Consider the following 62,302-nt stretch of genomic DNA (forward strand, 5'->3'; position numbering starts at 1 on the left):
GATTTCATTAAGATCCTTTGATTTTTTTAGTTTTTATGGCACTTGGTATTAACCAAGTGACATATAGCAATCGCAAATTCTGTCGGTCTGTCTGTCGGTCCCGGTTTTGCTACTTTAGGCACTTCTAGGTAAGCTAGGACGGTGAAATTTGGCAGGCGTATCAGGGACGGGACCGGATTAAATTAGAAATAGTCGTTTTCCCAATTTGACCATCTGGGGGGAGTGGGGGGCCCGTTAATTCGGAGAAAATAGAAAAATTGAAGTATTTTTAACTTACGAACGGTTGATCAGATCTCAGCGAAATTTGATGTTTGGAAGGATATCGTGTCTCAGAGCTGTTATTTTAAATCCCGACCGGATCTGGTGACATTGGGGGGGGGAGTTGGGAGGGGGAAACCTAAAACTTGGAAAACACTTAGAGTGGAGGGATCAGGACGAAACTTGGTGGGAAAAATAAGCACAAGTCCTAGATACATGATTGACATAGCCGGAACGGATCCGGTCTCTTTGGGGTAGTTGGGGAGGGGGGTTAATCCTGAAAAATTAAAAAAATGAGGTATTTTTAACTTACGAACGGGTGATCGGATCTCAATGAAATTGGATATTTAGAAGGATATCGTGTCTCAGAGAACTTATTTTAAGTCCCGAGCAGATCTGGTGACATTGGGGGGGGGAGTTGGGAGGGGGGGGGAAACCTAAAACTTGGAAAACACTTAGAGTGGAGGGATCGGGATGAAACTTCGTGGGAAAAATAAGCACAAGTCCTAGATACATGATTGACATAACCGGAATTGATCTGCTCTCTTTGGGGTAGTTCGGGGGGGGGGGGGGGGTTAGTTCTGAAAAATTAGAAAAAATGATTTATTTTTAACTTACGAACGGGTAATCGGATCTCAATGAAATTTTATATTTAGAAGGATATCGTGTCTCAGAGCTCTTATTTAAAATACTGACCGGATCTTGTGACATGGGGGGAGTTGGGAGGGGGAAACCTAAAACTTGGAAAACACTTAGAGTGGAGGGATCGGGATGAAACCTGGTGGGAAAAACAAGCACAAGTCCTAGATACATGATTGAAATAATCGGAACGGATCCGTCTCTTTGGGGTAGTTGGGGGGGGGGGGTTAATTCTGAAAATTAAAAAAATATGTATTCTTAACTTAAAATCGGGTGATCGGATCTCAATGAAATTTGATATTTAGAAGGATATCGTGTCTCAAAGCTCTTCTTTTAAGTCCCGACCGGATCTGGTGACATTGGGGGAGTTTGGGGTGAGGAAACCTAAAATCATGGAAAACGCTTAGATGGGAGGGATCGGGGTGAAACTTGGTGGGAAAAATAAGCAGAAGTCTTAGATATTTGATTTACATAATTAGAACGGATCCGCTCTATTGGGGGGGGGGGGGAAGTTAATTCTGAAAAATTAGAAAAATTACGTATTTTTAACTTACGAAGGAGTGATCGGACCTTCATGAAACTTCATATTTAGAAGGACCTCGTGACTCAGATCTCTCATTTTAAATCTCAACCGGATCCAGCGTAATTGGGGGGGGGGAGTTGAGGGGAACCGAAAATCATAGAAAATACCTAAAGCGGTGAGATAAGGATGAAACTGGATGGGAAGAATAAAAACCTGTCTAAGACACGTATCTGACATAATCGGACCGGATCTGCTCTCTTTGGTGGAGTTGGGGGGGGGTAATTTTGAAAATTGAGGTATTTGTAACTTACGTAAGGGTGACCAGATTAATTAAATTTGATATTTAGAAGGGTCTTGCGCTTTAAAGCTCTAATTTTAAATTCAGACCAGATCCTGTGACATTAGGGGGAGTTGGAGGAGAAAACCGGAATCCTTGGAAAACGTGAAAATTGGGGTATTTTTATTTTACGAATAGGTGATCGGATCTTAATGAAATTTGGTATTTAGAAGGAATTCATGTCTCAGAGCTCTTGTTTCAAATTCCGAACAGATCTTTTGACACTGGGGGGAGTTGGAGGGGGGAATCTTGGAAAACACTTGGAGTGGAGGAATCGGGCTGAAGCTTAGTGGATAGAGTGGATAGATTAGTGGATAAGCAAATGTCCTTGATACGTGATTGACGTAACTTACTGGATTCGCTCTCTTTGGGGGAGTTGGGGGGAGAGGTTCCGTGATTTGGCGAGTTTGGTGCTTCTGGACTGCTAGGACGATGAAAATTGGTAGGCGTGTCAGGGAGCTGCACAAATTGACTTGATAAAGTCATTTTCCCAGATTCGACCATCTGGGGAGGCTAAAGGGAGAGGAAAAATTAGAAAAAATTAGGTATTTATAACATACGAGTGGGTGATCGGATCTTAATGAATTTTGATATTTAGGAGGACATCGTGAATCAGAGCTTTATTTTAAATACTTACCGGTATTAAACCTCTTATTTTCCTTTTAAATCAATCTACTGATTCATAGAATTTTGCTAGAGCTCATACCATATGATCTCTTGGCTCTTAGCTCTTCTTGCCTCGTCACAAGTGCCATATGAGCTCTTAGCTCTTGTTATCCCTTTTTACGAAAATAAAGCTGATTTTCTCAAACTCTTAACCTTTGACGGGTACTACTAAACTTAATGATACTTGTATATTTTAAATAAGCATAAAAATCCAGTTCTTTGGAAATATCTATTGGTATCAAAATTCCGTTTTTTAGAGTTTCGGCTACTATTGAGCCGGGTCACTCCTTACTTACAGTTCGTTACCACGAACTGTTTGATTTGCAGTCTATACAAAGTAAAGAGATACTATAGGTCGTTTATGCTACACTACTAACAGTCATTTAATATTATATAGCTGCAAGGTATACTATTAGGGGAGTGGTGGCGTCCATCAGATCTCTTTTATCTATTGGTAGGTGGCCATGGTGATACTGTCATGTGATGGTATCCTTTTCTTGAAACATATATGCAGGTTGTACAAAAGAAACAGATATTGTAGACCATTTGTGTCATGCTACCAACGGTCATAAAATATTGCATGGTTGCAGTTAACTAATAGGAGATGGGCATTGGTTCTTTTTTAGGTTTCGGTTTAATCCCCAAAAATGGCATTTTCCAAAGATTTCTTATATATACGAGATATAATCCAAAGGGGGGAGCTTTTTAAGGGGAGAGAGGGTCAAGATAAGGAAAAACGTGTTCTTAGGCCATTGTTAATCCATTCTTCTTTAAACTCCTTTTGACCAATCGCAGCCCTCACCTCATGCACAATTATACTAAAAATGTACACTATTTCTTACATTGTATCATAGGCAGCGCAATAGTGCTGCTTAAGTAAAGAGCGATGTGGGCACGATATATTATTTATTTATTTGTTTTTTATTTTATTTACACCAGGGCATTTCGTATCGAGGGAGTTGTCGTAGAAACTTCGAAAAGGGCTTATTCGATTGGATATTGGAAGGGCTAGTGCCCCGTTTAATGCACTAAAGGGATTGGAGGGCAACTAACCCCCCTCTCACGCCCATCATTTCCCCAAAGACATTTAATCAAAATTTCGAGATAGCCATTTTGTTCAACGTAGTTGAAAAGTCCGGAAATTATGTATTTAAGGATGACAACCCCCCCCCCCCAAAAAAAAAAAAACCTTAGGGCAAGGGCTGTAAATCGTGCCCTGGGGGTATTTAAGGTTTATATAGAAAGGGTGATAATAAACTTCGCAGGGGGCTCATTGGATTGCTTTAGTGCCTGGATGTTTTATGTTTTATGGATTGCGGATGTTTTAGTGCCTTTTTGAGATTCAGAGTAGTCAGAGGGTGGATACCCCCCCCCACACACCTAGTATTTTCCCGAAATGCATCTGATAGAAATTTTGAGATGGCCATTTGTTATCGTAGAAACTTTAAAAAGAGGACAACTAACCACCACGCCGACCATTTCCCCAAACACATCCAATCAAAATTTTGAGATAGTCATATTTTATTCAACGGAATTAAAAGGTCCTGAAATTACATCTTTGAGTATGACAACCCCCCCCCCCCACAGCCCTCAGGGCAAGGGCTATAAGTCACGCCCTAGGGACATAGAAGGTGTAAATAGAAATGGTGATCGTATAAACTCCTGAGGGGGCTCAGTGGATTGTTAATCAGAAATTCTAGTGCCCTTTTTAAGATGCAGACTGATTGGAGTGTGGATACCGCACCACTCCTCGTATTTTCTCGAAATGTATCTGATAGAAACTTTTAGATAGCCATTTATTGTCTTATAAACTTCAAAAAGAGCTGATTCGATTAGAAATTGAAAGGGTTAGTGTCCTTTTTATAGTCGAAAGTGACTGGACGGCAACTAACCCCCCTCACACGCCCACCATTCAAAACAAAATACGTTTGAAATATTTTCACCTTTCTTACTTTCTTAAATGAAAATTATCAAGACCTTAACAACGAAATGTCAGTATATGTCAATTTAACTGACAATCCACGGTCATTTGTTGTTGTTGTTTTTTTGTTTTTTTTTTTATAGTAAAGCGTAAATTGTGTTCTGGTTTTGAGAGGGCGTAGGGTTTATCAGCCCTACTCATGTTAATTTTTGCTCATTTTGAGTTTGACTCGGCTAGTTATTGTAATTTCCTGTTCGTTTTGAGTTTCATTTATTTATCGATAGTGATTTGTGGTAGTTTTACGCTTGGAAGGTTATTTGACTATTTTTGTTCATTATTGGCTGTTTACTTTTCTTTGACAAATTTGTCTTGTGGAAAAAAATGTTTAAGCTAATATTATTCAAAGGCGGAGTGGATGAACGGGCTTCACCTCACTTCACTTCACTTCTACCCCTTTCGGAATTTCAAAGAGGGGAGTGTTGAACTAAATCAAAACACGTTATGTTTATGCGGATTGTTTGAAGGGCGTAACTCAGGAATGACTGGATATATCAATTTGGAACATTCAGGAAATGATAAAGGAGATAATTAAAAAGGCAATATGTAGATGATGCCACTACTACTACAACTACCATCACTACTATTACTGCTACTACCGCACTACTCCATTTACAACACTGAGGGGAAATTCGAACTAAATCAAAAGACGCAATGTGCATGTGCATTGTCAAAAGAGCGTATCGCAAGAATCGATTTGGTTATTAAGTTGGAACTTTCAGAGATTGCTAAAAGGGGAAGATCATCTAACCAAAAGGCAAAATGTGTATGCTACTACTAATATTGCTACTGCTATATTTACTACTGCTAGTATTGCTTCAACTACTACTTCTGTTGCAACTATTTGTAAAGGCAATATGTTAATATTACTGCTGCTACTAGCACTACCGCTGTTACTATTAATGCTACTTCTTACTTAGACTACTATTACAACTATGCCTAAAGGTATGAAGAAGAGATTTTCAAGAATTTTTTCTTAAGGGGAGGGAGGTGAACGCAATTATTACACGCCATCTGTATGCAGGTTGTCGACAGGTCGTAACAGCAGTATATTAGGAACAGTTTGATGTCTCAAGTTTAAACTAACAGGGCTTGCTTTGGGGGATGTTGAACAAACCAAAAGAAAATATTTGCATCCTAATGCTTCTGCTTCTACTTCTACTGCTACTACTGCTACTATTAGTACTACTTTTGCTACTACTACTGCCACTAAAGCTAAGGCCACTACTATTTATTCTACTGCTAGTACTGCTTTGGCTAAAACTAAGGGTATTAAAGGCGAAGAATTTGAGCAATATTGAAACTGTATGGAATAAATTGAATTACACTATGCCCACACAGGCTGTCAAGAGGACGGATCAGATTTGCTTCAGGAAAAATTGTTGGTATTAAGTTTAAACTTTCAGTGTGTGTTGAAGGAGATGCTGAAGAAACCAAAGATGCTATGCGCATACTTCTGCTAATGCTACTACCACTATTGCTACTACGCAAGCTAAGAGTATTAAGGCGAAGCTTTCAACAAATATTATGCAGGCGTTGAACTAAAACAAAAAGTTCTAGTGCCCTTTTTAAGAGTCAAAAGAGAATAATGGATAAGCTGCCCTCCTTCCAAGCCTATTCATTTTCCAGACACGTCCCGTCAATATATTGAGACAGCCATTTTGTTAAGCATGGGCCAGTAACTATGTCACTACGGATATTGGCTATGCCAACCCCCACAATTATGTAGTTGGCCGATAATACTTTAAAACTAAATGTTGATTTAGAAAATAAATCAAAAGGCGCTTTGTGCATGGTTGCCAATACGACACCTCAGCAATATATGAAGAACAAGCGCTTTACTGAAAACACAAAACAATATATTATGGGTGTTATATTCTTTATTTCGAGTAATACTGGGTGAAACCAAGATGTTACCTGACAAATCAATCCATTATTTTGTATTCTGTTTACCGAATTTAATCATATTATTTTTATGCCTAAGCTTTTAAGATAATTTTAATTGTATACTGACAGTTACTGATATCACAGCTCCTGTAAGACTATGAAAACCGTTATAGATTAGTTTGCTGTTGTAGTTTGCTGTGACTCTTAAATCAATATTCTTTGTGTTTTCAGTAAAGCGCTAGTTTTCTGTATTCCCACGAACATAGGGAAATATTACCAGTTGATTTAACTGCGATAGTTTTATTGATATATGTTAGATAAACTGTGAAGCAATAATTTTTGTTCGTTTTAAGTCTCAACTTTGCTCTTTACTTCCCTCGGAAAAATATGTTTTTTAAAATTAATCTTTGCTCGTTTTGATTAAAATTTAATTTATAAACAACACTGCCATGATCTTTTTTATTTATACGGAATCAATTTTTGTTCGTTTTAAGTTTTAATGTTATTCCTTAGTTTCAGTTTAAAACTTATTATATTATATAATTTCTAATCACCTCCAATCTTGGGGAGATAAGGGACCTCGACCCTTATTAGGGAACTGAACGAAGAAGCTGTACAAGAATTGAAGGGAAAAAAATAAGTTTAAGAGTAGAAAGAAAAATCAATTCATAATGGCGTTTACTTTTGTATCTTTTTTTTTTAAAGAAGAAATAGATCTTCAATTCCTGGTTTAAAAAAGTTAAATTTAGTAGCACTTAATGAAGTAGCTCTGGTCAAGCAGCTTTGACAAAAAAGGTTAACTAAGTGGATAAGTTTGCGTGTCGACATGCTTGTGGAAAATTTTGTTAGCTCAGCAGAAATGCGCCTTTAGGTTTAGGGAGTTATATGACTAGTCCCTATATTACTTAGAAATGAATCGAAACTTCAAAAAAATATCATTTCTTGTGTAGGTATGATAACTGGTATCAAACAGTTCGTGGTAACGAACTGTGGTAAGGAGTGACCCGGCTCAATAGTAACCGAAACTCTAAAAAATGGAATTTTGATACCAATAGTTACATCAAAAAAATCGCATTTTAATGCTGATTTGAAATATATAACTTTCATCAAGATTACCTATCAAAAGTTACGAGTCAGAGAAAATTTGCCTCATTTTAGAAAATAGAGGAAAACACCCCCTAATTTGAACAAGTAAGTATATGAATAAGTAATCATTCTTTAACATACAACTTTGAGTCGAATTTTCTTTCAATCTTAACGAAAATTACACCATCAGATTCAGCATATCAGAGAACCTTATTGTAGAAGTTTCAAGCTCCTATCTACAAAAATGTGGAACTTCGTATTTTTTGCCAGAAGACAAATCACGGATGCGCGTCTATTTGTTTTTTTTCCCCAGGGATGATCGTATCGACCCAATGGTCCTAGAATGTCGCGAGAGGGCTCATTCTAACGTAAATTAAAAGTTCTAGTGCCCTTTCTAGGTGACCGAAAAAATTGGAGGGCACCTAGGCCCCCTCCCACGCTCATTTTCCCCCAAAGTCACTGGATCAAAATTCTGAGATAGCCATTTTATTCACCATAGTCGAAAAACCTAATAACTATGTCTTTGGGGACGACTTACTCCCCCGCAGTCCCCGTGGGAGGGGTTGTAAGTTACAAACTTTGACCTGTGTTTACATATAGTAATGGTTACTGGGAAGTGTACGGACGTTTTCAGGGTTTTTTTTTGGTTTGGGAGGGAGAGTTGAGTTGGGGGGAGTATGTGGGAGGATCTTTCCATGTAAAAACTTCTCATGGGGGAAGAGACTTTCAATGAAGGGGGCGCAGGATTTTATAGCATTATTTAAAAAAAATGAAAAAATAAATATGAAATTTTTTTCTACTGAAAGTGAGGAGCAGCATTAAAACTTAAAATGAAAAGGAAGTATTACGTATATAAGGGGGTTTGTCTCCACAATACCTTGCTCTTTACGCTAAAGTATTTTTAGTAATTTCATCTATTTATTCTGCGGCCTTTGTGATTCAAGGGTCATTCATAAGGAATCGGGACATAATTTAAGCTTTAATGTAAAGAGCGAGGTATCGACGAGGGGTGAACTCCCTCATATACGCAATAAAAACAGACGAATATAGAAGTTCGTTACGTAAGTTAATTCGTAAATTACGTATATTTTTTTACTATTGAAAATGTCCGTAAAAAAATTAAAAGTTCTAGTTGCCTTTTTAAGTAATCAAAAAATTGGAGGGCAACTAGGCTTCCTCCCTCTCCTTTTTTCTCAAAATCTTCCGATTAAAACTATGAGAAAGCCATTTAGTAAAAAAAAAATTAATATGAAAATTCCGTTTTAATTATTTATGTGCGTAGAGCCAAGATCAAAACATGCATTAATTAAAAAACGTCCAGAAATTAAATATAAAAAAACAAGTTTTTTAAATGAAAGTAAGGAGCGACATTAAAACTTAAAACGAACAGAAATTACCCCGTATATGAAATGGGCTTTTCCTCATCAACGTCCCGCTCTTTACGCTAAAGTTTTTTTACTGTTTTTTAAATGTTTTTAAAGTTTTTTTTAAAGTTTTTTTAAAGTTTTTTAACAGAAAGTAAGGAGCGACATTAAAACTTAAAACGAACAGAAATTACCCCGTATATGAATTGGGCTTTTCCACATCAACGTCCCGCTCTTTACGCTAAAGTTTTTTACTGTTTTAAAAAGTAGAGTTGAGAGAAAGAGTCAAACTTTAGCGTAAAGAGTGAGGTGTTGAGGAGGAAAAATCCCATTTCATATGCGGGGTAATTTCTGTTCGTTTTAAGTTTTAATGTCGCTCCTTACTTTCATTTAAAAAAAACTTGTTTTTTTATTGAATTATATACTAAGTTGTTTGTTTTCATTTACAAATTTTAGGAAGAATTACCTGAATTCTCCTACAGAACTGTTTTCATTTGTCTTTCTTCCTCTTTGGATGCACAATCTTACGTATGGAGAGAATACTAGAGTGGAATTGTCAAGTAAATAATTTGAACAAGTAAGTATATGAATAAGTAATCATTCTTTAACATACAACTTTGAGTCGATCCAGAACCTCATGCCTACACTTCTCCAACCACTAAGTGGCAAGCGGTTGAGGTCAAGCGTGTAATGTGCTATGGGGCAGAGGGGGACTCCTCCTCCTCCCGGATCTCAGTTTCTCCCAGACCCCAGTTTGCCCTCTTCCTAGCTGAAATTTATTTTCTCCAAAAATGCAGTCAAAACTAAGATAAGCCTGCATAATTCAAGCATCCACTGAAACAGGTCAGTTTTCTTTAGTATATCTTCACCTTTTTTTATTACTATATCGCTCGTTCTTCATTTTTCTCTGTCATTTTCACTTGATTTGAGAAAATTCTGGGAGGCCACTAGCCCCAGCTTTTCCACTTGAGACATGGGACCAAAACTGCCATTTTGGTGCCCTTCGGAACTTGCTGATGGTCAAATTTATAGGAAGGACATAGATATTAGCAATATTTTTTTACATGAGCTATTAAAGTTCTGTATAAGATACGCCCAATAACAATATGTACGCACCGATACACGTGATGTCGATACGTCCGAAACCGATACAGCGTATGGCCCTTTCTTTAGGGAGTATGGAGGGTCATACCATAAACAAAACCATTGAAAGGGGACCTTTGAACTATTTTAAACGAAATGGCTATCTCAAAATTTTGATTGGATAGCTCTGGAGGGGGGAGGGGCCTATAAGGAAGGGTGTTAGTTGCCCTCCAATCTTTTCGGTTACTTAAAACAGGCACTAACATATTTAATTTCCGTTCAAAGAAGCCACTAAACATCTCTCTATGATGTTCTGGTCAATCGCTAGCCCAGGTGAAAAACAAAGACAAAAAAAGGATACACATTTACAATAGTTACCATTCCTGATTCAGTGTCAAAAGGCAATTTCTTTTCCTTTTTACTAGGTAGGTTTTTTAAACAACACATTTTTCAACCTTTGGTTACTATGGGCTGTGGTTCACTCTTTACTAGGTTGCAGCTACTGTTGCAACCATGATATAAAAAACATGATATAGATCTTTAATTCTTTGTTTTAATATTTAAATAGATTTCCTATTTTTTTAAAAATTTAATTTAGTAGCAGTTAAGAAAGTTGTTCCAGGCGAGTAGCTTCGGCACAAAAGGTTAACTAAGCGGACAGCTTTGCATATCCAGACATATTTTCGGTAAATTTTGCTAACTTAACAGAAATGCGCCTTTAGGCTTAGGGAGTTATTTAACCTGTCCCTACATAGAAAAGCCACTCATTACTTAGAAATTAATCGAAGTTTCAAAAAAAAATTCATTTCTTGTGTAGGTAGGATAAATGGTGTTATGAAATAAGTTTGTTTTCATTAAAAAACATGATGTAGATATTTAATTCTTTGTTTTAACATTTAATTAGATTTCCTTCCCGGGACATGCTTTAAAAAATGAGCCTAGAAAATGACTGAAAAAACACAGGATACCGATACATCGATATGCCCGATACGATATATGTGATACCAATACGCCCGATACCGATACTGCGATGCCGATACGCCCGATACCACGTCCAGTCTCTTTCTCAGGGACTATGGAGGGTCATATCATCATCAAAACCATATTTGTTGGACCTTCAGCAAATGTTCATTTGTTGAACAACTATGTTCAACAAAATAGATATCTTAAAATTTTTGTAGGACGATTTTGGGAGTAGGGGCTTTTAAGCAGGGGGGGGGGTAGTTGCCCACCAATCTTTTCAGTCACTCAAGAAAGGCGCTAGAAAATCTAACTTTCATTCAAATTAGCCATTAAACATTTCTCTATGATGTTCTGGTTATTCGCTAGACTCAGTGAAAAAAAGAATATAAAAAAGGAGACACAATGGTGCTACCCATGCAAAATAGCGATTTTACTTTGTATTCGAGATGAAGGGCTGTAGTTGTCCTGCCTGTGGGTTTCCGACCATGCTGATTCTACTGGTGCATTTTTATTTCGATTTGACGCCATTTTCAAGGGGTTTCAGGCGCGCTTTCATAATCACCATAAATTTTTTTTCGCAATAACCTTTTACTTTTAAGATTAACCGAAACAATAGTTACCAGTCCTAATTTAGTGTGAAAAGGAATTTTTTTCACTAGACAGTGCTTTTTAAAAACGCGTTTTTCAACTTTTGGTTACTATGGGCTGTGGTTCGCTCTTTAGGTTGCAGCTACTGCTGCAACCATGATAATGAAAACCAACATACGACGCGGAATTTTACTTTAAGCCAATTATGAAAAACTATTTACATATGTTTATGGCAACAGACGTGGGGTAATGGCTCTTTCACACTACACCGTAGATACCTTCACATTAGCATAGCTTAGGACTTTGCAGTATGTTGCGTGATCTTACGGATCAAATTTTGTCGGTAACCTAGGCAGTATTATATAGACCCTAGAATTGTCATTAATTTTACGTTACGTAGGTTTATGTTACGATATCGGAAAGTCAATAACAATAACAAAGCAGAAATCTCTGGTAAATAATTTATAAATTTTGAGAATAAAATTTTAAAATTTTGCTAGGAAGTGCAGAAGATCATAGCTGAAATCTCCATTCTGCATTTTTTACTTTAGTTTTCTAACGATTATTGTGAGGATTTTAGAAAGGACTTGTTTAAGTGTGAAAGATTATTCTTAACGTAGCATAATATAAGCACTTAGCATAGAAAAATACGCACGCTCTGTGAAAACCACTTAACTGTTTACCAATATTTGAGAAGCCTCATTGGGAATGTGAATTTAAGAGACCAGGGGTGCGAGCTCCTCTTCATGATTGTCCTGAGGAAGGAATATGTGATGCTCTATCTTGGTGCAGGTGGCTTTTATCGATCAAGGGGTGCGAGCTCCTCTACATGATTGTCCTGAGGAAGGAATATGTGATGCTCTATCTTGGTGCAGGTGGCTTTTATCGATCAATGGGTGCGAGCTCCTCTACATGATTGTCCTGAGGAAGGAATATGTGATGCTCTATCTTGGTGCAGGTGGCTTTTATCGATCAAGGGGTGCGAGCTCCTCTACATGATTGTCCTGAGGAAGGAATATGTGATGCTCTATCTTGGTGCAGGTGGCTTTTATCGATCAAGGGGTGCGAGCTCCTCTACATGATTGTCCTGAGGAAGGAATATGTGATGCTCTATCTTGGTGCAGATGGCTTTTATCGATCAAGGGGTGCGAGCTCCTCTACATGATTGTCCTGAGGAAGGAATATGTGATGCTCTATCTTGGTGCAGGTGGCTTTTATCGATCAAGGGGTGCGAGCTCCTCTACATGATTGTCCTGAGGAAGGAATATGTGATGCTCTATCTTGGTGCAGGTGGTTTTTATCGATCAAGGGGTTATGTTTTAGGTATGACGAAGATAAGCAGATTTTATCTATATTACTGTCAGCTTCTCCTAGATATGCACAGTAGTAGCGTTTGTTAATTCCTTAAACAGGTTAATTTTATTCTTCTATTAATTTTGGGTATAGTGCCTAATTGAATTTATAAATTAAGTTTGACTTTAGCAATTTTGTGTATAACCATGTCTTGCAACTAATTTAGGGTTATATTTGTATATATATATATATATATATATATATATATATATATATATATATATATATATATATATATATATATATATATATATATATATATTTTATATATAGCTTAAAGCTTTTGGGGGCTTAATTGAAGTTCCGTGACTTAAAAATTATTACATCAAAAATTTTATTATGCCTTAAAATACTTAGAGAGGGAGTATGAGCAGGTTTGGTCTATCTTAATATTAACTTCTATTATATAGTAACAAGTGGATAGTTCCATAGAAAGGCTACATATATTCTTCCGTTAATTCTGAGTATAGTATAATTTGCAGACTTTCTTTAGCGCATTTGAATTTATTGATTTTGGTTGAATGTTGTGCTACCAGCCTCAACGTTATGCATATTGATTTTTTTTTATATGGTTCAAAACTTAGAAATATTCCATCATCTTCTTTGTTACATAATCTACGGTTAAAAGACAAAAGGGACCAATTTATTTTCACCGCGGTAAAATAACAAAAAGAAAGTATAAATTAGCATTTAAGAGACATTTTGCGAACCAAGATTATCCTCGTTTACTAAGTACATGTACCGTTCCCTTGGCAAGTCCCGTGTAAAACTCAGGCTGCCCACCGTTTCTTCTTTTTCTTCTATCCTCCGGCATTTCTTCGTTACGGTAGATCGGGAAATCCTCATCTAGTGCACCCAAGTCGTGTTGACTTCCTGTAATAAAGACTGCTGTAAAAATAGAGTATTGTAAACAGACATATCAGAGTATATGATTAATATATACTACCATTCAGATTAGCCGTTGAGGGGGGGGAGGGGGGCAGCTTCCTCCCATTAATTTTGAAAAAATAGGATTTTTTAAATAGCTTCAAACGTGTTTTAAAGCTCATTTTAAGCGTCAGGTTTGCTCTTTACTTTGGCCAGATAATTTTTTTTTTAATTTATCCATGCTCGTTTTTAACATAAGGAAAACGAGAAAAATAGGGGTCCATATTACACTTCATAATATGTTCCACATTAATATTTTTCAAAATTTACCTTTAGAACCTTACCATCAAGTAAAAATGCGCGGAGAGATGTAGCATAAATGGGAGACAGTAACAACGGCAACCAAAGGGGTAAAATTAACCTTGACTGGGATGCCCACTTAATTGGACAATCTGTCTTGGCTTTTTCTACAATTGGCCATGACTTTGACTTTTCCCACAACTATTCTCTTTTTTTAATTCAAAAATCAACCTTCGGTCTCGACCGAGTCCGTTGATTTTTGAATTAAAAAAAAGGGAATAGTCGTGGGAAAAGTCAAAGTCATGGCCAATTGTAGAAAAAGCCAAGACAGATTGTCCAATTAAGTGGGCATCCAATTAACGGCAAAATTGAAAAATGTTCTATGCTTTTGTTTCGCCACATTTGCTCAGGTCAATTTTTTCCCTGATATTTAAAGTGCTTTTACGTCCTAAAATCTATTAGCTAAAGATTAGATTCTCTTGATTTAAAACTTCCAAAAGCGGAAATGAATACACCATCTACATATGAAAATAGAACAGAAATGGAATCATTGAAGAATAAGAAGGTAGATGTACAGTGAATATAGTTTCCGGAATGAAAAAGAAATCATTGAAAATGAAAATAAGGCTTAGTGCCTTTTATAATGATATTCGTACTATAACTAGATATGTCAAATTGGTTGTACTTTGGTCATAGAATTTGGTAAAGAGGGATCTGCTCCAGGTCACATTTAATTGTTTCAATTTTTATTTCCAATATCTATTTGAAACTCTGATTCTCCTATTTGTCATTAAAATGCCATAATAAGCGCTGATAACATCCCATTCGTTACGTTTCGGATTCACATGCTAACCCATAAATGTAGAACGACACCTGTGTAACATACCGTACTGACTTCTTACTGTTTTCGCTTTATAAATATTTCTTTTACCAGCTCAAAAAAAAATACAAGGTTCTCAGATTTATGCTGTACAAAATGTCTGCTGTGAATAAAATAAAGTGAATCCTGTTTCACTTTATTTATTTTCAATTTCTGTTTTTCTATTGTTATTAGTTTTATCATGCACAGCAATAGGAGATTGAATTTTGCTTGTGAAGGGGATTATAAACATAAAAACAATACCCTCCGAAAATGTATAGACATAAAAACAATATTCATCGTAACCCCCCTCCGAAAATTTATAGACGTAAAAATGATATTCATTGCAATTCCCCTCCGGAAATGTATACCTCCCATACTGTGATTTACACAAGAAAAATCTATGTGTAATTTGTGATTACCGCCAGACCGTATGGGATTTTGCAAGTTCCTTATGTTTCTCTTCTTTGACTCCAGTAAATATCTTAAATTTGAAATTTGGTTTCATAAAAAATGGTTATTTCATGAATTTTGTTTCTCGAATTGTCTTGAAAATTGAGCTTCTTGAATTTTGAAAAAAAATCAAAAGGGGAATTTCTAACCAATACCTTTTTTTAGATATCAAGAAAGATGAGAAAGACAAGAAAAATATGTTATATTATTGTATATTATTTATTATTATTATTTATTATTTATATACTATTCAAAGGATTGATAGAAATCTTGAAGGACGGTACTTAATCTCACACATCATAGATCATAACAAAACGAAAATATGAAAACGGCAAGATTTGTCAGTAAGAAAGTTAAAAAGAAAATTATACCAAAAATCAAAGACCAAATATTATGATTTTACAAACGAAAGGCTTTACCAACAGGCAGGGGGAGGGCTTAGCTTGAACCAACTTATAAAAAAGGTGAGAAAAACATGAAAAACATAAGAAATAAGAGCTATACAAGAACAACCTAAGCGTTGAAAGAAAAAATAAGATCTATCAATTTATGTCAATTCTTAGAAAATGTACGATGGAGGAAGGGAAGTTTACTGTTCAACAACATCCAAAAGGAGGTAAAAATTTGTTGTTTTCAAATTTTTCGGCGAAAATACCAAACCAGTGTCATTAGAGAACACTTTTGAGTTGGTCAAGCCTGTATTATAGCAATTGCACCGCTTACAATTTACATTAACTGCCATGCTCATAGACTCAACCTTGTGTCGGGTGATTCCATTCAGAATTTGAGATGAATGGCATCTCTCATCTCCACTCTTCAAGAGCTGTACTGTTTTATCGTCAATAGCAATACACGCTACCAACTGTTTGTTAATGCCCAAAAAGCCACTGGCACAACTGTTCGTCAGGTGGAGAAATCATTTACTGCAGATGAGCATACCGAAATAGATCGGTGAATAAAGTACTGAATAGATACAACTATTTTGGCAATTTTATCAATTACCATAACATTTAGTGACGGGGAATTGGCAGCACAGGCCCACGGACTCGTAACCTGACTTCAGACATTGAATTTATATTTATTCTCCATCTTGCAGAAAACAGATTTTATACCAAGAACTCTATCTGAGCAGCTGCAGGAGGTAGACCTAGTTTTCTGTAGAGGTACTGGTCTTATTGCAGTCCGCAAAATAAAATCATAAGCATGCGAACCGACGATGGTTTTGATGAAATCTTTCACAAAACAAAAGAATTTTCTTGTGAGTGCAGTCTCACTGTAGAGCTTTCCCAAATTCTCATAATTCTGATGCTTCATGTAAAATACTAAAACATGGATAGCAAGTAGCTTCCTGTTTACGTGATTCCTGTAACTTCCTGTAACTACGTGGACTCTAACAGTAGAAGGAAGCTACTGTAACAGTAGCTTCTTGTAACTACGTGAACTTGGGAAAAAGCAATCTTGATGAAGTGAAAGAACCAACTAAATATTCGTTCAGAAGGAACAATTCTCTCGGGACAGACAGACTGTGTGAAAGTCACTTCATGAATGCTCTTCCACCATTGGAGTCAATGTCTGCGTTAGATGTTGATTGGCCGCACTTTATCAATGCTAGCTGACTAGCTAGTACAGCAGCACATTAAAAAGCAGCTTATATTGACACTACTCTGTTGGCCTCGCAAATAGAGTTTGCAAATAGTTGGCCTCACTCATTAGCCAATAAGCTAATAGATTTCTTTGAACTTTGCGATTGTCTGAAGACAATGTCAATAGCGTATTCCGAAGTTTTGATTACTTCATTACTCTGTCTATCACAACGGCTAGTAATAAGACATTCTTTTTTTCAATAAGCCCGATTAAAACCTAATTAAGATCAACAACGACAGAAGGCTCAGTGATCTGATATTGATATTTAGTGAAAAGACTCTTGTGAAATTGTTGGATTTCAATGCTATGGTTGATATTTTTGGAAAAAATGGGACCTTGTCCATTCCTAGTGTTGCAATAAAACTAAATTACTTTCCTTTTTAAGTTCTCTCTGTATAAATTAAACACTTTTAAATTGATTTTTATTATTATTAGTCGACTTTGGAAGAGACCTTTGCTAACCATTGCGAAGAAATATTGATCTTCAACAACTGTGAGCCGGCTAATTTAGGGTCCTAAGCTTAGAATGAAATGACGCCCCTGTAAGCGAAGGGAATGGTGGATCTGGCTCAAAAAAGCAAAGTGTATACGACATTCACCTTCCCCCACCCGAAAGCTCTTCTACGCTATACTACTGTCGTCTGCCGCAGATCATTAATGACAATTTTAGTAAGCCAAGTACCAGCACTTATATTTATGATTTTATAATGTTTTCTTATTGTTTTTAATGTATTACGTAATGTTTTTAAATTCACCAAGTAGCGTGTCAGTTAAATAATGTTTTTTTTTTCACTATCGCTTGAATAGTACCTTCTTCAATAGCACTACTTCTCCCCCACTCCGATAAAAATACTTTTGCTACGCCCTTCTATTATGAAAAACATGATATACTTTATCATGGAGAAGATTAATTGATTAATTTCTCGCGCTAAAATCTGTTCAATCACTAAATTAACCCTTATCCAATTCCATCTTACTTCTGAACTAACAGTGATCAACGGTGATACTAATATTTTTTCTTTCTTTTTTTAATTCTTACTAAAAACCTTCTGCTTCAACTATTGCCAAAAGCATTTTCGTGAGAATATTCTGCCAAATTCCCTCAGTAAGAATTGGTACCTCGAATCATCCTTTGATTATCAAAGGAATATTTTCTTTTGATTCAACTCGTTTTTGATTATCAAAGAATTCCAGTAACACTGGAATTGCGAAAACTTGATGTAAAAAATGTAAATCAACACTAATTTTCTACCATAATTTGTCTTTAAATTCTTTGCAAGATGAAAATTTGTATTTTCTGCTTTGCAAGCTTGATTCATGTTTGATTATGTGATTCTTGTGTGTATCCTTTTAATACCAGGATAGTCAGGAGGGAGAATAATATCGTATTTTTTCTTATTTCATCATCATCAAGTTGTCCTAAAATTGTTGCATCTCAAAGTGCCTCAAATATGCAACCCCACTTGTGGCGCACTGTTTTCCTTGGTTTTCCTTTGATTGTCAAAGCAAATTTGTTGAAGAAATTTGATTGTCAAAGCAAAAAATCACAAGAATCCCGCAATATTTACTTTAATAACTTACTTTACGTTTAATATTTACTTTAATATTTTTTTAATATCTTATATTTTTCATCAAATTTTTATGTTTTCCGTATTGGACACGTACATGTCCAGTAGCAAAAACTGCTATTTATTCCAAAATTTTTTCCAATAATGAAAATTATAAGTTATTAGAAATTAAAAAGCATTATATGTGAAAACAGGAATGAAATGGTTTGATGTTCTCATTGAAGTAACTCTAATAGCTTATGTTCCCTACGTGGATCATTAGCGACAATTGTATTTATTATTATTGGTGGTGGTTTTATTTGTTTTTTGTTCAGTGTTTTTTCTTTTTATCTTGTGCTGAGGACGCCTAGTTTAGATATAGGCGAAATATCTGCGTTATTTTAGTCTTTTTTCTCTACTGCCCGCAGTCTCGTTTAAGATTTGTTGTGGAGTTTTATCTCTCTTTTTTGTTTGTTGGAAATAGGAAATTTGCAAAAAAAATCCCCCCTACTTCCATAGTTCTGCGCCGTATTTTCTTTGCACTATTTTTGACTGAAATATCTAATCTTAAACAGAAAAAAACTTCGAATTGTCGTCATCATCCTACTGGGCACTGGAGACAATCTATCTGTGTATTCGAGTTGAGTATACACCAGTGTGTTTTTAGACCTTTCTAAACGATTCAATGATTTTCTTCTTTCTTTTTTGGATTCAAAAAACTAAGAAGCTAAAATTACAAATTTAATTAGTACCAGGGTACTAGGATCAAAATCAAACTGAAGTTGCCCACGCCAAAATTCTACGTCAAACTGATTAAGGGGAGGGAGAGTAACCCAAACAATTTTTGGTGAGGTTAGCTTAAGAGTTTTCCAGGAGAAATATGTTTTTATCTGTAGTTTGTGGACATTTTAAGACTTGAAAAATTTCATCTTTAGGAGAGGGGGAGAGTTCAAATTTGAAGAGCCCCCTTGGATACGGCCCTGAGTGTTAGTGTGAATGTTATATGATACATTAAAACGTGCGAGCAAAAACTTAAAGTATATGTTAGAGAAGGAGCTCACCATTTATAGTTTTCCTTTATATAGACCTCCAAAATGCCTCAATGGCTATTTGAAATTTAATTTGTAGTTTAATGAAGTTAAATTTAAAATATTTGCTTTGTTCAAAATTCAAATAAAATCCAAATCAAATACTTAAAACAAAAACCTTAAATTTTAGAACGGTTTATATAGAAATGGTTTAATTTGCCTAAGTTTAACTGTATTTAATAAGATAGATTCGCAAAAAAATTGTCCCCGCGTGTGTTCCTTCTTTACATCGGTAGATGCAGCCCCATTTTTATCAAAATGCAGTAAATAAATTCCAGCGGTCTTATTTTTATAACGATCTTTAGATTTTAAAGCAATATTTAAATACATACCAAGCATTTCTTCGTTGATAATGGGTACTCCTCTTGGCTTTCTTGGGCTTCTCATTTCAGCCCCCATTTCTACTGGCACACTATCGTCTTTCATCGAAAACCGGTGGTTCGAAGCGACATATTCGTACATTTGAGAATTGTTTGGGCTTAACTTGGTTTGTGTCTGAATATATCTGCTACTTTGATTGTAAATCTTATCTTTTTTCTTCTTTTCTTCAATATACTTTATTTTTCCATCATCAGTTAAAAATGGAGATTCTGGATCGTAGTGTTCCATTGTCTGGACGCTTTTCTTCTTTCGATCCTCGTCAAATTGTGGTTCAATTGTTCCATCGTCGTGTATAAAAGGGGCATCAGGGTCTGAAGAAAGAATAATGTTGTCTCGTTTCTTCTTTTTGTCATCATCAAACTGTGGCTGGATGGTGCCATCGTCTTGGATAAAAGGATAATCAGGGTCAGAAGGGAGCATGATATTGTCCCTCTTCTTCTTATCGTCATCGAATTGAGGTTGAATGGTCCCATCATCATGGATAAAAGGATAATCTGGATCAGATGGTAGAATGATGTTGTCTCTCTTTTTCTTTTTGTCTTCATCAAATTGAGGTTGAATAGTTCCATCATCGAGGATAAAAGGATAATCAGGGTCAGAAGGGAGAATGATATTGTCTCTCTTCTTCTTCTTGTCGTCATCGAATTGAGGTTGAACAGTCCCATCGTCGTCGAAAAAGGGTGCGTCTGGGTCGGTAGGAAGTTTTATATTTTCTCTCTTCTTTTTTTGCTCATCAAGCAGTAATTCGGAATTTAAAGCCACAACCATCTTTTCGCTCTTTCTCTTCTCTTCAATATGTGTCTGCGCATCAATTGATGCTTGTGAGTCATCGAATTCATTTACTGCAGCCTTTTCCAATGATGTTCCTTCTTCATTCCGGGAACTCCTAAAGCCATTGAAGGCTCCCACTCCATTTACACCTCCTCCAAAATTTCCGCCACCAAACATTGCTGGACTTTGAGCCCCAGGAATATTACCCATTGGGCTGAAACCACTAGGTGTCATCTGAGACACTTGTCCACCCCCAACCACAAAAGGTTCACTTGATTGAAGCGTATAAGGTGGCAAAGGGTTTGGAAATTGACACATATAAATACTGTGTTGAAGAGAAGGATCAACCATATTGATTATAAGTTTTGACCGCCAATTGTCAAGTAGTGGAGTGTACACAACATTAAAGCGTTTCATATCAAAAACTGTTGGTCCTTCTGCAACTACGTCAATTTCTGACCCAGCTTGTCCGGTCTGCCTTACCCATCTTATAACCTAAAATTACAACCGTAGTTATTCCAGCTCTATTAAGTATAATTATCTTTACACATCTTTCTTAACAAACATGAATAATTAATTCAAAGTAGCTGAACTATCCCAAAATAGCAGTATCTAGGCATACTTAGTATTGCCAAATATCAGTATCAAGTATAGTCAGATATTGATTGTAAAAAACTTGAAGACAGTTGGAAGAACTTGAAGATAAAAGAACTTGAAGGGGTGCTCCTAAGAAATCTTAACCAAAAATGAGGCCATACATTACTCATGAATTATATTTTAATTTCGTTATTTCATTAAGTTTATAGTTAAATTAGCTATGTCTCAAAAGTACATATAAATTAGGATTAGATAAAATAATCTTTATTTTCAAGCTCTAATAGAGCTGAATTTCTTTTATCAAAGTAAAGTAAAAGAAAACAAAAACAGTAAAGACAATAAGATTAATGTAAAAAATTAGTCAACAAGAAATCTATCAAACAAATAAAATGATCAATGGAAAATTAACACAAATTAGTAGAACAGTGTACTAATAATGAGCTTAGTACAATAAATGAAAAAAAAATGAGAGATGGGAGGTAAGATGATATTTGATTGAAAAACGACTATAATAAGCTGAAAAAGACCTATAAAAAAGGATTCAAAGTGTGAGGACCTATTTTTGGATTGAACCTATCACTAATATTTGGTAAAGGATTATCGTACCTGACATATAGCCAATATTTTCATAATAATTAATTCAGTGTCCAAAGAATTATAAATAAGCGGATTATTTTCAGACTTGAGTGAAAATTCCCTTGGGAACAGTGATTTCTCTTATCGATATTTTCATGACCTATATATGATATAGGTCAGGATTAAGCAGTTGCAAAAATAATTATAATTTCCAATATTATAGACGATTGCGTTACGATAAAGGTGAGAGGAGAAAAGTAAGCAGAAGGGTGGGGGAGAGCTGTTTGCAAGAGCCGTGGTACCCGCCGGGCTTGTCCCTTAAATTGCGGGGACAAGGTAGGCATCCTCCAACGCTTCCCTTACTTCTCTCGCAAGTGATCCTTCAATCTAGAGAAAATGGGAATGGGTACTTGGTGCGAAGATGAACTTTTCTACAATCCTATCCTGTGCTTTGTACAGAAAAATCTTGCTAAAGGAGTTTCGCCCGATACGATAAAAGAGTACTTGGCCGATTTCTTCGAGTCTTCTTCTCTTGATGAGACCCGTAAATTGCTTTTTTTAAAGCTTTTTCCGAATGAAGTCCCATCGAAGCGTGTAGGAGCCAATGCTGCATTAAACTGTGCTTCGGACATTATTTCTTCGCTTGTAAAGTGCGATTCCCAGAACATAAAGCTTCCGGACTTTGTTATCAAATGTTCCAGCGAAGTGCCAATGATCCCTGTCGATGCCTTCAGTACCCTCAGTGCCAAGGTGAATTCTTGCCTTGAATTGCTGCGTGATATTGCGTCCAAGGTTACAGAGGGACAGTCTAAGCTTGTAGCCCCTACTCAAAATACGAAAAAGCCGTCCTACGCTGTCGTTGTAAGAAACCCACCCCCGGAGCTCAGCGACCCTATCCTTCGCATGAAGAAGCTCGAAACGTTGGATGGTCATGACGGAATCATAAGTCTAAAATCTAAGCCACATAGCAAAGGCTGGGTTGTGATGGTACGCGATAAGCACTCAGCCGACTCGCTTGCTGAAGCTGCTACTAGCTCCATCCCTGACGTTGGAGCCAGAGTGATTGATAAAAAGCCTTTAGTTGTGGTCCGGGATATACCCCATAATTATTCAAGAGCTGATTTGGAGGCCTCAGTGGAAGGACTTATTAGTGCTAGTCAAATCGGCGACTCTCGTACTTTTCGCCTCGAGTTCGTCGACAAAACCACTCTGAACGCGGTTCTGGAGTCGGGAATCCGTATTGGGTATGAAATTTTTCGCGCTAAGCCCTTTCAATCCATTCCGCGTCGATGCTTTCGCTGTCAAAGTACTGATCACCTGATTGGAGCTTGTCCCAGCTCACCAGCACATCCCAAGTGTTCCAGATGTTCTGGCCCTCATGTGAATTCCAAGGAAAACCCTTGCCAAGCCTCACCAAAATGTGCAAATTGCGCTATGGAACACGTAAGTTTTAGCCTGAAATGCAAAGTTCTCCGATCGGCTCTCAACAACGCTAATAATTGAATGCTCAAACTCCGTTTAGCTTTGTTTCCCTTAATATTAATGGTACAAAAGACAAGGATCTACTGATAAGTGAGCTACTTGAAAATGATATTGTGTTTCTACAGGAGGACCTTCTCTCTAAAGTGAATGTTGATAGCCTAAAGCGTTCTCGGACCCATTATACCTTCTTGAGAGCCGCCCAAAAACCCGTGGAAGACCATCAGGAGGTCTGGCCATCTATTTCAGACACAAGACTCAGCCGATATTATTGCAAAGCGACGCTAACATCTTAGCGATAAAATGTGGTGATACCGCATTTATAAACATTTATTTCCCCTGTAATAAAAAGACTGTGCAGTCATTGTCTAGTTTTTCACAAGCATGTAATCGCCTACGAACACTACTTAGTGACCTTTCAAAACAAAATACCAAATGGGTTCTCTCCGGCGACATGAACACTGACTTATTATCTAATTCCGACCGATCTGAAATCTTTCTCGATTCACTACCTGGAAGATTCCATCTTGCTGATAAAGATCTTCTATTTACTTATATTCACAATCGTGGTGGTCTTACTTCCAACCTTGATCATGTAATTGTGTCAGATTCAACTCTACTTTCATCAATAGTTCATGTGGAAGACTCTAAAATCGACGACGATCATTTACCTATCACGTCCCAACTATCTTGCTCCATGGCGACCTCTGTGCAACGTAACTCTCCCAAGTGGTTCTCAAAGTTAAATTGGGAAAATACCAATGTTCCACTTTATGTATTGACATTGTCCCAGTTATTATCATCTATTAAAGTGCCTTTCCACTTATTGCAAACATCTGTATCTACAACTTCAACTCGTATTATCAGCAAATAGTGTTCTGTCTAAAGTCTGCCGCTAAAACAGCTGTACTCTCCGAGTGCGTGCGAACGGGTACTCGCAATCCCTTTTGGAAAGTTGATCCTAAAGTGAAGATAGCTAAACAAAAAGCTAAGTTCTGGCTCCGTATGTGGATAGCCTGTAATCGTCCTTCTTCTGGTTCAGTACATCAAATAAAACAGAAAACCAAACGAGAGTACAAATATTCCCTGCGTAGAGCGAGACTGAATGCCTGAGATGGTCCTTGTGACAAGAAATCCTGGGATCGTGTTATAAACAGTGTTAAGTGTTCACCTCCAATTAATCCGTCTCTTCGGCTATGTGACTTCGTTTCTCATTATAAAAATATTTTGCTTTCGTTTAATATTAATCTCCAAAATCATTTTACAAAGCTTGTCAACTCAATCCTCCCAATTTGTATCAACCAATCTCAAGTGTTGTCGGTGGAATCTGGTGTTATACTCCGAGCTCTTATGCAAGTGAATAAGTCTGAGTCTCTCGATAGTGATGGTCTTTGCTTCAAGTTTTTTGCTTATGATTGTCCTGAACTGCTGAAGCATTTGCAATTATTGTTTCAGATGTGTTTGGCACAGTCCGTTGTGCCAGATAGTTTTTTGTCCGGTTGTATATCTCCCATAGTTAAGAGGGGTAAGGACCCCAGTGCTTGCTCTAATTATCGTCCTATTACTGTGTCTTGTTTTGTTAGTAAGCCATTTGAATATGTACTGCTACCGGCCATTAACTCCAAGTGCAATTTTACACCCTTCCAGCTTGGTTTTAGAAAAGGTATGGGCTGTTTTCAAGCTCACCATATTGTGGGTCGGCTAATGAAACAAGCTGTTGCTCAAAAAAGTCCCCTGTATTGTTTGACTGTTGACATATCTAGTGCTTTTGATAATGTAATTCATTCAAATGCTTTGTTTTCTCTAGCAGCCTCGGGTGTTAACCTTTCTATTGTTTCCGTGCTTAAGTATTGGTATGCTAATTCTTCAGTTAGGGTGAAGTGGAATGGTACGGTAGGGGAGTATATTCCTGTTAAAAAAGGCGTTAGGCAAGATGCCGTGTTATCCCCGAGCATTTTTAAATGTGTTTTAGCTTCGTGTCTCCAACGTCTTCAACCGTCAATTTTTTACAATTATAATTTAGGCATTAGTCACGTTGCATATGCTGATGATGTTCTGCTTCTTAGCAGGACAAAAAATAGTCTAATTACCAACTTCTACCGGCTTTCAGCCGCACTATCCACAGTAGGCCTTTCAGTTAATGCCTCCAAATGTGAGTTTTTGTGTTTTGGGAGTCCTCCACCAGCATCACCTCTTTGCTTGGGTTCTTCAACTATACCATGTTCAGCAAGTATTAAATGGTTGGGTCTCTCTTTTTCCACGTCACTTTCGTCTACTTGCTCCGCTATTACGTCCAGCGTGCTGAAAAGTATGCGGGTTGGATACGCGAAAATTTCACCAAATCGTGGTCGGTATAACCGAAATGGACTATGCCGTCTTTATTCTAGTTTTTGTGCCCCTGCTGTTTTTTATCTTTCTCGTTTTGCTTTCCTCCTTCGCAAGAAGGATACAAAGAAAATACGCTCAGGATATTTTAAGTATTGCAAGTATTTGCTGCGTCTGCCTCGGTGGTATCGGAATCATACAGTCGTCTCTAAATTTGACATCGTTGATGCGCCCTCGCGACTGAAACATTTATCTAAGGATATATGTCTTAAAACTCGGCAAATGATCGGTGTTTTTGACCCTCTTTGGCCATTTTTTGAATGGAGGTAATTTATTTATGTTGTATGTTGTTATGCTGCTATGTTATTTATGTTGTTATGTTTTTTGTCTTGTTTTTTCTTTTTTTGTGTGTTTACTCCACAGTTTAATGTACTTTGTGGGTTATAAATAAATAAATAAATAAATAATAAATAAGTTATTATCAAGTAGATATTAACTCTTCTCAAGTTGTCTCTGTGTGCAGCAACTGCTTTATTGACGTAGTTTTCTTTTATTGCTGAGCAGTTAAAACACTGAATTTTTCAACCACAAATTGGGTTGAATTTGTTAAATTTAAATTTATAGAATCTAAATTGAATTTATTATTTAAACTTATGTGATCATGAATGACTTGAGGTAAGAGTGGGGTATATTGTTACGAATGGGTTCGGCGATAACTATATCTTTGTGGCAGGTAGAAAATTAGTCATAAGAAAGGGAGAGAGAAAAAGAGAACAAGAGAAAGAGAGAGAACTAGAATGGAGAAAAAGAGAGAATATAACAGAGAGAATATAGTAGAATGTAATAAAATATACAATATAATAGAATGTAATAAAAGATAATATAACAGAGAGATAATCTAACCTCCCTTATAAAATTTTTTGCTCGACTTGAGTCGACTCCATGCTCACGTAAAGATTCAAAACGATTTTTAAGGAAGATCTTTTCAGCAGAATCAGGATAACAAAGATCTTCTTTAGTAATTTCCAAGACCACGCTGGCTAAGCATCGCAAGACGAGAAAAAGATATTAATACAAGAGGAAGAGTCTGCATGTTTCCAGCCAGTGACAATGAAAAAAAAAACCGTGATAACGTTTCGGCTGAGACCTCCAGTCAACAGTCTTTGTTGCAAATAATAAAATAAATTGCCAAGCAGAGTTACGAGGTATACACTAAAAAAAGCTTTTTTGTCTTTTTTATAGAGGGGGGGGGGGGTTAACTTTCTGAAAATGCAAATGGAAGTAAGGTTTGATGCCATCGACTGACAAAAAATAATTTTTTTTACCTTTTAATTTTATTCGGTGGTGATAGCTGTTTAACTATTCCAATCTGGAGATCCACGCTGCTTGTTTTTGTCTTTTATTTCTATTTCTTCATTTTATTTTCTTCTATTTCTTTTATTTCTTTATTTTATTTCTTCTGGTCTAAATCTTTCCCATTTTCAAAAAAAAAAAAAAATGCGAACTTGATTTTTTAAATCTATTTTTGATATTGTTGAAGAGGGGAAACAGCTGTCTTCTCGAAATATTCGTTTATGTTGCAACCATTATTTTCAGTGACCTTGTAAAACCCCATTACCCCCTTATAAAACCCCATGATAAAACTCCATTTTCGCTTTTCTTCTCTATGTGTTTTTTTTTGCGATGAGAAGCAAATGTGGCTTATGAAATTTTCCTCTTTACTTTTTATTAAAAAAATCTCTATGGGAAATATTGCATAGACAAAAAATTGTTTTTATTCCATCAAATCATTTTCTTATACCTGATCATATAAACATATTAGTTAAAATATTCCTTTATACCTACCTTGAACAAAATCATGCCAGAAACAAGAGTTAAGCAATGAATAAAATTGCACTGTGGTTGAGATGTATCGGGTATAGTTGACATAATTGCAATAAGTTGAGCTGAAAAGGGTTGGGTTGCATGTGGATTATTTGAATGGAGGTTGAGTTAAACAGGGTTGGAGTTGCATGTGAGTTGAAATGCACAAGGGTTGAGTTCAACAGGTTTGAGTTAAGTTAGGTTGAGCTGAGTAGGACTGAGTCGTTATGGAGCCGTATACCAGATAAGCACGTCAAATTGACTGGTTATATGTATGAGAATGCTATTGCTGCGGCTAAAGTAGGAAGCAAATTTAGTAGTTCATCTGGTTTGAAATAAAGAGATTAATAGGGCTGTGTCTTATCCCCGTTTAATTATAATTATTTGGCGGGATTTTGTCCCAGGGAACATCATAAGGGTTATGGGGGGATATGGTGTCACATAGAAAGATGAAAATCTCTTAGATTTGGATTATGCAGATAATTTGGGCGTCCCAAATAAGATGATAGTAAGTTGAACACAAGTTGGGAGATTTTGATAGTTCAAGACACAAGAACAGGTTAGGAAAATTAAAAATATTAAATCGCTCAAACTATGAATAAATGAGGAGGAAGGTATTATATTAGGCTAAGTAAAAAATTGATCACACGAACAATTTCACATGAACACACATAATGAGTTGCTAGCAGAGGCGATAGAAGTGGCTAGGGCACATACATGAAGTTTTTAAGACCTCTATTCACTCCAGAAGACTCGTGGTACCAAAAGATATAAAAAATATGACTGAAAAGCATGCAATCTTTCTAATTAATAGAGAATATTTTATATTGTTTGGTTTTCTGACAAAAGTAGCAATGAAGATGACTGTTGACATTTTTTTGAACAATCAGCAAGTATTTAATGAAAATTGGAAAAAGTAAAGAACCCCACCCTGAACATGATTTTGTGTTTTAGTTTCCCCTAGAATCTCCATGTTTTTTAGTGATTGTAATGGTACTTTTTCACAATTTAATATATTTATTGTTCCGCGTATTCTACTATCTTCACGTTTAAGAATTTTAAGCCAAACAAATTTATAAATTAATCCATTGTTTTATTTCCACACATCTCCTTTTGTATAAGTATTTTCAAATTGTTACTTACTCCTCTTCCTACGTTACTTGTGACGCATTCTAGCTCAACCTTGAGTGGCCTAACTATTGGGCGCATGCTTCTCCCAAAGTCCATTGACATTCCCGGGAAGCCACTGCCACCAGGATATCCATTTTGAAATGTGTTGCTACAAAACAAAGCTAGTATTTTACATGCAATTTATTTTTAACTCAGAAATTCTATCATACTAATGGAGGCATTCTGGAACTTGTACTTTAATCCCTGAATAGGAATTTCTTCTTTTGATATTTTTTTTGTTAAGTTTTCTTTCTTTTCTTGTTTCGGGAATACAAACGTAATTGTTGCTTATACTTTATTTGCTCCTTATAATATAGCTATTGTAGGATATTTTTAAAATTCTTTTTATTTTTAGGTCTTCAGTGTTTCATATTGCTCATGTAGCCTTTAATTTAGACTTCAGATAAATGAAACTTTTCTCATTGCTTACCGCTCTTAGACAATATTTAAAAATCTTATCAAACAGTTCGTGGTAACGAACTATAGTAAAAAGCGACGCGGCTCAATAGTAGCCGAAACTCTATAAAACTCTATAATAGTTACATCAAAAGAATCGCATTTTAATTTTGATTTTAAATATATAAGTTTCATCAAGCTTAGTCTTACCCATCAAAAGTTACGAGCCTGAGAAAATTTGCCTTATTTAAGAAAAAAAAGGAGAAACACCCCGTAAAAGTCATGGAATCTTAACGATAATCACACCATCAGATTTAACGTATCAGAGAACCGCTTCAACAGAGGTTTCAAGCTCCTATTTACAAAAGTGTGGAATTTTTTTTGCCACAAGACAGAATGTCGCGAATGACAGAATGACAGAATGTCGCGAGAGGGCTCATTATAACGATATATTAAAAGTTCTTGCGCTATTTTTGACGGACCAAAAATTGGAGAGCTTCTAGTCTCCCTCCCACGCTCATTTTTTCCCCAAATTCATCGAATCAAAATTCTGAGATACAAATTCTGAGCTATTTTACTCAGCATAGTCGAAATACCCAAAAACTATGTCTTTGGGGACGACTTACCTCCCCACAGTCCCCGTGAGAGGGGCTGGTAGTTACAAACTTTGACCAGTATTTACCTATAGTAATGGTTATTAGGAAGTGTACAGACGCTTTCAGGGGAATTTTTTGGTTTGGGGGGGGGGATGTGCAGGATTTTTTAGCATTTTCTCAAAAAAAAGAAACAACGAAAAAATAAACTTGAAAAAGTTTCTTCGAGTGAAACTAAGGAGCAGCATTAAAACTTAAAACAAACAGAAATTATAAAGCATATGAGGAGTTCATCCCCTCCTAATACTTCACTCTTTACGCTAAAGTAATTTTATTAATTTCAACTATTTATTCTACAGCCTCTGTGATTCAAGTGTTATTCTTAAGGAATTGGGACAAAATTTAAGCTTTAGTGTAAAGAGCGAGGTAATGACTTGAGGATGAACCATCTCATACGCGTAATAAAAACATAAAAAGTATAGAAGTTCGTAACCTGAGTTAATTCGTAAGTTATGTATATTTTTGCTAATAAAAACGTTCGTAAAATTAAAATTGCTAGTTGCCTTTTTAAATAACAAAAAATTGGTTACTCCCCCGCTCCTTTTTTCTCAAAATTGTCCGATCAAAACTACGAAAAAGCTATCAGGCAAAAAAAATTAATATACAAATTTCGTTTTAATTATTCTTGGGCAGAGAGCCAAAATCAAAACATGCATTAATTCAAAAATGTTCAGAAATTAAATAAAAAAAGCATATAAATAAAATAATTAAATTTCATATGAGATTTGTCTAAAAATAAGATCGAACGTTTTATTGTGTTCCTAATTTGATTTGAACACATGTCTTTTTGAGGAGTGAGGAAAACATAATCAAGTTTTCTTTCTCAAATTATGTAGTGTTTGCTCATATTTTTGTTTAATAGTTTTTTAATTTATATTTTTGTGTGAGAGTCAAGGCTTATAACCAATTTAATGCAATTGAATTAAATTAATGTAGATTATTAGTCCTTTAAGTTCTGTAACGTACCCAAAAAGAAAGTAAAGACTAAACAAAGAGTTCGAGGCTATAAAATAATAATCAGCTCGAAAAAAAAACAAGTTTGAATTATGTCTTTCAAGTGTAAAAACCTAAAGATTTTATTGCAAAGTAGAAGAGACTTTGTTTAATATCATTATTATGCACGAAGGGTATTTCTGGTGCCATAACCTTCCTTTCTTTCATTTAACTTGAATTTTGATTTTATTTTAATTTGAACGCCAATTCTTTAGACGAAACTCATGATTCTCGGAGTAAGAACCCATGTATTGTATAGAATTTCCTCTGGAGAGGACAGGACCCATACAGTCCCCCAGGGCAGGGGACCTAAATAATGGAAATAACTCATTATTTACAGACTATATATTTCATATCACCTTGATAATATTAGGTATTTTTTTTTTTTTTTGAACCAAAGGGGCTTCAAATCAGTAAGGCCATAAGGCTTCAATGTATTCTACTTATTTTATTTTTATCCCAGATGCACTTTATATGTAACGGGAGGATGCATAAAATTTGGAGGGGGTCATTCGACTGGAAATCATAATTTCTAGTGCCCCTTTCAAGAGCCAAAAGTGATCGAGGAAAACCAGCTGTACTATTTCTCCAAATGCATTTGAGATAGCTATTTTGTTCAAAATGGTCCAAAGATAAAAATAAACAAATAAAAATAAAATATGCCTCCTGGGTTGACATTACCCCTATAGCCACCAGGGCAAGGGTTGTAAGTTATACAAGTTGCCCATTGTTAACATATCAGGTTTTTATTGGGAACGATTGGATTAGCTCCTTTTAAAGTTTATATGGTATTGATATCTATGATAGCGTCGCACTGCCTTTGATATAGCTTATATGAACTTCTGAAAACATGTATTCGTATATTTTTTCGTTTAATTGAAACTCCTCCTAAACGTTCCCTAAAAGTTTCACTTTAATAATCTTAGTTTTACTAGTCACAGTAATCGTAGTACTATTAATAATATAAACATAGCGCCTTCTAGCTAGTTCAAAATCCGCCACAACTTTCCTTGAAAGGTCCAACTTAATAAGGGAAGCCGTTCTTGAGGTATTGGTGTGTCGCCCTTTTGAAAATCTACATGCTCATATTTTGTTTTGATTTAGTTCAACATCTGCTTAAATATTCCCTGAAAGCTTCACCTTAATACCCTCACCTTGCGTAGTAGCAATAGTGGTTGTAGCAGCAGTAGTATTAGTAGCAGCATGTACATAACATCTTTGGTTTTCTTCAGCATCCCCCTTAATACAAGCTGAAAGTTTCAACTTAATACCAGAAATCGTTCCCGAAGCATTGCTGATACAGCCTCTTGACAACCAATATATACATATTGCGTTTGTACTTAGTTGAATACTGTTTAAATATTCCCAAATTTTTCACTAAAACCCTCAAAACAACATCAGTAGTAGTACAAGTAGTAGCAGTAGTTGTAACAGCAATTGAATTAAGAGTAACAGCCTTATTTTTACAAACTGTATTAATAGTAGCAGTAGCAATAGCAGTAGCATCAAAGCAAATTTTCATCTACTATTCATAATACTCTTAGCCTTACAAGTAGCTGTGGTAGAAGTAGTAAAATAGTCGTAGAAGTAGTAAATGTGGTAAAAATAGTCGTGGTAGTAGCATCTGTTGTAGCGTGCACACAGTGTCTTTTGGTCAATTGATCTTCTCCTTTAAGCATTTTTTGAAAGTCCCAACTTAATACCCAAATCTATTCTTGAGATGCGCCCCTTTGACAATGTGCTTACACATGGTGTGTTCTGATTCAGTTCAAATTTGCAATCAATATTCTCTCAAATGTTCACCTTCATACGCGTTGCCTTCATAGTACTGTTACTACAGTGGTAGGGGTAGTAGTAGGAGAATTAGTAGCGGTAGTAACACGTTATTTGTTGTAGTAGTAGTAATAAAAGTAGTGACAATACTGTTAATAGCAGTGGTAGCATGTACATGTTGCCATTTCAGTTGAACATCCCCCTCATGTTAACCTGGAAGTTTCATCTTGATACAGTAAGCCGCTCAAAAAAAAAATTGCTGATGCGCCCTCTGACGCATTTTTAATCTTAACACTCTTAGCCTTACAAGTAGTTGCAATTGAAATTGTACTATGAAAATGTAGTAACAGTAGTGATAGTAATAGTAGTAGTATTCAAAGTGACAGCTGTTGTGGCATTAGTAGTAGCATGTACACATTACCTTTTCGTTAATTGATCTCCCCCTTTAAACTTTCTCTGAAAGTTCCAAGTTATATACAAATCTAAAACTACTATTACTGCTAACAACTCACCGCAGCACCAAGCCACTTGAGCCAATACAGCTGTGCACGCTCCTCCTCCATCCTGACCTATTCAAAGCCTCCCTCTTTACACCCTTCTATGAAATTCCCATTTCTTTTAACTCTTTCTTTACGACATTCCCCCAATTTTGGTAATCTGTCATCCTTCATCCACCGAGCGTGTCCTAGCCATCTCAACCTCTCTCTCATTATCAAACAGTTCGTGGTAGGAAACTGTAGTAAGGAGTGACCTGCGTCAATAGTAACCAAAACTCTAAACGCGCAAATTTTATGCCAATAGACACATCAAAACAATTGGGTCTTTACGCTGATTTTAATTATATAATTTTCATCATATTTAGTCTTAACCATCAAAAGTTACGAGCCTGTGAGAAGTCGCCTAATTTTTGAAATGGGGGAAAAATCCTAAAAGTCGTAGAATCTTAATTAAAATTACATCATCAGATTCAGTGTATCGGAGAACCCTACTGTAGAGGTTTCAAGGCCCTATCTGCAAAAATGTGGAATTTGTATTTTTTGCCTGAAGAAAGATCACGGATGTACATTTATTTGTTTTTTTTTCCGGGACTGATCATATCAACCCAGTGGTCCTAGAATTTTGCGAAAGGGCTCATTCGAACAAAAAAATTAAAAGTTCTAGTGCCCTTTTTAAGTATACAGAAAAATTGGAGGGCAACTAGGCTTCCTCCCACACTCATTTTTACCCAGAGTCACCGGATCCAAATTTTGAGATAGCTTTGTTGTTCAGCATAGTCGAAATATCTAATAACTATGTCCTTGAGGACAACTTATCTCCCACAGTCCCGGGGGAAGGGCTGCAAGCTATGAACTTTGCCCATTGTTTACATATAGCCTAGTATTGGTTATTGGGAAGCATACAGACGTTTTCATGGGATTTTTTTCTCTCGGGGGGGGGGGGGCGGGGGAGAGGTTTACGCGGGAGGATCTTTTCATGGAGGAGTTTATCATGGGGGAAGAGAATTTCCTTGAAGGAGGTGCTGGATTTTTCAGTATTATTAAAAAAAAACAATGAGAAATTAAATAAAAAAAAATTAACTAAAAGTAAGCAGCAACATTAAAACTAAAAGGCAAGCAGAAATTATTACGCGGGTGAGGGGGATCATCCCCTCCTCAATACCTCGCTCTTTACGCTATATAATTTTTAGTAATTTCAAAAGAGCTATATATTCTAATTAAAGGGCCTTTGTGATTCAAGGGTCATTCTTAAAAAATTGGAACAAAATCTGAACTTAAGTATAAAGAGTGAGGTATTGACGAGGGGGCGAACCCTTTCATATACCTAAATAAAATATGCGAACGTAGAAGTTCGTTACGTAAGTTAATTTGTAAGTTACGTATATTTATTGCTAATAAAAACGTTCGTTAACAAAGTAAAAAGTTCTATTGGCCTTTTTAAGTAACCGAAAATATTGGAGGCTAAGCCATTCCCTGCCCCTTTTTTTCTTAAAAATCGTCCAATCAAAACTTTGAGAAAGCCATCTAACCAAAAAAAAAAAAAAAAAACAACGAAAAATTAATATGCAAATTTCGTTTTAATTATTCATGTACAGTGAGCCAAAATAAAAATCTGCATCAATTCAAAAACATTCAGAAATTGAATGAAAAAGCAAGTCTTTTTTAACTGAAAGTAAAGAGCGACATAAAAACTTAAAAAGAGTAGAAATTATTCCGTATATGAATGGGGCTGTTCCCTCCTCAACACCCCGCTCTTTACTCTACTTTTTAAAACAATAAAAAACTTTAGAGCAAAGAGTGGCGCGTTCAGAAGGAGACAACCCCTTCAATATCCGGAATAATTTCTGTTCGTTTTAAGTTTTAATGTCACTTCTTACTTTCAGTTAAACACATTTTTATTTATTTAATAGCTTTAGAAAGCGGGATTGAACCACACGTTATGTACAGCCTAAAGTTTAAAATTCGGTCAGTCTGCCCGGTACCCAAAACAATTCTTAGGCAAATTCTCTGGAACACATCTAGCAAATCATCCTCCGTTTAGTGTGTTTTGATTTAGTACGAATGTCCCCTCAATATTATGTCAAATTTTGACCTTTCGACGCTTATCCTTAATAGTGCTATTATCATATTAGTAGTAGTAGTAGCAGGAGCAGTAGTATAAGTAATAGTGTTGTATTAATAGTAGTAGAGGTATAAGCAGTAGCAGCATTATAAGCAGCAGTAGCATGTACACTTTGCCTTTTGGTCGGTTTCATCTCCCTCATGAGGCTCGGAAGTTTTATCTTGATACGGTAAGCCGTTCTAAAAATTTTACTGATACGCCTTTTTGAGGATCTGTATGCACTTAAGTATATTTTGATTTAGTTTAGCTTTCCTCTCGATAGTTCCTCAAATATTTATGTCAATATCCTCAGCCTTGGTAGAACTCGCTATAGAAGCAGTAGTTCTAGTGGTAGTAGCGATGATAATAATAGTAGTAGTAGTACTTGTTGTAGTGGTACTACCTGTAGTGGTAATTGTCGTAGTAGCGTGCAAATCCCTCACAACCCTTGCCTTGAGAGCTCTGGAAGGGGGGTTTGACATTCCCAAAACATAATTACTGGACCTTTCAAGATTGCTGAACCAAAAAAAAATTGTCTAAAAATTTTGATTGGATGTGTTTCAGGAAATAATGGGTGTGTGTGGGAAGGGAGGGGTGGCTCTGGTTGCCCTCAAATCACTTTGGCATTTAAAAAGGCACTAGAACTTTCGATTTCAGTAAAAACCTTATATGCTCCCGGGGTGTAAATCACAACCCTTGCCCCCGAGCCCTTAGGGTCTGCGTCAACCCTGGAGACATTGTTACATTTTTTTTTCATAATATTCTGGACAAAATACCTGTCTGAAATTTTTGATCGAATGCATTTGTCGAATTTCAATCCAATTAGCCTCCTCTAAAGTTTGTTCGACCTCCCTATCCATAAAAACCTTATATGCCCCGGGGCGTAACTTACTGCTCTTTCCCGGAGGCTCTGGGGCTGTGTTCACTCCATAGGCATTGTTATATGAAGTTTGGACTATTGGAGCAAAATGGCTATCTCAAAATTTCGATCGGATGCATTTGGAGAAAGAGGGCTTCCTCCAAAGTTCATATGACCACCCCTTCTACAAAAAATCTTATATTTCCCTGGGGCACAGCTTACAACCCTTGATCCTCTGGGGGTGTTGCGTCAACCCTGTAGGCCTTATTATCTGATCTTTGAAATATTTTTGGACAAAATTACTTTTTTAAAATTTGGAGTGGATAGGCTACCTTTGGGGAAAAGAGGACATAAGATGGGGGAGGGTTTGTGCCCTCCGATCAATTTTGACTCCTAAAAAGGACACTAGAACTTCGGATTTTGAATCGAATGACCCCTCTCCGAAGTTTATACGACAACCCTTCGAAGAGAACCCTATATGTTTATAATGGGCAACTATTATAACTTATAGCTCTTACCCTGATGGCTGTGATGGCGGGGATGACATCCCCAAGGATATAATTACAGGCTATTTCAACATATTCTGAATAAAATGGCTATCTCAAAATGTTAATAGGATGTGTTTGGGGAAATGAAGAGCGTGGGGACAAGGACTTGTTGCCCTTCAATCACTTTTGATTCTTTTAATCACTTTTGATTCTTTCGTAAAACTTTCAATTTCCAATCGAATGAACTCCATTCGAAGTTCTACGATCACTCCTTCTATTCGAAGTGCTTTGGTCAAAAATAAGTAAATAAATAATGCATTGTGCCCATTTTGCTCTTTACTTACTACTACTACTACTACTACTACTAATAACTCACTGCAGCACCAAGCCGCCTGAGGCCAACACAGCTACACACGCTCCTCCTCCAACCTAATCTGTTTAAAGCCTCCCTCTTTTCACCCTCCCAGGAAGTTCCCATTTCCTTTAAATCTTTATTTATTACATCCTCCAAACCCAGGCAAGGACAACCTGCTTTCCGTGTAGCCCCAGACGGTTGGCCAAAAAGGACAATCTTCGGTAATCTGTTATCCTTCATCCGTAGAACATGGCCTAGCCATCTCAACCTTTCTTTCATTATAGCTCTAGAAAGCGGGATTGAACTACATTTTTCGCACAACCTACTGTTTGAAATACGGTCAGTCAACCAGGTACCCAGAACAATCCGTAGGCGCGGCTCAATAGCAACCGAAACTCTAAAAACGAAATTTTAGATATCAACAGATATATTAAGAGAATCGCCTTATTATGCTGATTAAATAAAAAAAAAGTTTTTTAACTAAAAGTAAGGAGCGATATTAAAACTTAAAACGAATAGTAATTACTCCGTATATGAAAAAGGCTGCTCCCTCCTCAACATCCCGCTCCTTACGCTAAAGTTTGACTCTGTCTCTCATCCCTACTTTTTAAAACAGTAAAAAACTTTAGCGTAAAGAGTGAGGCGTTGAGGAGGGAACAGCCTCTTTCATATACGGAGTAATTTCTGTTCGTTTTAAGTTTTAATGTCACTCCTTACTCTCAGTCAAAAAAACTTTTTTTTTAATTTTTGAACGTTTTTGAATTAATGCATGTTTTGATTTTGGCTCTCCGGACATGAATAATTAAAAAGAAATTTGCATATTAATTTATTTTTCTGGCTAAATGGCTTTCTCATAGTTTTGATCGGACGATTTTGAGAAAAAAGAAGCGGGGGTGTAGGCCTAGTTACCCTCCAATTTTTTGGTTATTTAAAGATGCAACTAGAACTTTAATTTTTTACCAACGCTTTTATTAGTAAAATTATACGTAACTTACGAATTAACTTGAGTAACGAACTTCTATATTCCTATGTTTTTATTACGTATATGAGGGGGCTCACCTCCTCGTCAATACCTCGCTCTTTACACTAAAGCTTAAACTTCGTCCCAATTCCTTAAGAATGACCCCTGAATCACAAAGGCCGTAGAATAGATAGTTGAAATTAATAAAAATTATTTTAGCGTAAAGAGCCAGGTATTAGGAGGAGGTGAACCCCTCAAATGCGTAATAATTTTTGTTTGTTTTGAGTTTTAATGCTGTTTCTTACTTTCAGTTGAAAAATGCTAAAAAATCCTGCATTTCCTTCACGGAAATTTTCTTCCCCCACGACAAATTCCTCCGTGGAAAGTTTTCCCGCATAGCCCCCTCCCCTTAACCCCAACCCAAAAAATCCCCCTGAAAGCGTCTGTAAACTTCCCAATAACCATTACTATGTGTAAACAGTGGTTAAAGTTCGTAAATTGCACCCCCTCCCACGGGGACTATGGGGGAATAAGTCGTCTCCAAAGACAAAGTTGTTAAGTTTTTCGACTACGTTGAATAAAATGGCTATCTTTGAGTTTTGATCCGGTGACTTTGGGAAAAAATGAGCGTGGGAGGAGGCCTAGGTGCCCTCCAATTTTTTCGGTAACTTAAAAAGGACACTAAAACTTTTAATTTCCGTTAGAACGAGCCCTCGCATGACATTCTACGACGACATTCTAGCAAAAAGACAAACAAACAAACAAACAGGCATCCGTGATCTGGGGAGTTTTCTAAAACTCCCCTGGCCCCGTTAACCACTGATGATATACATATACTATTGACCTTATTTTATCAAAACATTAGTGGGGTTCGAACCATCCTTTTCTTTATCATCAAATTCGGCAACCATGATCTTGAACAAATGTGTAAACATTTTCTAGAACCATTTTTCTTAACCTTTGTTGACTAAATTGAAATATAAGAAAACTCTCTTAAAAATGAAATCCGGTGGAACTTGTTGCCCCCCTCTAAAAACTGAATTGGAAAGAAAGAATAGAAATTATTTATGACTCATACCTGTTAACACCTATCGAGCCAAGGGGTTGACCGCCTTGGAAACCATTGCGAATTGTTGCACTTGAATAATGGATGAACGCAAAAAGAGACACTATCTTCATCATACCTGCCTAATCTCAATCATCTCCAGGGACTAAGTACATATTCACCTAAACCTCTTTATTTATTATATCTTGGCTATTTAGAAATACACCTGGTTACGATTATGAAGGTCCCCTATGACACTGTTTATTCAATAAATTAGAAAATGATACCCGCACATTTGAGCAAAGGAATTCTTACTAGGTCAATTTATATACCAGGCATGTATGTACAAACAGGAAGCCTTTGCGTATAATCAGGAATGTAAATTCACAAAAATTGGAGAGTGGGAGGGGAAGAGTAGTTTTCTGAAATCTGGGAGAGGGTAGTTTTACCGTTGTTTTTATTTTTTCCCCCTTGAAAATGCCAAAATAAAATATATTTTACAATGAAAATACCAAAAAAGGTATGTTGAAAATAACGGAGGAGATGTAAAATTTAGTAAGATGCAATCAGCCCCTCTCCAATCCTCCCAAAGGCGTGCCTTTGCCCAAATATCTTCGGACCTCAAGATTCTTACAATGTTTTAATGAGTCCCAATATTTGCAATGATTTCTTATGTTTTCATATCAACTCAGTTTTGCTTTACTTTGTGATTTTTTCGGGATAAATAAAAGAAGTTATTTTCAATATCTAGGATGTGGGGAAGTATTTATAAAGGGGAATACATAAAAAACCTTTTATTCAAAGTCCAGGCAATTAACACCTCAATCAAAATCCAAACCAGTTGACACCCCTGACGCGAAACGTCAATCTTCTCTTCAAACTAAATCCTATGTAACTGCCAGTGAGATGCAGATTCTGAAAGTTCATGTAGAATATCTTTATCTTTTAAGACAATATAGAGAAAGATTCAACCCCTCCAAGGAACTAAGCAAGGGCAAATCGGTTTACTGAATTTTAGCTGTTCAAAGCCTCAAAGGACTTTAGACTTCTTTATAGGACTGGAAATATCTAGCTTCAAAGGGTCAGAACGACTTTCAACATTTTCTGACACAATAAGGCATGGGGGGTACAGGGGTGGATACATAATTGCAGTCGGAAGGCTGGGAACCGATAAAAATTTAGTCCTCCAATAAATCTTTTTGCCCCTAAAACCTTACAGTTGGTGCAGTTTTTGACCTTCCGTTGGGGCTCGTTTCCTTAAAACACACCTCAGGATCCGCCCCAGAGTGCAGAGAGATTTGCAGCTCTTTCATGGAACTTGATTTTCTCATTTAATTTATGGAAAGTTTTTTTAGTGATGTAACTGACTTGATAGCAGCCCCAGGAAATAATAACTAAAAAATGGGGAAGGATAGTGGTGGAAATTCCCATGATTTCATGTAAAAGAACATCCAAAGAGATGTTATGACGTAGTGGTGAATCAAGAAAAACTAGCTTGAAGGTCTTACTCCCTCGAGCTGAATATTCTGGTTTTTCTAAGTGGCAGATATACTAAATTTGTACATTAACATTTAGTTACCTTTATAAGTTGAATGCAATACGCAGAGTAAGTCCGTTTTGGCGTTCACTATTACTTAAAGGACTTGTGAAATTATTTTGGATAATAAAGTTTGGAAATATAGGCAGTCCATCAGATAGGTGTTAGGTCTCTGCGAAAGTTTTTGATTCATGATTCAATCGGAGGAAAGGAGTTGACTTAAGAAATCTTGTCGTAAGCTCTAATTAAGCAGCGAGGGTATATTTGCTTTTATAAGTTGATTGAACCGAGATACCAGGAACAATTTCAAAGGTAGGCGAAACAGCAACCATCTTCACCGGGTTTTTTTCTTTAACTACTTGCAAATCATGACATCGCAAACCCACACGAGGTTAATGGAGTGTGATGACTCCATTCTGTGATGGTTTTCAATCTTCTTTTACTTCATTCTTCTCAAGGATTTACTATTTAATCACACAGATAAAGTTCATTCGCTACTTGTGAATTATTGAAAACAAACTCAAAACACGAAGTTAGGTTAATCCTAATGAAAAATAGCAAAACACGATAATACAATATTATTTTAGAAACAAAATTATGAAAACCTAATTCAACCACCGGTAAATTTTTCGTTGTTCATATTACGGACTTACGAATAAAGTGAACATACCACTTGATGCCTTTTTTTAGCTCTGTACGAATTTAATAATCGCTTCTATCACAAATTCAAATTTAATCCTTTTTGAACTATTGAAAATGACCAAAATATTTCTAGTTTTTAGGTAGGCCTATGAAAAAGACTTAAAATGGCATAACCTAACCTGAGCTAACCATTCCACACCTTCTTCCGTCTGCTTTTTGTATTTTCGATATTTTATCGGAAGCGCAGTCTCTAATATGATCAACGAAAAATTTACAACTTAACCTATCCCCCACCCCTAATGTGTTGATATACACAGCAAATTATACAAGTCCAATGCATTTTGTCTAAGTTAAATGCATTGCATCATCCATCACTCGGTTTTTTTAGCTATGAAAAGAGCATAATTCTTAAATGTGTTTCAAATAATCAACAAGCGCCGTTAATTCTTCATTTAAGTATTTTCTTGTAACTTCTACTTGCAGCTTTTTCAGGTACATGTTTAGTTCTTTGATTCCAGGCAGTTTACCGAAAAGCACCCCTTTTTTCGATCTTTCATCACTCATTCGCAGGCTCTTTCTCAACTCCAAATTCTCAATAACTCTGACTTCTTTCTCAACCCCCCCGCTTTTTATTTCACTGGTTATGATTGACGCAGGTCCTCTGTTGTTTCTTTGTTTGATATAATATTGTAGTATATGCAGGAAAAAGATGGATACATGTGGAAGACGATGGTCGCTTCTAAAATCCACGCGCTGCATTGGGCAAAATAGATAAAATCACCCTTTATAAGTATATTAACCATATATTTATAAATTATTTTTGAGACCGCACCGGCTAATCATGACAAAACGAAAAAAAAACGTAAAGAAGAGAGAAACGAGGATAATAACAGCTAGTGAAAGATTGAATTGCCATTCACTATTTTACTTTTTATTCAGTTACCCTTTCACCATTGTTTGGAGAAGGTCTTCTTATTTTAGTTTCTGTGTTTATTTTAAAGTTTGATTTTTATGTTACCGTTTGGATCTTAATCGATATTTTATCTTATTGTTTTGCACTGAGGACGGGCGATTGACCGAAATATTTGCATTGTAACCTACGTTTCTCACTTATTGCTATTAACCTCATTTCTCTCTTTCTTACGTTTTTTTCGTTTTGTCACATATTTATATATGCATACACACAAGCACACACACAAACATATATATATATATATATATATATATATATATATATATATATATATATATATATATATATATATATATATATATATATATATATAAAAAATAAATATCATCATGGCTCGATTCTTTGAGATTCTTCTAAGACCTTGGGATTTGTTGCAAGCAAAGTTTGGGTTATTATTAAACTCTTTGTTGCAGGCATTTAATAACTTATTTTAATAACTTAAGTCTAATAACAAAGCATTTCTATGGGTATTGGAGTGTATATGAATAGTCTTTCAGGTCTATCACACTTTTTTTCACAGGACACATAAGTATGAAACCTTATTTCTAACTGGTGGATTATTTTAGCTGCCAAATCATAGACCAGTTTATGTTCTTACATGAGGGTTTCAAGCTATCCAATTGCCATGCTACCGAATGATATCGTTTGAAGCTATCGAATGATTTCATGTGATATGTTTGAATTCAATTGACATTAACCTACCAAATACAGAATTAGATGTTCCTACTGTGAGACTCATTAGCTTTTTTTCACCCACGCCTTGCTTTCAAGTCCTCTGATAATCAAAATTTAATTTTCGTTAACATTGCCCAAAAATTTTTTTTTTAGATGTTTATAACAACTTTTCTTTATTAACCATCAAAACATGACTTCCATCACAATCTTTTTAGAAACACTAGGGGAGAGCGGTAAGAGCAACTTTTTTATTCTTTTCCAAGGGTTTGGCCAGTCTAAAATTTGATGTTTATCTCTGAGTGCCACTGGGCTTACCATGCTCGCCATTTTGCATGACGCATCTCACACCTTCACCACTCATGGCATGCGCCACCTGGCATTCACGTTTGTTTGTAAGTGTGTAAGTCCTCGTTTCCGTTTTTAGCACATATTCTGTGAATTTTTGAATGTTCAGAGGAGCGTTTGCCCCCTGGATTTCTCCCTTGTGCCCAGAAGCTACTTGGTTGAATTGATGTGTTCATAATAGTTTATATTATAAAGGAAGCGCCTGACCACCAAATGACAGGTTTATCTTTTTTGTGGCATAACTATTGAGGGTTGCCAAGTTTTCGTAGAATATCGTTACTTCCTTTTCGAAATTTTGCTGCGGTTTATTTCTTTAATTGCCTAGTCTTCTATTTGGCTAAGTATTGTGAATTTGTGGATATTAACCGACATGCACTAATGTGGCGCACTAAGTTATTTTTCTTAATATTGATTGCTTATCTTCAAGAAACTATAAACTAAACACGCAAAACACCGTGTTTTAACTCCTGTCCTTTTAAAGGCTCAGGCCAGGGGCTCTGAGGTCCATTTTTATGCCCTGATCCTGTCTAAAGCTTTTGACAGTGTTTCTCGTGCTCAAGTTATGTTTTCCCTTGTCAGTTATGGAGTCAATATTTCTGTCGTTGAGTTCTTCAGTTTTGGTATAGTAATAGCCATGTTCGGCTAAAGTTTCACTCTAATTTTTATGGGAATATTCCAATCGGTTCGGGAGTGCGTCAAGGTGGTGTTCTTTCACCGTATCTTTTCAGTATTTGTATCCACAGTGTGCTATTCAAAATTATGCCCTCTCTTTTTTGTGATTTGGTAAATGTCTCTTATATTGCATATGCGAATGATATGCTTCTTTTAAGCCGTTCTAGATCTAGCCTCTCGAATTCCGTGTCATCTATTTAGAAAGATTCCCAAAATGTTAGTCTGTCATTGAATATTAATAAGTGTGAGTACCTAGTCTCTAATGGAAAGTCTATGCCCATTTGTCTTCCGTGTTCTAACTTCTCCTTCCATTGTTTCTCTGATTTACGGTGGTCAGGCCTTAATATTTGTTTGAATCTATTAATTTTTAGGACCAACATTGTACGGGATGTTAAAGAAAAACTTAAAGTGGGTTATGGTAAAATAGTGGCTAATCGTGGTCATTATTCTCGAAAGTACTTGCACTGCTATATAGTAGCTTTTGTAACCATTCAATACTTTTCCTGTATGGTATTTCACCTATCCTGAAAAAAAGGATTTGGCTGAATTGCGTATATTATATTTCCGCTATTGTAAGTTTCTGCTTTTATTTATCCCGGTCATATAGGAGCAAGAAAATAATTTGGTTTTTCGAGGCTTCTGACATTATTACTTCTTTGCGGAAGTTAGGCTCAAAATTGGAAAAGGATTATGTTTTTCCTCTAGGCCTCTTCCGCCCCTTAGTTCGTTTATTTATCCGTTAGTTTTCAATTGTTTTCGTTTTATAGTTGGGTTATCTTTTAGAGATCCTTTTGTTAGTTGAGTTATAATTGTGTTGTATGTGTTTATCTCTCGTATAGTTGTGGTATTTTTCTCCACTTTTATTTATTTACTCCACTTGTCTTGTATTTTTGTGGGTTAAAAATAAATTATTATTATTATTATTATTATGTCTGTGTTCTTCATTCGGAACATTAGCGTGATTCAATGCCTTCTCGAGGTAAAACCCGATAAAAAGTATGTATTAACGATTAAAGATGATGATTCTCTCCCCCCTTCTTTCTAATTAAATGATGATGAGTCTTCTACCTAGTTTTGTTTTTAAGGACTCCTTAGAACAGTTAGCCTATGCCCCTCCCCAGGAAGACCAAAATTAACTATATATGTATACATTTGACATTATAATATTAGTAAAAATATAACAATTTTGACAAAGGAATAGTTTTGAATATTTGTCCCTATGCAGAATTAAATTATACACATGATTATGGAAATAGAATTTATCTTGTCGAAACGAAAATACCAACATTTTTTTTTTGGAAGTGGAAGCCACCGCACCTTTAAGGTAATGGTGCATCTACAATTTTTTGTGGGGGGGAGGGGAAGTTTACAATAAAACTTTAAAACTTATCAAAAATTGTTCCCATTTTTGGCATGTACCTTATAGGTTCATCAACATTAAACTTGTCCTTGATCCTTCTGATCCTTATCTAAACAAGTAGGTTTATCCTTAACACCCAAAGCATTGGGCCCAATGCAGGGGCATAGCTCCAGCATTTTAATTGGGAAGGGGGCAAGATGGTTCTAGGCCCGGATATTCAAGAGGCATGGACTATATTATAATTTTCTCTGCAAATTATTGGCGGGGGGAGTGGGGCAACTGCCCAAGCGACGCCCCTGGTCCAATGAATGTAGGGATGCATCTGCCCTCAAAACTATCCAGTAAACTTTTTGCGACTGTACCTTTGATTACGTTTGCCCGTCTGCATGAAAACGGGTTAGTATTTACAGGGGGGGGGATAATTTCTCCTCTGTGTAAAGAGTATTGTTTTATGGCATCCAGTGTGAATGCCTGTGACTAAAGCCGTTTTCCATTTGCCTTTTAAGGCGACGTTAGCCCTGTAGAGTCGAAATTGGTAGCTGATTTAAGTGCACCCAGAAGAAAAGGCTCCAGCCTCACCCCATCAAGATGTACACCATCAAGGAGTGATCAACGGTTATAAGGTTATTTGGAGATCTTTGCCTAAAACAGGAAATGAAGGCGCCACTTAAAATAATTACAATTAGAAAAACTGCCCGTTAAACATTTTTAAAAAAACAGTATCAACAAAATTTACAAACTTTTTGTTTCATGTTTGCATTTTTGAAGGTTATGCTTCTTTTACTTGTTGCTGTTATTTTGAACACTTCACTTATGTATTTGTTTCTAATTGTGCTCTTTTTGTATTTAGATGCTCCCAAGAAATTCTGCTTCATTCATCCTACTTATTGCATCTTTAGTTACGTCACAGCCATCAGTAGAAAAATTTAGTGTCCCAGAGACTATCCTCAGTTTGGCCACTCGAATAAATGCCGCATCTGACAACACTGGCAATTACGTATTTTCACCACTTGGAATTTCAACTGCATTGAATTTACTCCTTCTTGGAGCAGAAGGTGATACTAAGCAGCAATTACGATCATTTCTAAAATACCGACCCGAAGTCCCTGATAACAGAGTCCATGATGTGTTTAGTAACATTTTAAATAAGTTAAATGAAGGACAAGACGAAGTTGAAATTAAAATTGCAAATGGAGTCATTACTCAAAGAGGTCTAGGACTAGAAAGTAATTATGTAGAATCATCAAAGAAGTACAAAACAGAAACAGGAACTCTTGATTTCAAAAATGCTCCCGAAACTGCTCTCAACACCATTAACAACTGGGTAGCTGAGAAAACAAGCAATAAAATAACACAACTACTGGCTCAACCACCTCCTTCTGGAACTAAAATGATTATATTAAATGCTATTTACTTTAAAGGGCAATGGGAAAACCCATTTCCAGTAGAACAAACTAGGACTGATGCTTTTTCTGCCCCAGATGGTCCCACATCTGCTGAGTATATGGTAAATGTTTTAACAGTCCCCTATGCAGAAAGTACAGAGTTGGATTGTAAGGCTATTGTATTACCTTATAAAGGGCTGCAGTATGGTATGCTTTTTTTGTTACCAAACGGTGATGATCCTCAGGCTGTGCAGAAACTGGAGGCAAAACTCTCAGTGCAGTCTATAAATCAGCTTATGGAAGAAGATATGAAGTTCAGGTCAACTACAGTTCGAATACCCAAATTTAAGAGTAAGTACCCTCATATACATATATTTCGTTATTCCAGATTCATTCAATTTGGTTATTCTATAATTTTTTCTAATCGTCAGGAATAAAAAGGACGCGTTCTGGGTGGGTTGTATTCTATTTATGATCATTCTGTCTTCTAAATTTCTGGGATTTTACCTCTTTTGAGAAAAAATCATTTTAAAGCACCAAGGAACATCATAGTAAGATATTAGGGCAGCAGCACCTTTTTGGCATTGTTGCCAAGTCGAAGCTTGAAAATGAATTAGCCCAATTAATTAGATAAAATGCTTTTCGTCCGTACGAAATTCAACATTATCAATATATTGACTACCAAAGACGAACCCATCTTCGAAGGAAAGATAGACCTTTTTGAGCTGTCTGGTAACATATGTTTTTTATTTGATTTTCGTTGATTTTTCACTCACGTCCTTTTTTTTAAATTTACCACCCGCTTTTACCAAAAAGTGCATACTGCATAATATATATTTAATAAAAAAATAAATTGCAGAATTTTTCAATATGGCTGTGTAAGTACCCACTTAACCAGTTCCAATCATCACATTTGCTTCTTGCTGTTTTTGTTATTTTGAGGTAATTCATTTATTTTGTTTTCATTTCACGGATATAGGCATCAAACCAGCCAGGAAAAAGTTTTTTGGTCCTTATTTGGGTTTAGTTTTGTATGTTGGGGAGACGAATGCTCCAAAAACTTTGTTTCTCTTGATCCAAGAATTTGGGGCTCGAAATTTCAAACTTATCAGGGACAGAATTTTTTTGTACCCTGTAGAATTTTTTGTATAACTGTAACTCTGGACCTAGGGGCTGTGGGGGCGATCTCATCACTCGAGGCATATTTATTTAACCTTTCATCTATTTGGACCAAAATTGCTATATAGAAATTATGATTGGATGTCTTTGGGGGTTTGCGGGGATTAGAAAAAAGGGCATGGCAGGTAGGGTGGTTGCCCTCCAATCCCTTCCATCTCTTATAAAATCCACTAGAACTTCCAATTCTCTGTCTAATAAGCTACCTCCATTAAAAGGTGGCCGGGGAAAATAAAAATGAAAGAGAAATACAATGAAGACTTGTGGCTCGATACTGATGCAGTACTATTGCGCTGTTTCTGAAAAACTTGCCTGTTTAAAAGAAGTCTAAATCACGTTAAAAAATTTCCCTTTTCTCTGGCATTGGTGTCTAGCGCCCACTATTGCCCACCACTAGATTTACCTTAATTAATTATTATTAATTAATAAGTAATATTAGTTAATTATTAATAACTTAATTAATTATTAATAACAGCGTCTGCAGCTGCAAAAATAACTTTAACAGTTTTGCCAATTTTCTGTTTCTCTATAGCTTATGCGGGTCAACCGTTAGAACTCAAGCAAACCAATTTGCAGGTGTATTCTGTACTGTTACTAACCTTATTATAATCATGCTCTTAGTAACTAGATGAAAAGTTCTGCAAAATATATCTGTTTCCCGATTCAGGCCAATTTACAGGTGTTCTTTGTACTGTTACTGACCTTAGTGTACTCTAGCTCCCAAGTACCAGATGGAAGGTCTGAATTATTCTGCAAAATAAAATGAAGTGGAATGTCCTGAAACGCACGTTATTGTACTATAATCACCTGTTAGGAACACGTTTTATATTAGCATTCCGAAAATCACCAAGGAGAAAATGAACCAAAATGACATGCAGGGGTTTTTACTCATGCACATTCACTACATTAATTGTGGAAGTTGGGAACAAAGACTAAACTGGCAAAACAAGGCAAAAAAAAACCATATCAGAGTGGCAAACCCATTCCTTAGTCAAAAATATTAAGCAGCAAAATGTCAGAAAGCTATAAAGGTGAAAACTTAAAATAAACTAAAAAGGAGCGAAATAAGATGTGAAAACAGTGGTAACGAACTGTAGTAAGGAGCGACCCGGCTCAATAGTAACCGAAACTCTAAAAAACGGAAGTTTGATACCAATAGCTACATCAGAAGAATCGTATTTTAATGCTGATTTTAAATATATATAAGTTTTATCAAGTTTAGTCCTACTCAAGTTTAGTCCTGAGAAAATTTGCCTTATTTTAGAAAATAGGGGAATAGGGGGAACACCCCCTAAAATTCATTGAATCTTAACAAAAATAACACCATCAGATTCAGCGTATCAGAGAACCCTACCGTAGAAGTTACAAGCTACTATCTACAAAAATGTGGAATTTTGTATTTTTTGCCAGAAGTTAGATCACGGATGCGTGTTTATTTGTTTGTTTTTTTCCAGGTGTAATCATATCGACCCAGTCGTCCTAGAATGTCGCAATCTGGCTAGTTCTAACGGAAATTGAAAGTTCTAGTGCCCTTTTTAAGTGACCAAAAAAATTGGAGGGCACCTAGACCCCCTCCAACGCATAGTTTTTCCCCAAAGTCACCGGATCAAACTTTTGAAATAGCCATTCTGTTTAGCTTAGTCAGGTTACGACTTAATCCCCCACACTCCCCGGGCTTACGTGGTAGGATATTTCCATGGAGGAATGTATTACAAGGAAAAGAATTTCCGTGAAGGGGGCGCAGGATTTTCTAGCATTATTAAAAAAAGGAGAAAATAAATAATTTTTTTCAACTGGAAGTAATGAGCAGCATTAAAACTTAAAACGAACATAAGATATTATGTATATAAGGGGGTTCGTCTCCTCCACAATACCTTTACAATACCTCTTTACGCTAATGTATTTCTAGTAATTTCAACTATTTATTCAACGGCCTTTGTGATTCAGGGGTCATTCTTAAAGATTTGGGACACAATTCAAGCTTTAGTGGAAAGAGCGAGGTATTGACGATAGGGCGAACCCCCTCGTTTACGTAATAAAAAAACACAAAAATAGAGGTTTGTTACGTAAGTTAATTCGTAAGGTACGTGTGTTTATTACTAACAAAAACTTTCATAAGAAAATAAAAAAAAACTTAGTTGCATTTTAAGTAACAAAAAATTGGAGGACAACTAGGCCTCCTCCCCCACTGCATTTTTTCAAAATCTTCCGATCAAAGCTATGAGAAAGCAATTTAGAAAAAAAAATTGATATGCAAATTTTGTTTTAATTATTCGTGTGCAGTTAGCCAAAATCAAAACATCCTCTAATTCAAAAACGTTAAGAAATTAAATAAAAAAACAAGTTTTTTTAACTGCAAGTAAAGAGCGTCATTAAAACTTAAAACGAACAGAAATTATTCCGTAGATTAAAAGGGTTGTCCCCTCCTCAACACCTCGCTCTTTACGCTAAAGTATTTGTTAGTGTTATAAAAAGTAGAGTTTTAACAAAGAGTCAAACTTTAAAAACGAAAAAGACTTTAAAAACTTTAAAAACTTCAAAAAGAGTCAAACGTTACAGAGGTTTAAAAGAGAACATATAAAAAGGGGGAACCAAAGAAACATACGAACATATAACTTGGTTATTATCAGTAACAACAAAAAAAAGAGGAAAACTAACCGTTTATTTTATCAGTAATGAAGGGGATAAGTTTTTTTTTCATACCTGGAGGTAAAGCAACAGATGGAGGACAAGATAGGAACGGGTTCAGAAACAGTACGTGGCAGGTGACATCTGGGTTTGGAGTGTCCTTTGGGGAAAACATCTTCTGTGCGAAGGTTTATTATTGTGTTGTTTTTTTTTTTGCAAAACAGAGGCACAACATTCCTCTCCTGTGCTCAAGAGTTTCCAGCTTGGCCATTTTAAAAGAATGAGTAGGAGTGAGTATGAGGCAACTCATGTCCCAGGGGTAGGAAACATGAAATTAAGTGATATAGAATTTATTTACTCAGTCAGGAAGGATGGGTTACATAGACAGGGAGTAGGGGTCATGAGGAATAAGGAAGCTGATAAGTCTTGTTTAAACTGGGAAGGTATTAATAATAGAGTAATTATTGCTCATTTTGTGACTAAAAAATTTGGGGTGTCAGTTATAGTAGTATATGCCCCTAATTAAACCGACTGATGGAGATTCTAGTGACTCAGATGAATTTCAATCATAATTAAACGAGCAAATAGACAGGGTACTAGGTAGAAATATGGTGTTTTTCTAGGGGATTTTGACTCCCAGTTTAGTAGAAACAGGGATAGATGGTATTCTAGCCTAGGTAAATTTGGTGTAGGAAAAAAAACAGCGTATGGCTACAGACTTTTGCATTTTTATAGGTATAACAATCTAGTTTTACCCAATACGTTTTTCTGTCATAAAATGGCCTATAAGTTGACATGGTATTCACGTGATGGCAAGACAGCAAAGCTTATTGATTATATGATAGTTAACCCAAGACTGGCATGGAAGATAGCAAACCCAAGATACTTAAACAATTTGGAAGAATAGGAGTAAAAGTCTGAAATACAAGATAAGAATATTTGAAGGTACAGTGATGACAGTGGTCAAATATGGCTTTGAAGTATGGGTGCTCCGAAAGCATACAGATTGTTCTGGGTACCCGGCTTAATGACCATATTTCAAACTGCAGGCTATGCAAAAATGTGGTTCAATCCCTGCTTTCTAAGGCTATAATGAAAGAAAGGTTGAGATGGCTAGGGTACTTTCTGCGGATAAAGGATGACAGATTTCCGAAGATTGTCCTTCTTGGCCAACCTTCTAGGGCTAAACAGAAAATATATCGTCCTTTTTCTGGGGCGGGAGGATTCCATAAAGAAAGATTTAAAGGAAATGAGAAACTTTATGGGAGGGTGTAAAGAGAAAAGTTTTGAATAGATTACGATGTAGGAGGAGCGTGCGTAGCTGTGTTGGCCTCAGGCGGCTTGGTGCTGCGGTGAGTTGCTAGTGGTAGTAGTAATAGTAGTATATTTATTATATACACTACTTTGACTTAGTGTATCACACGATAAATATATTATGATTATAAAATAAAATGTGTTCTTTTTCAGTTCGCCAATCTTTTTCTGTTCGTCCTACTCTTCAGCGTGCTGGTGCAGGTGGTATATTCGGCACTGGGGCTAACCTCTCCAGAATCACGAGAGATCCAGTTGTTGTTGATGACATTCTTCACCAAGCTTTTATCGAAGTAACTGAAGACGGTACAGAGGCTGCCGCTGCAACCGGCATTACTTTATCCCGTGATGCACCATCGAAAAATTTCATTGCCAATAAACCTTTTGCCTTTATCATTAGACACAATCGATTAGACTTGTCCTTGTTCCATGGACGTGTTGTTAAACCGTGAATAATATGAATAAATTTAAGTTTTGTTTTTAAAGCTTATGTTATTAAACGTATAATTGGATTTTTTTTGTAATAGAAACGTTTATTTTGGCAATATAACCCAATAGAACATCCTGAAAAAGGTATTTCTGCGCCAGTCAAGTAAGCAATAGTGTATTTCAGTGGATCCTCACAATGGAGAATCCAATTTCAAGCAATAAAATTTTACAAAAATATGAATAACTTTGGGAGAATTTGCAAAAATGAAAACATTTTGCGATACAGACCCGAAATCCCAGCCCTACCTACGGGCCTATTCTGAATACGGTTTTGTAGCGAGAACAGGTGTCTACAAAAAAATATCTGAACTCTACAATTGAGAACAGGTGTCTATATAAAAACATCTGAACTCTACAATTCTCTGTTAATCTCAATTATATTTTTCATTTGGCAGATTCCTTTTAGTTCATAATGACACCAGTATAGGGACGTATTAAGCGCTGTTCAAATATACGTATTAAGAATTAATACACGTCTTAAAGTTAGTTTGCCAGGTTTTACTAATTTCTTTTTCGCGTTGATACACGTCTTCAAATCTATGATTGGAACAACTATACCCTTAGGGTGCAGTGATTAGAAATTAGAATTCTGGGGGGGGGGGTTAGAAACTGTGTCAGCGTACTGCTGCTGATTAAAATTGATGTGACGTCTGTGCGTTAATTTTAGAATAATAATTATATTTTGAAACGGCTAAAGACAAAAATAAACCATAGAAAATTTTTGTTTTTTATGATTGATCTTAATTTTATATATTTATCTGTATTTAAATAGGTTTCAATGTAGCATTCAATTGCGTCATTATCAAAAAGGGGCATTGTTTTCTTTGCGGCGGTCTGAGAAATTTTTTCCATCCGCTTGTTTAGCTGGAATTAGTCTAATTTGAATGTTTTTAAATTTTTCTTTAATTTTGTTTATTTTATATATGAATATTTTTCGCAATTTGGATATAAAGACAAACCAAAGAATTAAACGTTGGAAACAACGGGTCTTTGGCCTGTAGAAAGATAAAGAAGAAAGAGAATATTCAAATAAACCAAATGGATATTTAGTATGTAAGACAAGGGGTCCTCAGCATTGAACATAGGGAAAGAATTTGAGCTATGACCATTTAAGAAAATGAAGGAATCTAAAATGAAAAGAATAAAAAGAAAAAATCAAATTAATATTAACAATAACTATTCCTTGTAAAAAAAAACGGAAGTATGAGCTACTTCTGTCACAAAGCACAGTAGCACTTGCGTTGTAAGTTCTTCAGTCAGTTGTTTCTGTCTTATACTTATAATTAAAGATAATAGCCAAATGTTACAAATAACGAATTAAAATCTTTTAGCGCCTAAATAGATATAGGTAAATCGGCAGAAAAAGTTGGACCTCAATTCAGTGACGACTTTTTATTCTGGAAGTTGAAGTGAATTCATTTTATGATTTGTTACAAAATACAATGACAAACGGAATACAATATAAAAAGAGAAAAAACAAAAAAAGTAAAAGTCACAAGATGGTGCAAACCCGATGATCAAACAGTTTGTGGTAACGAGCTGTAGTAAGGAGCGACCCGGCTTAATAGTAATCAAAACTTTAAAAAATTGAATATGGAATTTTAGGGGGAAAAACTCCCTAAAGTCATCGAATCTTAACGAAAATCACACCATCAGATTCAGCGTATCAGAGAACCCTACTGTAGAAGTTTCAAGCTCCTATATACAAAAATGTGTAATTTTGTATTTTTTGCCAGAAGGCAGATCACGGATGCGTGTTTATTTGTTTGTTTGTTTTTTTTCCAGGGGTGATCGTATCGACCCAGTGGTCCTAGAGTGTTACGAGAGGTCTCATTCTAATGGAAATGAAAAGTTCTAGTGCCCTTTTTAAGTGACCGAAAAAATTGGAGGGCACCTAGGTCCCCTCCCACGTTAATTATTTTCCCAAAGTCACCGGATCAAAATTCTGAGATAGCCATTTTATTCAGCGTAGTCGGAGAATCTTATAACTATGTCTTTGGGGACGACTTACTGGGAGGGGCTAAAAGTTACAAACTTTGACCTGTGATTAGATAAGTAATGGTTATGGGGAAGTGTACAGACGTTTTCAGGGGGATTTTTTGGTTGGGGGAGGGGTTGAGAAGAGGGGGATATGTTGTGGGAACTTTCCATCGACGAATTTGTCATTGGGGAAGAAAATTTCCATGAAGGGAGCGCAGGATTTTCTAGCATTATCCCAAAAAAACAATGAAAAAATAAATATGAAAAAGTTTTTTCAACTGGAAGTAAGGAGCAGCATTAAAACTTAAAACGAACAGATTTTATTACGCATATGAGGGGCTCACCTCCTCCTAATACCTCGCTCTTTACGCTAAAGTATTTTTAGTAATTTCAACTATTTATTCTACGGCTTTTGTGATTCAGGGGTCATTCTTAAGGAATTGGGACAAAATTTAAGTTTTAGTGTAAAGAGCGAGGTACTGACGGGGGGGGGGTGAACCCCCTCATATCTGTAATAAAAACATGAGAATACAAAAGTTCGTTACTTAAGCTAATTTGTAAGTTACGCATATCTTTTACTAATAAAAACATTCGTAAAAAATTAAAAATTCTAGTTGCCTTTCTAAGTAACCAAGAAATCGGAGGGCAACTAGGCCTCCTTCCCCGCTCTTTTTTTTCTCAAAATCATTCGATCAAAAGCTATTAGAAAGCCATTTAGCCAAAAAAATAAATTTGCAAATTTCGTTTTAATTATTCATTTGCGGAGAGCCAAAATCAAAACATGGATTCATTCAAAAACGTTCTAAAATTAAATAAAAAAAAAATTTTTTAACTGAAAGTAAGGAACGACATTAAAACTTAAAACGAACAGAAATTACTTCGTATATGAAAGGAGCTGCTTCCTTATCAACGTCCGGCTCTTAACGCTAAAGTTTTTTACTGTTAAAGTAGAGTTGAGAGAAAGAGTCAAACTTTAGTGTAAAGAGCGGGGCGTTGATGAGGAAGCAGCCCCTTTCATATAAGAAGTAATTTCTGTTCGTTTTAAGTTTTAATGTCCCTCCTTACTTTCAGTTAAAAAAACTTGTTTTTTTTTATTTTAGCACAAAAAAACAGTGCACTTACCACCCTAAAATGGAACACCAAATGAAGCTATCATTTCGTTATTATATGGTTCAATGCTACTTCCAATGACAGGATAAGGATCTAGTACCAAGGGACCAATTTTCAGCAGGTGAAGCGAATTTTAGATATGAAAAGAGTGTCTTGCATATTCCCTCGCGGAAAATCTCCCCAACCCCCATGGGAGTGCAATCGCACATGCCCTGTGCACTTATTATAGATTTAATTGTAGTGATATTCATTTGAATGTTTTGCCTAGTAAACAAAATATAGCATTTCAGTTAGTAAAAAAGAAGAAAAAAAGGTAAATATGAGGTCCTGTCAATAAACCCTACCATGTATCAATGGTACCAATTCGCTCAAGTGTAGGGGGGAGAGTTTTTTTTAAACAAGGCTACAAAGGGGAAGTTGGGTTTCAAACTCTAAGAATCAACTTTTCCCCACTTCAATTGATATTCCTAGCAGGTGCTGATGCTGAAAAATCATGTTCTAGATTTGGGTTGCTTATAATGAATGCCGGAGGGTTTTACAAACGACAAAAATGGAGCCAAACCAACAATAAACACTGCGTAGTAGCAACAGCAGGAGCAGCAGTATTAATAGCAGTAGTAGTATGCACATGTTGCCTTTTTGCCAGTTGAACATCTCATTCATGATGCCCTGGAAGTTTAAGCTTGATAAGATAAGCCGTTCCAAAGATATTACTAATATACCCTTTTGACAATACAGTGTTCGAGTACAACCCTCAGTCTCGGTTGTACTCGCTACAGAAGCAGTAGTTGTAGTTTTAGCACTAGTATTGGCAGTAGTAATAATAGCAGTTGCAATAGTAGTAGCAGTAGTAGTGTGCAAGCATTGCCTTTTTGATCATTTGATCAAAAGGCTTTAAACCCTTATCTTTTCCTGGAAATTCCAAGTTAATACTCTCAGTCATTCCTGATTTGCGCCCTTTTGCCAAGCCATATGCACATAATCTATTTTGGTTTAGTTTAACACTCCCTCACCATTCTCTCAAAGGTCCATCTGAAGGTCCTTCGTCTTTTTGGACACTAAACATAAAACGTGCCCACCTTTCTCAACAACATATCATACATGTAAACAATGAGTGAATAGCATAACTTGCAGCCCTTGTCCCGAGGGTTTGGGAGAGGGGGCTTGTCCTCTCAAAAGATATAGTTACTGGACCTTTCAACTGCGTAATTACGGCTATCTCAAAATTTTGACTAGATGTGGCTAGAGAGTTAATGAGCGTGGGAGGCGGGCAGGTTGCCCTCTGATCACTTTTGACTCTTAAAAAGGGCAGTAGAAGTTTAAATTTTCAATCGAATGAGCTCCCTCAAAAGTTTCTACGATTAATCTTTCTATATTAAGTGCCATGGTCAGAAAAAAAGTAAATACTACATTGTGCCCACATAGCTTTTTACTTAGGCAGCGCTTTTGGGCAGCTTATAATCAGGTACTGTTTTCAGTTGGATCATTACATGACTCTTTGTCTGCTCACTTCAAGTTTCATCACGCCTCTTTAATTTTCTTTAAAAGCATTCTTTTCAATTAGTTTTTGAAAACTGATGTTGTGAAAAGGGGTTGGAGTATATAAGATTTTATGCTTTTACGTTTAATTACGCCGTTCAAGGAGAAAAAATTCTTTTTGTGACCAGTCAATTCGTGAATTGCTACTCCTGAACCATACAAAAGAAAAACAAACTTATTTTGTTAAATAATTAGTCCAAATAATTATATTTGTTGAATATCCTGCCAAGATCATTTTCAAAGTTCAATTGACCTGCTCTGTCAACCTGGAATGTTCATTTGACCCTTAAGGTATTCATTTGACCTATATATGAATATATATATATATATATATATATATATATATATATATATATATATATATATATATATATATATGCCAAAACCCTATGGAATTTGGGTAGAGAATTCTCCTGATGAGCCCTTGTGTTGGGTTGTTGCCTCTGAATTATTTGTCTTTACTGTTTTTATTGTTTGGTAAATGACGACTAATACTTATTGACGACATGACTCCCTGTCCATGGATTATTCTTTATGGTTGATTGTGTATGGCTATGCTGTTTGACCTATGTGGTTGTATGGATGAGTAGGGTTAAGGCCTCATTCAAGTGCTGGTCTGTATTAATCACTAGTTTAGGAAAACAGTTTTCCCTTTCTCCTTCTATCTCCTTTCTTTTTTTTCTTTTTTTTTAATGTGTTTGTGCTGTTGCATTGATGATTTCTCTTTACGTTATATATATATATATATATATATATATATATATATATATATATATATATATATATATATATATATATCTATCTATCTATATATATAAAAATAAGTTGTCTGTCTGTGGATGTGTGGATGGATGTGTGGATGGATGTGTCAGGTGACGTCACCTGAAAAAACTGGATTAGGTGACGTCAAAACTGAAAAAACTAAAAAAAGGCAAAAACTACAAAAAAAACTAAAAACTAATAAAAAAAATAAAAAAGCTAAAAAACTAAAAAAACTATAAAGGTAAAAACCAATAAAAAACTAAAAAAAAAACTGAAAAAACTAAAAAAAGGCAAAAACTACAAAAAAAACTAAAAACTAATAAAAAAAGTAAAAAAGCTAAAAAACTAAAAAAACTAAAAAAACTAAAAAAAGGTAAAAAACTAAAAAAAATAAAAAATAAAAAAAAACTAAAAAAAAGGAAAAAACTGAAAAATAAGCTAAAATAAAGGTAAAAACCAATAAAAAACTAAAAAAAAAAGGAAAAAACTAATAAATGACGACACTCAAAGAGAAAGCGACCAGGACAAAAAACTAAAAAAAAAGGCAAAAACTACAAAAAAACTAAAAACTAATAAAAAAAATAAAAAAGCTAAAAAACTAAAAAAACTAAAAAAAGGTAAAAAACTAAAAAAACTAAAAACTAAAAAAAAACTAAAAAAGGTAAAAACTAAAAGAACTAAAAAAGAAAAAAATAAATGACGACACTCAAAGAGAAAGCAACCAGGACAAAAGGAATGTTCGATTAGCAATCAACAAAGCACCGGGACACAGGGAGTATAAATGACGACCAGGACACAAGTAAAAAAAAAAATTAACAAAACTAAAAAGAAGGTAAAAACTACAAAAAAACTAAAAAGAAAAAAAAACTAAAAACTAATAAAAAAACTAAAAAATCTAAAAATCTAAATAAACTAAAAAAGAAAAAAAAAGGAAAAAAATAAAGGAGAAAAACAAAACTAAAAAACGAATGTATATACAGACCGGTACACCGGGATACAAATGACGACCGGGACACAGGGAATATAAATAACGACCGGGACACAGGGACACAACTACAACGGGGACACCGGGGGAAACAGGGGGATATAAATGACGACCGGGACAAAAAAACTAAAAAGAAATAAAAACTAAAAACTAATAAAAAAAACTAAAAAATCTAAAAATCTAAATAAGCTAAAAAAGAAAAAAAAAGGAAAAAAATAAAGGAGAAAAACAAAACTAAAAAACGAATGTATATACAGACCGGGACACCGGGATACAAATGATGACCGGGACCCGGGACACAGGGAATATAAATGACGACCGGGACACAGGGACACAACTACAACGGGGACACCGGGGAAACAGGGGGATAACCTGACAATCTATTTATATGCAAAGACAATGGGACAGCAAAGAATGTTGTATATTCGCAAGTTTTACGTAGTTAAAACCATATATATATATATATATATCTATATTCACAGGTGGGACATAGGGACACAACTACAATGGCGCGTAACTATTATGGCGCGTAACGACTTACGCGCGCGGGGGGGCTTGGGGGGGGGCGCGAAGCGCCCCCACCAACTAGGTGTTGGGGTGGCGCGAAGCGCCACCCCAACAGCTAGTATATATATATATATATATATATATATATATATATATATATTTATGATCACGATGACATTTGGCGCCGTTTTTTGGAATTTGTGCCTTAAACTAAAAAATTGTTCAAGCTCAAATCAGCATTCAAATCATCTCTATAGTATTTATATTTACCAGCTCCCTTGCTAACTAAGGTTATTTGATTGTCCCTCATCAATGAAGAAATAGCAGATCTGGAAATGTTCGTCTACCACCTGCGAAAATCTGGACTCGAAAAATTTTTAGCGGTAAGATTCTACTAGGCAACTGTGCTTAGCCCTAAGGTTCATTGCTGATCTATCGTGTTGATCTATCAAGGGGTCAAATTACTCATTAAAGCAAACTTATCAACATTACTATTAAAGGGGTCAAATTACTACCGAAGGGGTCAAATTAATTTAGTATCTATGCACTTTAAGGTTTATCAAAAGTACAGAGAAAGTGGCGCAAAACTTTTCCCGAAGTTATTTTTCCCTGAGAGTGACACATCGTTGATCCTGCAGCTGCATTTTCATTTGATAGCCGTTGTAAGTTGAAATTGTCCTTGAAGAATAGTAGCATGACTTGCACTACCAGCTTTATCATAATTGATATATTTAAAACGATTGTCTGATTCAAGTTTTGGCGACTCTTTAAGTAAAAGAAAATTCACCTTTTTGCGTTTTTTTGCCGTTAGGCATAGAAAAGAATGATACACCTTAGTTTCTGCTCTATTTATACAAAATATTATTAGTTCATTATTTTAACTAGCATTATTGTAACATAATTTGGCACCAACATTGCTGCATTAACTGACAAAAAATCCCGGGTCGTTGCGTAATATTTGGTTGCGACATCCAAGAATTAAGTGGGATGAAAGAATCAAGCTAATATGAAGCCAAATAAGGATAGCAACTATTCTCATTCGATTATACAGGTAGACTTTTCAACGAAAACCTTAGAGTTTAATAAACGGAATGGGTACCAATTCACAAAAACTAAGGATGGGGTGTTTCTTATTCTTAAAAAAAGGGTACAAAAAGAGTTCCAAGATTGGGGTGGGGGAAATTCTTCTTTTCCTTTTTTCATCAAAGAAAACAAAAGTATATTAGAAAATTAAAACGAGGAAGAAATTGCCCCTTTGATGCCAATTGATGCCCACTAAAAAGGAGGATTAATCCGACGGAGATGGTATTAGCCCTTTAAGTTTCTGTCGTGGAAAAGATTACAGAACACGATAAGCATATACTGTGTGCATTCTGTTTGTTAAAATGGTGCATCAAATTACCTAATGAACGGTTTTAGGTTATAAAGTTGAAACTCACAGGTTATGCTGAGAGGGATGTATAAAAGAATTTGAAGGGCTACAAGCCCCCCTTGTACTTTATAGATGTACCATTCACTCAACACTGATTAAGATTTTGAAAAAGCGATTTTGCTCAAACTAGAAAAAATGTCTAGTATCTATTCCTCTAGGGATACAAAGCCCCCAGGGTAGGGATTCCAAATTATATAGTTGAACCTTTTTTGTTTGCAGGATTTATCGTTCGGAAAAGGGGGATGTTTGATTTTGAGCGTGTTCAAAAAGGTTACGTGTATTGAGATTTTAAGGGATATTTAGGGGTATGTTTAACTAAATTAAAAGATATTTCGTGCATCCAGTTTTTCAAAAAGCCTTATCTGCAATATGTCGGGAACGGCTCATGGCTTTTAGTTTAAACTTTCAGGGCAGGCCGAGTGGGATGTTGAAAAAGGGTCAGAGGGTGATCAGTTCCCCTCCCATGCTTTTTCTAATGAGAGGGAATCAGAGATTAAGTATGTAATCATCTGTATGTTCATGCATTTCATATGAAAAGTGCAGAAGTTTCAAATTTTGTAGATAGTACACAATGTGAAAAATTTTTCAATTTTGGGACAAATTTGGGGACCAAAAGGTCCCCAACCTTTTGGGGAGGAATTTAAATCCTATTTCTAAAATTATGTAGAATTATATATGCTCACAGTTTTTAACGAAAAACTTTAGAATCAATATACTTTGCGATTTTAAGATTTTTATATTTCGCATTTTTAGAATTTTTGTATTTTGCATTTAGCAAGAATAATGTATTTGCTGGTGCATATATCGTAATCAAATCTTCGCTTTTCGGAGTTTTGGCTTCTATAAACAAGGATCACTGTCCGCTTAGGGTTTGCTACTGCGACCTGTTTGATCCAATGTTCTCGTAAACGTTAAGGAGGGCTACTATTCCTTCCTTCAGGCCTCCTTTTTTACATTCAAGTTTAATATCGTAAAAAACAATCAATACTAAAGATTGATCACAGGGCTATCATTTCCATGGTTTTCAAGGTAAATTTTTCAAAAAAATCCCATGGAAAATTATCTCCTTTTAAAATCCCACCAGCAGAACCCCCCCCCCACCCCACCAGAAAAATTTATACATACTTCCCAATAATAAATACTATGGCAAAGACCTTTCCCCATGTGCTGTGGGGTGCCATGATATCCAAAGGCATAGTGATTCGGCCTTTCAACTATGCTAAACAAAATGGTTATATCAAAATTTTAGAAAAAAGGGATGTAGGAGGGATCTAGTTCCCCTGGAATCTTTTTGTCACTCATAAAGGGCACCAAAACTTTTAATATCCGTTCAAATGAACCCTCTTCCTTAATTCTAGGACCACTGGCTCGACACGACCACCCCTGGAAAAAAACAACAACAAATAAACATGCATCTGTGATCTTTCGTCCGTCGAACAATACAAAACTCCACAATTTTGCAGATGAGAGCTTGAAAACTCTACGGTAGGATTTTCCGATACGCTGAATCTGATGCTGTGATTTTCATTAAGATTCAATTACTTTAAAGGGTTTTTCCTCCTTTCTTTGAAAATCAGGCAAATTTCACAGGCTCGTAACCTTTGATTGGTAAGACTTAACTTAATGAAGCTTATATATCTGCAATCAGCATAGTAGGCAAATTCTTTTTATATATCTTTTGGTGTAAAAATTCAGTTTCGGTTACTATTGAGCCGGGTCGCTCCTTACTTAAACTTTACCACGAACTGTTTGATTAGAATTGCAACTTCCTCATCGACTTCCGGGTTCTGAGCTCCTCAAATTTAAATGTTAACTCACTTTATGTTTTGCATGCTTATAATTTTCCTAGAAGAATTCTCCAGAAAACCTTTTTAAGGACAAAGCCAATTAAAGACAAAACCGTATAAATTAGAAATATGTAATGTTTGCTTGCAGTTCAAATTCAAAATTTCTAAAGCAACCGTATTTCTATTTCCCACTGACCCTTCAAGGGTTGTATGCTTTCGAACAATCATGCCAATGTCTCTC

At 35.8% G+C, this 62,302-nt stretch overlaps 2 protein-coding genes across 5 annotated transcripts; one reads left to right on the forward strand and one right to left on the reverse strand.

Moving 5' to 3' along the window:
* Positions 1-13,346: 13,346 nt before the first annotated feature.
* LOC136033302 (uncharacterized) lies at positions 13,347-38,958 on the reverse strand. Its single transcript, XM_065714073.1, has 4 exons — positions 38,800-38,958; positions 28,619-28,754; positions 19,816-21,130; positions 13,347-13,598 (listed from the first exon to the last, which is right to left on the reverse strand). The coding sequence occupies exons 1-4, from the start codon at positions 38,901-38,903 to the stop codon at positions 13,441-13,443; spliced, it is 1,713 nt and encodes a 570-aa protein (XP_065570145.1). The 5' UTR covers positions 38,904-38,958; the 3' UTR covers positions 13,347-13,440.
* Positions 38,959-40,233: 1,275 nt separating this feature from the next.
* Positions 40,234-51,982, forward strand: LOC136033305 (serpin B3-like). 4 transcript variants are annotated; one of them, XM_065714076.1, is made up of 3 exons: positions 40,234-40,372; positions 45,821-46,706; positions 51,627-51,982. In XM_065714076.1, exons 2-3 carry the CDS (start codon positions 45,821-45,823, stop codon positions 51,920-51,922), a joined length of 1,182 nt encoding a protein of 393 aa, XP_065570148.1. In that variant the 5' UTR covers positions 40,234-40,372; the 3' UTR covers positions 51,923-51,982. The 4 variants fall into 4 exon arrangements, with proteins under 4 accessions (XP_065570148.1, XP_065570149.1, XP_065570150.1 ...); XM_065714077.1 differs by having other exon boundaries at positions 40,345-40,615; XM_065714078.1 differs by lacking the exon at positions 40,234-40,372 and adding an exon at positions 43,222-43,279.
* The last annotated feature ends 10,320 nt before the right edge of the window (positions 51,983-62,302 follow it).

Source organism: Artemia franciscana, chromosome 11, assembly GCF_032884065.1.
Source record: "Artemia franciscana chromosome 11, ASM3288406v1, whole genome shotgun sequence".
Taxonomy (NCBI): Eukaryota; Metazoa; Arthropoda; class Branchiopoda; order Anostraca; family Artemiidae; genus Artemia; species Artemia franciscana.

Coding starts and splice junctions, on each gene's coding strand:
- LOC136033302 (XM_065714073.1), bottom strand. CDS start 38,903: ATGATGAAGATAGTGTCTCTTTTTGCGTTCATCCATTATTCAAGTGCA. Junction 28,755..38,799: donor GGCTCGATAGGTGTTAACAG/GTATGAGTCATA, acceptor TTTGTTTTGTAG/CAACACATTTCAAAATGGAT. Junction 21,131..28,618: donor CAAGTAACGTAGGAAGAGGA/GTAAGTAACAAT, acceptor TTGTAATTTTAG/GTTATAAGATGGGTAAGGCA.
- LOC136033305 (XM_065714075.1), top strand. CDS start 43,520: ATGGAGTCAATATTTCTGTCGTTGAGTTCTTCAGTTTTG. Junction 43,559..45,820: donor CGTTGAGTTCTTCAGTTTTG/GTATAGTAATAG, acceptor TTTTGTATTTAG/ATGCTCCCAAGAAATTCTGC. Junction 46,707..51,626: donor TCGAATACCCAAATTTAAGA/GTAAGTACCCTC, acceptor GTTCTTTTTCAG/TTCGCCAATCTTTTTCTGTT.